This window comes from Hevea brasiliensis, chromosome 6 (genome assembly GCF_030052815.1).
Source record: "Hevea brasiliensis isolate MT/VB/25A 57/8 chromosome 6, ASM3005281v1, whole genome shotgun sequence".
NCBI lineage: Eukaryota > Viridiplantae > Streptophyta > Magnoliopsida > Malpighiales > Euphorbiaceae > Hevea > Hevea brasiliensis.
This window is the reverse complement of record NC_079498.1, coordinates 101261035-101333123: the sequence shown is the minus strand read 5'-3', so window position 1 is coordinate 101333123 and position 72089 is coordinate 101261035. Positions and strand designations below refer to the sequence as shown.

Sequence of the window (72089 nt, the reverse complement as noted above, 5' to 3'; positions counted from 1 at the left end):
AGGTTGTTCCATGAAAATGTTTTCTTCAATGTATCCATTGAGAAAAGCTGTTTTGACATCCATCTGCCAAATCTCATAATCATAGTATTCAGCTATTGCTAATAAAATCCAAATTGATTTAAGCATGGCAACAGGCGAGAAAGTCTCCTCATAGTCGATTCCTTGCCTTTGGCGAAACCCTTTCGCTACTAGCCTTGCCTTATAGGTCTCTACCTTTTCCATCAGAACCAATTTTCTTCTTGAAAACCCATTTGTTCCCTATAGGTATAATACCTTCAGGTGGGTCAACAAGATCCCAAACTTGATTCTTATATATGAAATCAATCTCGGATTTCATAGCTTCAATCCATTTTGAAGAGTCTATATCTGATATAGCTTCTTCATAGGTAAGTGGATCATCTCCATGATCTACTTCTTCATGAGTAGACAATTCTTGTTCTTCTTCATGAAGAAAACCATATCTCACTGGTGGGTGAGATACCCTAGTTGTTCTACGAGGAACAGCTGTAGATGTTTCATCAACGGGTATTGGTTGACTAGATGGATCTATATCCATCTGATCTGTTGGTTGGTCAGAATTCTTCAATTCTAACTCTATTTGCCTTCCTTTGCCTCCTTCTTGAACAAACTGTTGTTCAAGAAATTTGGCATCTCTACTTATCACAACCTTTTGTGAAGTAGGCAAATAAAAATAATATCCAAAACTATCTTTTGGATATCCAACAAATCGACCTTTTTCTGATCTGGTCTCCAATTTATCAGTGTTCAGCTTTTGGATATAAGCTGGACAACCCCAAATCTTAACATGCTTAAGACTTGGTTTTCTTCCATGCCATATCTCATAAGGTGTGGAAGAAACTGATTTTGATGGAATCCTATTCAGAATATGCAAAGCTGATTCTAATGCAAATCCCCACAAGAAGATTGGCATATCAGTATAGCTCATCATACTACGTACCATATCCAATAGGGTACGATTTCTCCTTTCAGATACATCATTCGGTATGGCGTTCTGGAGGAGTCGGTGAGAAACAATGCCATGCTCTCTCAAGTATTCATCAAATTCAGTACTCAAATATTTACCTCCACGATCTGATCGAAGAGCTTTAATATTCTTTCCTGTTTGATTTTCTACTTCAGATTTAAATTCTTTGAACTTTTCAAAGGATTCATGTTTGTATTTCATCAAATACAAATACCCAAACCTTGATTTATCATCAGTAAAGGTAATAAAATAATGAAAATCGCCTCTAGCCATTTCTTTAAATGGACCACATACATCACTATGTATTAGCTCCAAAATATTTTCAGCTCTTAGCCCTTGTCCAACAAAGGGTGATCTAGTCATTTTACCCTGAAAGCAAGATTCACAAGTTGGAGTAAGCTCAGAGCCCAATGAGGATAGAATCCCCATTTTCTCCAGTTTTGTAATCCTATCTTCTGCAACATGACATAACCTTAAGTGCCAAATATATTTTGAACTTGAGTTGGTTTTCACCATGGCATTGCATTCATTTAGATTGCTATACTCGCCGTTGGAAACACTTTCTTCGGCAATGGAAACACTTTCCTGTTGGCAGTGGAAACACTTTCCTTTGCCTTTGTCAGCTTTGGTCTTCCCTTTCTGTTTAGCTATTTTCTTGGAAGGACCAGGAATCTGAGGTTTCTTTTTCTTATTGCCCTTCTTCTTTCTTGTTGGACTTTCCAGCAGAAGAAGATACAATCAAAGCTAACTCTTTTCCTTTATTGCCCGGCATATTCTTTTGGGCAATAACCAGCATGTTGAGTAAACCAGCTAAGGTGCATTCCTGTTTAGTCATATGGAAATTTGTCACAAAATTCCCAAAAGACTCAGGAAGGGACTGAAGGATCAAATCCGTTTGTAGTTGGAAATCCATGTTGAAGTCAAGATGTTCCAACTGCTCAATCAGCCGAATCATCTTGTGGACATGATCCCCAACATTCTGTCCCTCAGACATCCTCATACGGAATAGCTGTCTAGATATCTCATACCTAGCATTCTTGCTGTGTTCACCATACAACTCTTGTAGGTGAAGGAGGATCTCACTCGCACTCTGCATGTTCTCATGTTGCTTCTGTAACTCATTACTCATGGAAGCAAGCATGTAACACTTAGCTCTCATATCATGCTCCTTCCACTTGTCCAAAGTATCATGTTCCTCTTGTGTGGCCTCTGGAGGTAAGGGACCAGGAACATTTGAATCTAGAACATATCCTATATGTTCAAGGTTTAGGACAAGTTTCAAATTTCTTAGCCAATCAGACATATTAGGTCCTGTCAACCTATTGATATTAAGTATGCTTGTAAGGATATTGGATGGTGGTGGTTGTTCTGTGCTCATTATTATCAGAAAATTAATTGCAGAAAATAACCAGATTAATTAGTAAATGTATCATGTAATTAACCAAAATGATTATGGTCTTTTAATCAAATTGGTCCTCCCACTAACTTAGCGAATCCTACACTTCCAAAGTAGGAAACGGAAATCCTAGTTGGATGGATTTCTAGTGGGTGATTGAATTCTTATAATTCTATTGATCATCCTCAGGTACATCCATTATTGGAATTACAATAAACTATAAGTGAGCATCTCCTTGTCCATCACATCTCATGTGAGGTTCAATCCTTTACCTAGCCCCTAATGCTCAAAATCTCAGGTACATCCATTATTGACTTATCTTGCATTAGTTAAGTTGATCCCATTGAGCCAGTAATTATGCAAATAATTTTAATGTCCTCAGGTACATCCAATATTGGCCACCAAACCATTTACATATTTACAACATCTCATGCTTAACAATTATTCTTAAGAAAATCTCTTAAATTAATTGCATCTCATGCAACTATTTAAAATTTCTTAAAATAATTGCCCCAATGGAGGGCCTATGTTATAATTACTTTAATTATAGCATTTCCAACTTAATCATTTGTTTGAAAGATTTTATGGTCATTCTAATTACTATTAAGGTCTCACTTTGCACATTATCCCTTTAGCATGCATATATCATATAATTGCATGCATTTCCATACATCTCATGCATTCATGGATAAGCAGTAAATATGGTATGATCATGGACTTTCTAAGGGATTCAATTCTGAGCCACCAAGAATTGAATCAGGGCATTCCTAGGTGCATTTCATTCATTCATTCATTTTACAAGAGTTGCTGAAGGAGTACATAATCAACACTTGATCTTGAATTCCTCCCATTGGTCCCACCAATGCTCTTGACCTCCTTGAACTTCTTGCAATCCAATATTACATAGTAATCCTTGGCATACCAAGGCGAATTTACAAGAACTTAAATAAATGAAATTACAACCCAAAAATTATTACAAACTTAATAATACATGCCCAAAATAAATTAAAATAAATTAATTAATTTATAATTCCAAAGAAACATAAAAGAAATAAATCCAATCACATTGGTCTTTTATAGTCCATGATCATCCATCATGCATGTGACACCCCTTACCTGACTACAGTGTAGCCGAGTAAGTTATGCCACTCAGTGTGCCGGAGCACTCTATTTTATCTTAATTCATTTTTATCATAGTTTTGAATATAACTTGTGAAATATAATTTATTTTAAGCCATTTACCGAAATTATTACTTATTTGAGGTTCCGAAAATTTTATAGAAAATCCGGCAGAGTACCGGCTAAAAATGGAGAAAACAGTTCTTTGGAACCTGTTAAAACACTTCCAAATAATTTTCCAAACAATCTCAACTTCAATTCATCAACAAAGTCTCAATATTTTTCAACCATTCGTTTCTCAATCATTCATCTCATTTATTAATCATGTACAAGTCATAAATAGACATTCACTCTTCCATTCACAAATACAATTTTCATTATTTACACGAATATCAAAATTCATTACATAAGTTCAAATACATATGAGAAAATAGAAATTAGTTACAAAATATCAAAATGAAATCTAGTGTCCTACCAATGCACTGTGTAAGGTGAGGTGACACGGACACTATGCAGAACTGTGAACTGCCTTACCGAATCTATGGTCTACTGGGCCCTCTGTCCAAATCTTCAGTACCTACGCGTTGCAAAAGTGACGCGCTAAGCATAAAGCTTAGTGGTGCCAATAATACAAGAAAATATAATATGCAAATAAAAATAATAATTTCCATACTATTGTATTCATAAGAAATGAGTAATTACTAACTTATTGTTTAGTCGAGGGCTAATCATGTTTTATGATATTAACTTCTTCATGCATTTCGTTAATTATATTTTTTTTTTTCATGATCTTGAGCTTCTTTGTATTTTTGTAATCATTCCTGATACTTAATTTTCGTATTTTCTTTAATAATCAGTTCACAGTTATACTTTTTCATGCCCAAGTAACCTATCTCGACGATCGGATCGATAACGTCGTTGGCACTGGACACCGCGGTGCCTCGGGCCGTCATACCATGGGACGCAGAACGTCAACCACGTATGCAGTCATTATGGCTAAAAAGCCATGATATCACATAATTGGCATAAAAGCCATGAATACGGGTATAAAAGCCATGAATACGGGCATAAAGCCATGAATACGGCATAAAGCCTTTCGCAGTACTGCTAAAACAATACCCTATTGGCATGCCAATCTATCCAAACCAATCACATTAGGCCTACTAGGGCATTTTGCACTTTTAAGTTTCACAATTTTTGAATTTCAAGTTTTCATGTCACTATTCATTTCATTAGTCAACTAAAATGTTGACTTTTGCATAAACAATAGGTACATTGGTTTTGACACTCCCAACATACCACATTTTGTATTCAAAACTTGTTGGTTTTGGTCACTTTCTCAAAGCTTAGGTCATTTTGGCAAAATTGCCAATTTTTGGTTTTGGTGTCACTATTCACCTCATTGGTCAACAAAAATGTTGACTTTTGGATAGAAAATAGGTGTATTGGTTTTAACACCCCAAACATACCACATTTTGTATTTAAAACTTGTTGGTATTGGTTGCCAATACCATTTCTAAGTTTAATGCTAATTGAATAAAATTTTCAGATTTGGTGCTTCATCTTTACTGTTCCATTTGTTATTTTTACAGTGGGAATTTGAGGAAATGGTAAACATGAAAGTTGTTCCTTATTTTGTCTAGTTGAATTTCCTTTTTTGAATCACTCCATTTGGAGTTTTGTAGCTCAATTTATGGCCAAAATAAGTTTACTGTTCACGTGCACTATTCATGCTGCACTTTTGGGTTTTGGCAGATTTTGGTCCAACTTTGGTCAGTAATTTGATCAAGTTAAGTTCATAATTTGGCCTAACTTTCTTCATATGAAATGTTTTACTATGCCTTAGGTTTCCATCGGTTCAAGAATTGCCTAAATCCGAGTTTTCTAGGGAGAGTTATAGCCATCCAAACATTACTGCTCAAGTGAAAATTCTGGAAATCTCAGTACAGTAAACTTCACTTTGCTCAATGATTTGATTAGGTTAATGACATAATCTAGATTGGTGTCCTTCATGAAAGTTGTTTGTCTATATCTTATCTTATTTCTGTAAAAATTTCAGGTCAATTGACCATATCTACAGTGAGTTATGGCCAAATGAACAGTTGTACTGTTCATTTGGTCATTTCTGCAGGGGCTGTTTGCAGGGTATCCGGATTAGGGCCAACTTTTAGTCCTCTTGCTTTGGTTTTTTGGGCATGGTTTCTTCAGCAAAAATGTGCCATTATAAGCCTAGTTTCATGTCCAATTGGCCAAACACCAATTGAACCAACACAGCCAAAGATATGGCAGTCCAAGTGGACTGAAATCTCAGCCACCATGCTGCTGTCCCTAGGCAGCCTACCATTCCACTTTGTCATGCCATATTTTAGTCCAATTTATGGTTAACTCACCTAAAATGGTCACTAATTGACCATTAAGATGTTCTCTAACAATTTCCTAAGCCAAGTCAATTTTTCACTTCTCAAAACCCTAGTTTTCCCTTATGATTCACACATACACCTAATTAAGCACTTCCATTCATTATTTATGTGTATATACACCTTAAACATAATCTCTAATTCATTCTAAGTCCATTAAAACCATCAAAAACACTCCACCTTTGTTCCTTCCTTAGGGCAGCCGAAATTCATAGGGTCCATATACATAGATTCCATTCATTTAATTTACAAAACCTTACTCACTTTAAGTCTTTAACATGAATTAAAAGAGATTTAAGTGTAAATAGGCACTAACCTTTAGGTGGCAGATTTTTCAAGCTACCCAAACTCCTTCTTTCTTCTTCTTTTGGCTGCCTAGAGGTTGCTTAGGATGTGGGGACAAGTTTTAGTGAAGATAACTTAGGGTTTTGAGGTGAGAAAGGGTGTGGATTCAAGCTTTGTAAGCATGAAAATGGAGAAGGGAAAAGAGAAGCATGAAACGTTTTGTTGGGGAAGAAGAGTAGCTGCAGAAAATTCTCTAAAATGGTCTTCTTTTTCTGCCCATTTATGTATTATAAATGTCTTCCTTTAATTTGATTGGCTAAGGAGTCCTAATTACATCAAGCTTATGTCATTAATGCCTTTTTATTTGATTTTTCTTTCTTCTTTCTTTAACTCATTTCTAATTAAATTTTTACTAATATTTATTTATATTTTAGATCATAATAATTATTTACTTAACTGGACAAGTCGGCCAAAAATCACCTCTGAAGGCGAAATGACCAAAATGCCCTCCGTTTGGCTTAACGGGTCAAAATTGTCTGTACCGATTGAAAAATTTTTCTAAATATTTTCTTGGCATTCTAATGCCATAGGAACCTCAATGACCCTTCTCTGGAGTCCCAAAAATTATTTTATGAATTTTTTTCCCCGGTCTAGGGCTCCTCGTTGCGAGAACCGCAACTTCCCTCTGGGTTACCCATCGCTTGGGCACCGGCTCATTTGACTTAATTGTATTTTATTTCTAAAATTTTTACTAAATTTTTCTCATTAATATTTGAGTTAATTATGGTTCCTCACTTTAGTTTAAATATTTTTCCGGACGTTCTAGCTGTCCGGACCGACACCGGTCACCGGAACAGTAGAATGTACGGAGTTGCTACCGGGAGGGTGTTACAATGCATATCACTATTTAACAATTAAATAAAATATACATACTTAAATTAAATTGAATATCTCATGTTCAACTTAAAAATCCAGATTTGAATATGATTCAAATAAATTTAAAAATTCAAATTTGAATCTCATTCAAATAAATTTAAAAATTCAGATTTGAATCACGTTCAAACAACTTTAAAAATTCAGATTTGAATCAGATTCAAACATTTTTTAAAAAATCAGATTTGAATCACATTCAAACATTTTTTTAAAAAATCAGATCTGAATTTTATTCAATCAATTTTAAAAAATCAGATTTAAATATGATTCAAACAACTTTAAAAATTCAGATTTGAATCACATTCAAACAACTTTTAAAATTCAGATTTGAATCACATTCAAACAATTTTTAAAATTTTGATTTGAATCATAATTTAATTGTGTGATTAAAAATCCTAATTAAACATTTTAATTAGTCATATGATGAACCTTTCATCATGCAACAATTGCAGAATTTAACAACAACCATGCGCACCATGATCTTCTAAAGCCATGCGCACCATGTTGGAGTTCATCAAGCATGCTGCCACACCTCTTGATCCAACCAGCAATGGATCAATCATCTCATGATCAAATCACACAATTAAATCATATAATAAACAATCTAAATGGCAAATATAGTGGCTCTGATACCAATTGAAGGAACGGAAGCGTGAAAAACACAAGTTTATACCATTGAATTCAAAATTTTTCACCTAGGGACACATGCATCATGCAAGATTTATTTTTATCTATTTGATTTCAATGATAAACAACATATTAAAACTCTTTTAATATGTTTTGGATCTGTATTTGCCATTTAAGATTTTAAAATTAATCAGATTAATTTTAGAACCCTAGATTAAATTAAGAACGATTACACTAACCTCTTGATGCACTGCAGCGTGTCTGCGCCTTTGAGATTCGTCTTCAGGACACCAGATGTTGTGGCTATATATTGTCGACTCCAAGAACACCTATGGCAGCCCTTGAACAGTTTCTAAAGCCTTTTCTATTAATTAGAAATTCAAGTTCTGTTTTTTAAGAGATTAGAGATGTAAACAGGACACTAGAAACAATTTCTAGTGTTCTTAATTCAAGAGATTGATGGCTAATCTCTTTGAATTGGTGAGAGATGAAGAAGAATAGAGGGAGGGCTGCAAAATGGCGTGACAAAGGAGTGTGGCTGCTGGTTGTATTTTATTTTCTCATAACAACACTTAAGTAGCTAGGTTAACACATTAAACGCTTGCCACATGTCACCCTTTGATTAGCTCTAGGTTTAAGTGACCCAATCACATTGTGCCAAGTGTCAAACCTATATTTAATCTTGATTTTAATCATCTTACATGATTAAAAAACATTTGGCAAGCTTATGCGTTATGCCATGTGTCACCATCTCATGGTGCCACGTGTCACACTGCAAAATGACCAAAATGCCCCTGTGTCTTAATTTTGAGTTCTCAACCCAAAATAATTATTTTTCTTCTTCTAATTAATTTATATCAAATATAAATTAATTAATTAATCTCTATTAATTAATTTCTCATTAATTAAATTCATATTTAAACACTTTAAATATAAATTTAATTTATACTACACATCCAATAATCTAGATTTGGTTTCAAGTCATGCTAGGGACTTTACAATTTAATTGCAAACCAAACCTATTTAATTAATCAATTAAACTCTTTAATTAATTAATTAAATCATATTTAAATAGGTGATAACTTGTGTATGTGTGTGACTTACTAGGCTCATCACTAATTGGCAATGAGACATGATATCAACTCTTAATATCATCAGAACTCTTTCTTACCATAAATGATTTCTCTAAATCATTTTATGAACCTCATAGACTATGGTTAACACCTAGCATAGCATGCCATGGCCACCCAATTAGTAATAAGGTTTACCTTAAATGAACCTATAATCATATGTTACCATGCACTAGAATCTCTCTGTTACAAAATCCCAACTCAAGCTGGAGTCATGGTTTATGTCAAACTCCATTTGCTATGAATATTATGTTCTCTTTTAATTCCAATTCTTGATTAAAAAGATTTTCTCATCAGAAACTCTTTTCTGAATAAATCTATCTGTCCTGGCTAGGAACTTGAAACATCAAGAACATTTAAATGAACATAGGATTTTATCTCTATTTACTTAGAGGAACAGATTCCATCTTGATCAACACCTACCTCCATATATAACTAGTAGGAGCTAACACATGCCCATATACCCATACATAGTACAAGTATGAAAGCAGTATCAAACTCAAACTTCCTATATACAAGATAACTGTGCTATCTCAGGTCTAAAGATTATATGCACTGATATGATTTATGACAAAACATTGACAAGAGTAAACTCCATGTGCTTGTCATAAGTGTCACTGGTTCGGCCTACTTATCATTTATAAGTGCCTATCATGTTTGTTATATGGCATAAGACTCACCATTCCATCTTATTTATATCTCATATAAATAACTTGGGAACAAACATGAATACAATCTTTCTGGATAAGTCATGTCCTTATTATGAAGTATCCTCGATTGTGAACCTATTTATGATACTTTGTGCTAGAAATATTGTCACTCATATTCTTAACAACTTAAGAATAATATTTCTAACAAAATATCAATGGACCTTTTCTATTACACATAAACATATTATGTAAACGAAAAAGTGGAAATGCCTTTTATTAATAAAAATATGTACAAGATACATACTAAATGATATGCTCTAGGGCATACTACTAACAATGTCAGGCAAGACAACAGTATAACAAATGGTAGATACAACTGATATCTTGTGATAAAGCACGATAATTACAAAGAAATAATGAAACTAAAGAGGGAGACTAAGGGGTATGAGCTAAATATTATTTATCAAACAATGGTATACCATAAATGGTGGGAGAACATTTCTCCTTCTTTCCAAATTAGCTTGTGTTTCGATTCTAGAATATTATGTTAAGAAGAGAGGTCATGTCAAAGTGACCCAATTAATTGAAAATTTGATGGGCGTTAGTACATATCCAATCTTTTGAGGCAAAAATGACGATAATGGTGTACCTAATGTTAAGTATGAAAGAATGATTAGAGAGGTGACAGGAGTTAAATTGAGCTAGTTGTTAGGGCTTACAACTCTTTTGAACTATAAGCTGGAGGAAGTGCTATTTGCTAATGAGTTACAGTGAATGAAATTGTTGCTAAGGGGAAAAATTGAGGCTGAAGTTGGAAAGCTATGGGCAGTATATGTGATTATATTAAGGAGAATGAACATGTAACGATCGGGAACCAACCACTAGAGGAATTGTCCGCTTTGGCCATAAGCCTCATGGTTTTGTCCCATAGGTGGAATGGAGAACTTCCCAGGAGGTCACCCATCCTAGGATTTCTCTCAAATGAGCACGTTTAACCCTGGAGTTCTTCCAACTCTCCAGGCCATTCCACCAAAAGGCGCCTCTAGTGATTAGTTCCCCATTTTATATATCATTACTTTTTGAGCCCAAGACCATCTCCGTGCTTTGCCGATGTGGGATTTGCCTAAGGGACCTTTCTCCCCCCCTTTCGGGACTCAGCGTCCTCGCTGAGGTTTGCCCCACCATCGCCCAAGAGGACACGCGAGCGGCTCTGATACCAATTGTAACGATTGGGAACCAACCACTAGAGGAATTGTCCGCTTTGGCCATAAGCCTCACGGTAACCTCAGCGAGGACGCTGAGTCCCAAAAGGGGGGGAGAAAGGTCCCTTAGGCAAATCCCACATCGGCAAAGCATGGAGATGGTCTTGGGCTCAAAAAGTAATGATATATAAAATGGGGGAACTAATCATTAGAGGCGCCTTTTGGTGGAATGGCCTGGAGAGTTGGAAGAACTCCAGGGTTAAACGTGCTCATTTGAGAGAAATCCTAGGATGGGTGACCTCCTGGGAAGTTCTCCATTCCACCTATGGGACAAAACCGTGAGGCTTATGGCCAAAGCGGACAATTCCTCTAGTGGTTGGTTCCCGATCATTACAGAACACGTGAAGTATCTTGTTCGCAATTAAGGCATGGCACATATTTCTCACAGCCGTGTTAGTTCAGATGGAACTTATATTTTATTGGGCTCCTATCCATCCAGGATGAACAATTCCCTACTAAGGCTGGTAGGGAATGATAATGTTCTGATAGTTAAGTTGGAAAAGGGGATACAAAAAGAATTTTCTATGGTTAATTACAAGTGTTACATAAGGTGAAGAATGTGCTAGTACGAGTAAATCGTAAGGTTAGAATTCTCTAAGTAATGGAACTAGTAATTAAGATAAGACTAAGAAATAAAATGAAAGTTAAAGTTGATGATGGGATGGACATCCTTGAAGGAAAAAGGTGTAAGGGTGAGATAGGACTAAGATTAAGGAATAAGTATAGCATATTGGGCCTAAATTATGGGCCTGGTCATAGGGTTGGGATCAGTAAGGCTTACTATGGGCCTTGGGGGCTTTATGTCGGCCTAGGTCCTAGTGCCGGTCTGGCCCATAAGTTGAGTCCTGACAAATGTGGTATCAGAGCTTAGGCTTTAGATTCATGGGAAATAATGTAATTGGGAGTATAAAAAGGAGTCTTGTTAGGAGGTCACATGCGGAGTATAGGATTCTGTTTCATCTTTTTCTGTAATTCTTTGTTTCTAGATTCTGCGTTATATCTCAAGAAATATAAGAGCGCCCCAGTTAGTGTCTTGATTTTCGTGGAGTACATAGAAATGTGAAATAGAGTTAGCAGACATGTTGAGGTCTGCCATGGAAATACGTTCTTCAAGAAACACTATATATCTATCAGTATGGGTGCAAGTGTTGTGCTTATCTGGTGCTAGGCACGAGTACATAAAGGTGAGTTTTGATAGTATAATTGCACTAGATAAGGGTGAGGATACCACTGCTGGCAGTCGTTAGTGGTTGACCCAGTCAGAGTAAGTTTATGATACTAGTAAATCCCAGAGAGATAAGAGATTAGGAGACCTAATCTGTCAAGACGTATCGTATTAACTATACAAAATTCTCGATATCTGCTCTGTAAGCTGCAGATTACAGTACTGATATGAGATTATTGTGTAGAGCTGCGTGCATCCCCGTGGTGCTTCATAATGAGGGTGTTTGTGGATGGCCTCTGTTTTGGTATAGTTATACCAGAACAAAGTTCTATATCTGCAGAGGAGTTGGAAACTCTTGGTTAGGGGTCTAGAGTTAGAATATTGAAAAGTCACAGTTGGATGATAACTAGAGTCAGTAACTCGGTTACCCTAGCATAAGCTAGAGTTACATCAAGAGTTGCCATCAAACTAGAGGTTGCGGATTAGTTATAAAGTAAAGGTGACATCTATAGAGTGGGACCATTTGATCTTTGGTATAGAATTTTGGATGGTTTTTGCAGTACAACAGACATTTTGCTTAAAGCTTGGTGAGAATAGTATATCTTGTGTGTATCAGCAAGGTGTAAAGTATAACCCTACTACCTAGAGAAGGTCGAAACTATGAATTGATGATTTACAGAGCTATGATATGATAAGAGAGTCATTAATTTGACATGGTTTTGGCAAGGTGGTAAATGTAGTACCTTTATTGCAGTAAGTTAGGGTATAGTCCTATCTTTTCAGAAGGGATAGAAGGTTATTACTGATAATGATGACTTATGGAATAGTGTCCCAGATGGGACTGTTGCGTGAGATAGAGAGTTGTTAGCTCATGTGTTCTGGAGAGGGTACAAGTTCCATGTAGGAATCATAAGATGTAAGATCAAGATGTATGTAAGCCTTTAAATTGAATGACGGGTTTGGATACCTAGTATTTTAAGTTTCAGCTAATTAAATGGATATTAAAAATTAGAGTTGCAATAGATCCCCTCCCTAAGGTAGTAGGAGGTAGTATGTAGTCCAAAAGGGTAAGAACAGAGATCACGCAGGAGAAGTATGACTGCTATTCCCTAAGTTCATTCTTAGCTTCTTAATGCTTAAGACAAAAGTATACTCCAAATAAAGTAAAAGAAAAAGGACAAAAGTTAGCATCGATAAATCATAGAATATGTATATATATATATATATATATATATATATATATATATATATATATATATATATATATATATATATATGGAGTGCAGTTCAAATGCAGTAGGAGAGATAGCCTGAATGCCGGAAGAAGTTTAGCTAGGGTAGTTAGAGGATCAATTCTGAGTAACATTGAGGTATAGATGACGTGGTAGGGATAGTGTGTGACACCCCTTACCCGTGTACAGTATACCCGAGTAAGTAATGCCACATGGTGTACCGGCACACTCTAATATACCTTAATTAATTTACATCAAGCTTTTGCATATAATTTATGAAATATACTTTATTTAAGCCATTTAGCAAAATTTTTATTTATTTGAGGTTCCGAAAATGTTATAGAAAATCCGGCGGAGTACCGGCTAAAAATGGAGAAAACAGTTCTTCGGAACCTGTTAAAAACACTTCCAATAAACAAATTCATTCATTCTCAACTCCAATATCATCACAAAACTCAATATCAAGATCTCAACAATTTTTCAATTTCAGGTCTCAACAACCTTTTCATTTCTCAAACATCCCTTTCTCAGGATTCTCATATATACACAACAATTAAATACTAAAATTACTTCCATACATAACCATAAATCTTTATTATTTACATGAACCTCAAAATATATTACATAAATCCCAAATACATATGAGAAAATAAAAATTTAATTACAAAATGACAAAATGACACCTAGTGCCCTACCAATGCACTGCAGGTAGAGAGGTGACACGGACACTGTGCAGATCTGCAGGATGAACTCACCCAGTCTGCGGTCTACTGGGCTCACGATCGGGATCTCCAGTACCTACGCGTGGCAAAAGCAACGCGCTAAGCAATAATGCTTAGTGGTGCAATAATATAATAAAAGAAAATAGCAAGAAAACGAATATATAGTGAATGTGTATGATTCATTTGTTTAGTATGGTTATATATACATTAATTCAGTAACTTTGTTCACTTTCATTCATTTGGTTGCCCAAGTAACCTACACTAGACGACTGGACTGGATAACGGGTAAACTGGCACTGGGTATCAAGTACCTCGGGCCGTCACACCATCGGTCACATATGCATCTCCCGGTGTGCAACAGAACAGCTAACAAGCTGTAAATATATCAGGCACAAGGCCAAAGCTCAATACAAAGTCAGAATGGCTAAAAGCCATGAAATCACAGAATGGCAAATTGCCATGTGCAGTACTGCTAACTGAACCCTATTGGCATGCCAAACTATCCAAACCAATCATGTTAGGTATACTAGGGCATTTAAAACTTTTAAATTCTTCAATTTATGAATTTCAAATTTTCAGTGTCACTATTCATCTTATTGGTCAACAAAAATGTTGACTTTTAGAATAAAAATATGTACATTGACTTTGGCACTCCCAACATACCACATTTGGCATTCCAAACTTGTTGGCATTAAGCATTTATACCATTTCAAAGTTTAAACCAACACAAGCAGAATTTTCAGTTTTTGTGAGTCAACTTCACTGTTCCATTGGACACTGTTACTGTGAGAATTTGAAGAAATGTAAAACATGAAAGTTGTTCCTTATTTTGTCTAGTTGAATTTCCTTTTTTGAATCACTCCATTTGGAGTTTTGTATCTCTAGATATGGTCCAAAAACCACAGCTGGCCGGATTTTCCATTCTGCAGAAATTACCATATCTACAGTGCATGAACAGTGACTGGAACCACTTGTTTGGATGGGTTCTGGCCATAATTTTGGGTAGGTTCCTTCATGAAAGTTGTTTGTCTATGTCTTAACTTGTTGCTGTAAAAATTTCAGGTCAATTGACCAAATCTACAGTGAGTTATGGGCAAATGAACAGTTACTGTTCATTTGGTCAATTCTGCAGAATCAGTTGCAGGGTGTCCGGATTGGGGCCAAGTTTTGGTCCTCTTGCTTTGGTCTTTTGGGCATGGTTTCTTCAGCAAAAATGTGCCATTATAAGCCTAGTTTCATGTCCAATTGGCCAAACACCAATTGGACTAACACAGCCAAAGTTATGGCTGTGTAATTGGACTGAAATCTCAGTCCATTGCTGCTGTCCTAGGGCAGCTTACACCTTGACTTTGCCATACCATTTTTCAGTCCATATTATGGTCAAATCTCCTCAAATGGTCACTAATTGACCATTAGAAGGTTCTTTAACAATTGCATAGGCCAAGTTCACATTTTACTCCAAAAACCCTAGTTCAAAGTCATGATTTATACAATTTACCTTAGTTAGCTTTTAATTCATTATGCTTGTGTTTATAAACTTCCAACATAATTCTAGCTCACTTCAAGCTCATCAAAACACTCTCTCCTATTCCATAGCTAGGGCAGCCGAAATTCATGTTTCATACACATGAGTTTTTGCTCATTTAATTTACAATTTCTCATCCATTACAATCCTAAATCATGGAATTAAGGAGTTTTAACTACATATATGCACTAACCTTGATTTGGGCAGATTTTTCCCCACTCAAAACTTCACTTTTCTTCCTTTTCTTGGCTGCCAAAAGCTTCCCCAAGTGATATGGTCAAGGTTTAATGAAAGGGGTTAGGGAAATATGGTGGAAACAATAGAAATCTAAAGCTTGAAAAAGCTTTAATGGAGGGTGGCTATGGGACTAGGGTTTCGGCTGCTTGAGGAAGGAGGGGTGGCTGCTGAAATTTTTGATGAATTTAGTCCTCATTTAGTCTCTTTATTAGTTAGTCAAAGGATGGCTTAATGGTGATTGGTCAAAATTTTCTTAATGACATCACCATGATGTCATAAACAAGCTTTTTCCTCATTTTCTTTCCTTTCCTCCACTACTCATTTTCAATTCAATTTCTAATAATGTTTCTTCATATTTTATGTCATATTAATTATTTACTCAACTGGACAAGTCGGCCAAAAATCACCTCTGAAGGCGAAATGACCAAAATGCCCTCCGTTTGGCTTAACGGGTCAAAATTGTCTGTACCGATTGAAAAATTTTTCTAGGTATTTTCTTGGCATTCTAATGCCATAGGAACCTCAATGACCCTTCTCTGGAGTCCCAAAAATTATTTTATAATTTTTCCCCCGGGTCTAGGGCTCCTCGTTGCGAGAACCGCAACTTCCCTCCGGTTACCCATCGCTTGGGCACCGGCTCATTTTACTTGGTTGTATTTTATTTCTAAAATTTTTACTAAATTTTTCTTATTAATATTTGAGTTAATTATGGTTCATGACTTTATTTTAAATATTTTTCCGGACATTCTAGCTGTCCGGACCGACACCGGTCACCGGAACAGTAGAATGTACGGAGTTGCTACCGGGAGGGTGTTACAACTCTTCTCCTCTAATTTAAATTTCGTCCTCGAAATTTACCTGATGCAAACAGTTGAGGGAACTGTTGCCTCATCGTCTCTTCACTTTCCCAAGTTGCCTCCTCGGTGTTGTGGTGCCTCCAAAGCACTTTCACCAATGGAATTTGCTTGTTCCTCAATTCTTTTACTTCCCGAGCCAGGATCCGTAGAGGTTCTTCTTCATATCCGGCTGTATTTCAATTTCTTCCCTGGAGATGACATGTGAAGGGTCTGAGCGGCATCTTCTGAGCATGGACACGTGGAACACATTGTGGATCTTGTCCAGCTCTGGTGGTAAAGCTAGCCTATAGGCCACTGGACCCACACGTTCAATGACTTCATATGGGCCAATGAACCTAGGGCTTAACTTACCTTTTCTTCCAAACCTCAGCACTTTCTTCCACGGTGACACCTTGAGGAACACTTTGTCGCCAACCACATATTCTATTTCTTTCCTCTTCAAGTCGGCATAGTTTACATGCATGCGAGGCAACCTTGATTGGCTTTGATTAGTTTCATTTTCTCCTCGATCTGTTTCACAGTGCAGCCCTACCGATTGTCTTCGCCCAATTCAGTCCGGCCTGCTGAGTTCTACATTTTCTCCCATACGATTGCTTCATATGGGGCCATTTGAATGCTAGCTTGGTAGCTATTGTTGTATGCAAATTCTGCCAGTGGAAGGTATCTATCCCAACTTCCCTCAAACTCAATGACACAACTCCTCAGCATATCCTCAAGGACCTGACAAATTTATCATGTCATTACTATTATTTCAATTCAATATTTGTATCAATTTCATTGGTTTCAATTGTTTACCTGGATTACTCTTTCGGATTGCCCATCCGTCTGAGGATGGAAGGCTGTGCTGAAATGGAGTTGTGTACCCAAGGATTCATGCAACTTCTTCTAAAATCTCGATGTAAACCTTGGGTCTCGATCAGATATGATGGAAAGTGGGATTCCATGCGATCTAACTATCTCAGCGATATACAATCGCTAACTTCTCCGGTGAGTAGTCGGTCCTAATCGGCGAAAAGTGTCTTGACTTTGTCAATCTATCCACTATTACCCATCCGCATCATGTTTCTTACGGGTGAGAGGTAGACCACTTACAAAATCCATGGTGACCGATCCCATTTCCATTCGGTATGCGTATAGTGTAGCAAACCCGATGGAACTTGATGTTCTGCCTTGACTTGCGACATGTCAAGCATTTAGTCACATAGTCGACTATGTCCTTCTTCATACCAGCCACCAATACCGCACTTGAGATCATGATACATCTTTGTACTTCACGGTGCATAGCATATACACAGTGTGTGCCTCTTTTAGAATACTAGCTTTCAATTCCCCATCATCTGGTACACACAGTCTTCCTTTGTAGTACAGACACCCATCTGCTTTCACCCCATAGTCAGTTGCTTTTCCCTCTGAGATCTTGCTCATAATAGCCATTAACTTTTCATCTGCCTTTTGCCCATCTAAAATCTGCTGTAGCAGGTTTGGCCTCACTTGCAACTCAGCCAAAATAGCTCCATCTCGAACCAAGGATAGACGGGCATTCAATGATATCAAAGCTGTCATGGATTTTCTGCTCAAAGCATCAGCAACTACATTTGCCTTCCCAGGATGGTAGTCAATTACACAGTCATAATCCTTCAGGAACTCAATCCATCGCCTCTGTCTAAGGTTGAGCTCCTTCTGGGTTGGCAAATATTTCAGGCTCTTGTGGTCTGTGTAAATGTAGCACTTTTCACCATACAAGTAGTGCCTCCATATCTTCAGTGCGAAGATAATTGCTGCAAGCTCTAAATCATGGGTAGGGTAGTTTTGTTCATGTGGCCTTAACTGCCTGGAAGCATAGGCGACCACTTTCCCCTCTTGCATCAATACACACCCTAACCCATTATGAGAGGCATCACTGTAGACCACGAAGTCCTTTCACGACAGGTGTGTTAACATTGGTGCCTCAGTCAACATAGCCTTCAACTTCTCAAAGCTGGTGCGACACTTGTCATTCCAGTCAAATCGACATTCTTGTGTAACAACTTGGTCATTGGAGCGGCTATTAGGAAAATCCTTCACAAATCTTCTGTAATACCAGCTAGCCCCAAGAAGCTTCGACCTCGATTGTATTCTGGGAGGCTTCCATTCCATCATCGCTTCTATTTTCTTGGGATCCACCTAATCCCATCGGTGACACTATGTGTCCAAGGAATGCAATCTCATTCAGCCAAAAGTCACACTTGGACAACTTAGCATACAGCTTCTTTTCTCTCAGGGTTTGCAGAACAATCCTCAAATGCTCATCATGTTCTTCCCTGGTCTTGGAATACACCAAAATATCATCAATAAAGACCACTACGAACCGATCTAAGTGTGGATGGAAGATACGGTTCATAAGGTCCATGAATGCTGCTGGTGCATTTGTTAGGCCAAAGGGCATCACTAGGAACTCATAATGCCCATATCGGGTCCTGAATGCAGTCTTGGGCACATCTACATCCTTCACCCTCAGCTGATGATACCCTGATCTGAGATCAATCTTAGAAAATACTCCTGCTCCCTTCAACTGATCAAACAGATCATCAATTCTAGGCAACGGATATTTGTTCTTCACAGTCACTTTATTCAACTGTCGGTAATCAATACAAAGCCTCAAAGTCCCATCCTTCATCTTTACAAACAAAGACCTTTGGAGCTCCCCATGGTGACACACTGGGGCGTATGAACCCCTTATCTAGCAACTCTTGCAACTGAGTTTTCAACTCCCTCAATTCAGTGGGTGCCATCCTATAAGGAGCAATGAAAATGGGTGCTGTACCTGACAGTGTCTCAATAGCAAATTCGACTTCTCTTTCTGGTGGCAAACCAGGCAATTCTTCAGGAAATACCTCTGGGAAGTCTCTCACTGTGGGTATGTCACTCAGGTTTGGCTTAGCCTGCCTAGTATCCACCACATGTGCTAGGTAGGCTTCACAGCCTTTTCTCATCATTCTTCTTGCAACAGTGGCTGAGATGACATTGGACAAGAAATCTGTCCTTTCACCCACAACTGTAATTTCATTACCCTCAGGAGTTTTCAAAGAAATTCTCTTCAATTTGCAATCAACTATTGCCTGATGACGTGACAACCAGTCCATTCCCAAAATCACGTTAAACTCGTGGAAAGGCAACTCAATCAGTGCGAGAATTCATACCCTGAATCATGCGGGCAACCCTTGTATACTTTATTCACCACTACACTGTGGCCCAATGGATTAGTGACCAGAATGTCTTGGTCACTCTCCCCTACTAGTATCCCCCTTTCTACGGGTAGGTTGATGCAGATATATGAATGAGTGGATCCTGGATCCACCAATGCATGCACAGGTGTAGTGTAGAGGAAGAACGTACCCCTGATGACATCCGGGGCATCTTGCTCCTCCTGAGCTCTAATAGCATAAGCTCTTGCTGGTGGTCTACTGTCAGGCCTCTCTGCTGGCTCAGATGCAGGCCTCTGTGATGGTCCAACAGCCTCAGTTCTGATTTTCTACCCCTGCGTAGTGCGAGGCAGTGCATCTGCTTGTGTTGGAGCAGTGTAGAAGTTCTGCGGACAGTTCCTTAACTGATGCTCTGTTGACCCACACCTCAAGCAGGGCACAGTTACTCTCAACACTCCCCCTTGTGCCATTTTCAGACAGTGGACACGCGCAGAGATTGCTGGGGCTGGTCCCCTGACCCCATTCCCTGGAGAGCTGCCCACTGATGGTGTGGTGACCTCTCCTAGGGGTGAATCGTGGCTGGGCCTGAGGTGACCACGACCACTGTGGGTGAGCTGAACTTTGTGCAGAGGACCCTTGAACTTCTTCCCAAATGCAGAGCTGAACTAGGCGGCCGGGCCCCTCTTACTGCTCTATCATCCTTCAGTGCGCTCACCGATTCTTACTTTTTCCACCTTTATTGCAGCTTCCACTAACTTGGTAAATTCGTGATTCCCAAGGCGGTGAGCTGGATCTTGATGTTGTCATTTAGTCCTCTTCAAATCTCTTGCATCTTTCACTTCATTTGGGACTATCTCCCTTCCATAGCGGCTCAATCTTACAAATTCCTTCTCATACTCATTACGACAAGCTCTCTGCCTCAGGTTAATGAATTCCCTTCTTCTCTCTTCCAGGTATACAGTACCCACATATTTCTTCTTGAATTCGGAGAGAAAGAAGTCCCAAGTTACAGCTTCTGGCTGCACTTCACTGGACACCGTGTCCCACCACTCATAAGCATCATCTTGCAACAAAGATATGGCAGCTTCCAGGTTTTGCTCTGGAGTGCAGTGGAGTTGTTTCAAGATACTGCACTGCTCTGTTCAACCAATTCTACTGCAATGAGTCATCTTCTCTCTTGCCATAGAAATCCACTGCCCCAAACTTTCTTAACCTTTCCAGGTGTGATTTCTGCTGTGGAGCTGGTGGTGGCGGTGGTGGTGCTGGCATTACCCCAGCCATCTGTCTAAAGAAGTCGGCCATTTGTTGGAACATGGCCTGTGGAGGCTGAGCAGGCTCTGCTTGAGCTGGCGGAGCAGATTCTCTCATGCCCCCAGTCTCAGCTGCTGCAGGTGGAGCATGACTCTCCACTTCCTCCTCAACGGCTCTCTGAGATGAAGGGTCCATATCCTATTCAAAATAAGAAAGATAAACAGATCTGCGTTAGTGTCACCTCGACTCTTACAAATGCAATGCATGGTATGGACTCAATCTAGGCCCAGAAACGCCTAAACCGTGCTCTGATACCACTAAATGTGACACCCCTTACCCGTGTACAGTATACCCGAGTAAGTAATGCCACACGGTGTACCGGCACACTCTAATATACCTTAATTAATTTACATCAAGCTTTTGCATATAATTTATGAAATATACTTTATTTAAGCCATTTAGCAAAATTTTTATTTATTTGAGGTTCCGAAAATGTTATAGAAAATCCGGCGGAGTACCGGCTAAAAATGGAGAAAACAGTTCTTCGGAACCTGTTAAAAACAGTTCCAATAAACAAATTCATTCATTCTCAACTCCAATATCATCACAAAACTCAATATCAAGATCTCAACAATTTTTCAATTTCAGGTCTCAACAACCTTTTCATTTCTCAAACATCCCTTTCTCAGGGTTCTCATATATACACAACAATTAAATACTCAAATTACTTCCATACATAACCATAAATCTTTATTATTTACATGAACCTCAAAATACATTACATAAATCCCAAATACATATGAGAAAATAAAAATTTAATTACAAAATGACAAAATGACACCTAGTGCCCTACCAATGCACTGCAGGTAGTGAGGTGACACGGACACTATGCAGATCTGCAGGATGAACTCACCCAGTCTGCGGTCTACTGGGCTCACGATCGGGATCTCCAGTACCTACGCATGGCAAAAGCAACGCGCTAAGCAATAATGCTTAGTGGTGCAATAATATAATAAAAGAAAATAGCAAGAAAACGAATATATAGTGAATGTGTATGATTCATTTGTTTAGTATGGTTATATATACATTAATTCAGTAACTTTGTTCACTTTCATTTATTTGGTTGCCCAAGTAACCTACACTAGGCATCGGATGGATAACGGGTAAGCGCACCGGGTATCAAGTACCTCGGGCGTCACACCATCGGTCACATATGCATCTCCGGTGTGCAGCAGCGGCTAACAATTTGTCAAATATATCGAGCACAAGGCCAAAGCTCAATACAAAGTCAGAATGGCTAAAAGCCATGAAATCACAGAATGGCAAATTGCCATGTGCAGTACTGCTAACTGAACCCTATTGGCATGCCAAACTATCTAAACCAATCATGTTAGGTATACTAGGGCATTTGAAACTTTTAAATTCTTCAATTTGTGAATTTCAAATTTTCAGTGTCAGTATTCATCTTATTGGTCAACAAAAATGTTGACTTTTAGAATAAAAATATGTACATTGACTTTGGCACTCCCAACATACCACATTTGGCATTCCAAACTTGTTGGCATTAAGCATTTATACCATTTCAAAGTTTAAACCAATACAAGCAGAATTTTCAGTTTTTGTGAGTCAACTTCACTGTTCCATTGGACACTGTTACTGTGAGAATTTGAAGAAATGTAAAACATGAAAGTTGTTCCTTATTTTGTCTAGTTGAATTTCCTTTTTTGAATCACTCCATTTGGAGTTTTGTAGCTCTAGATATGGTCCAAAAACCACAGCTGGCCGGATTTTCCATTCTGCAGAAATTACCATATCTACAGTGCATGAACAGTGACTGGAACCACTTGTTTGGATGGGTTCTGGCCATAATTTTGGGTAGGTTCCTTCATGAAAGTTGTTTGTCTATGTCTTAACTTGTTGCTGTAAAAATTTCAGGTCAATTGACCAAATCTACAGTGAGTTATGGGCAAATGAACAGTTACTGTTCATTTGGTCAATTCTGCAGAATCAGTTGCAGGGTGTCCGGATTGGGGCCAAGTTTTGGTCCTCTTGCTTTGGTCTTTTGGGCATGGTTTCTTCAGCAAAAATGTGCCATTATAAGCCTAGTTTCATGTCCAATTGGCCAAACACCAATTGGACTAACACAGCCAAAGTTATGGCTGTGTAATTGGACTGAAATCTCAGTCCATTGCTGCTGTCCTAGGGCAGCTTACACCTTGACTTTGCCATACCATTTTTCAGTCCATATTATGGTCAAATCTCCTCAAATGGTCACTAATTGACCATTAGAAGGTTCTTTAACAATTGCATAGGCCAAGTTCACATTTTACTCCAAAAACCCTAGTTCAAAGTCATGATTTATACAATTTACCTTAGTTAGCTTTTAATTCATTATGCTTGTGTTTATAAACTTCCAACATAATTCTAGCTCACTTCAAGCTCATCAAAACACTCTCTCCTATTCCATAGCTAGGGCAGCCGAAATTCATGTTTCATACACATGAGTTTTTGCTCATTTAATTTACAATTTCTCATCCATTACAATCCTAAATCATGGAATTAAGGAGTTTTAACTACATATATGCACTAACCTTGATTTGGGCAGATTTTTCCCCACTCAAAACTTCACTTTTCTTCCTTTTCTTGGCTGCCAAAAGCTTCCCCAAGTGATATGGTCAAGGTTTAATGAAAGGGGTTAGGGAAATATGGTGGAAACAATAGAAATCTAAAGCTTGAAAAAGCTTTAATGGAGGGTGGCTATGGGACTAGGGTTTCGGCTGCTTGAGGAAGGAGGGGTGGCTGCTGAAATTTTTGATGAATTTAGTCCTCATTTAGTCTCTTTATTAGTTAGTCAAAGGATGGCTTAATGGTGATTGGTCAAAATTTTCTTAATGACATCACCATAATGTCATAAACAAGCTTTTTCCTCATTTTCTTTCCTTTCCTCCACTACTCATTTTCAATTCAATTTCTAATAATGTTTCTTCATATTTTATGTCATATTAATTATTTACTCAATTGGACAAGTCGGCCAAAAATCACCTCTGAAGGCGAAATGACCAAAATGCCCTCCGTTTGGCTTAACGGGTCAAAATTGTCTGTACCGATTGAAAAATTTTTCTAGGTATTTTCTTGGCATTCTAATGCCATAGGAACCTCAATGACCCTTCTCTGGAGTCCCAAAAATTATTTTATAATTTTTCCCACAGTCTAGGGCTCCTCGTTGCGAAGATAACTTCCCTCGATTACCCATCGCAGGCAGGCTCATTTTACTTGGTTGTATTTTATTTCTAAAATTTTTACTAAATTTTTCTTATTAATATTTGAGTTAATTATGGTTCCTGACTTTAGTTTAAATATTTTTCCGGACATTCTAGCTGTCCGGACCGACACCGGTCACCGGAACAGTAGAATGTACGGAGTTGCTACCGGGAGGGTGTTACATAGTGTAAAGGTATAAGTTTCTGACATGACAATCAGGTTCAAAAAAAAATAGAGCTAAAGAATGGATTTGGGTAAGATAAAAAAATTGGCTAAAGAATAAACTGGGAAAAACATATTAGGATAAGATTAGGAAGAATAGAGCCAAGATACCGAGGAGGTAAATGTGGTTCTAGGAAGGGTAAACGAGATAAACAAAAAAGTAAGGATAGAGAGCGTAGAAAAGGATGGCATTAGGAAGAACATTGTCAAGTTATGAAATCCAGAAGTACAGGACTTAGAGTAAGTCATAATTGATGTAGTGTTAGGAGCCTGAACCTAGAGCTTAGAGTTACAGGATCTGGATTAGACCTTATCTGTTTTCTACCCCCAAGGTAGGATAATGGGCCAATGACATAAAAACCCTTTTGGTTGTTGACAGTATAATGAAAATTAGGTGAGGTGTGCGACCAAAATAGGTAGTAGCTGTTGAGCGTGCTGTGGCAACTTGAATTGTATTATCAGATAAAGAAGCAAGATCAGTAGGAGTAAGCTGGATAAAAGTCAACATAAGGGATTTAAATATGCAAGATGAGGGATAATGTCACAGAGGCTTGATGTTAAAATTTAGAATGGTGAGACCTAAAGTCTAAAATTGGTGTTAGACAGATATTTTCAGTGTGATCGATATGATAATTATATATATATATAAAGAGAGTAATAATAAATAAATAAATAAATAATAGTATGATAATATGTAACAGAACGCTAGTAAAGGTCAGAATAGAAAAAGATAGGTATATGTGTAATTATAAGATATTGAGAAGTACATGGATTAGAGGAGTGATTGTTGGTAAGATTATAGTAGATCTGAAAGAATTTGTGAGTGCTTTTATCTTCTAGAATATAACCAAGTATAAGGAGTATTGGACAAATAATTATAAGTATGGAAGATAAATGGAGAGTAAAAAGGAAATAGTAAATTCTAAGATGAGATGTCAGGCAGGACAACAGTATAACAAATGGTAGATACAACTGATATCTTGTAACAAAGCACGATAATTATAAAGAAATAATGAAACTAAAAAGGGAGACTAAGGGGTATGAGCTAAATCTTGTTTATCAAACAATGTTATACCATAAATGGTGGGAGAACATTTCTCCTTCTTTCCAAATTAGCTCGTGTTTTGATTTTAGAAGATTGTGTTAAGAAGAGAGGTCATGTCAAAGTGACCCAATTAATTGAAAATTTGATGGGCGTTAGTATATGTCGAATCTTTTGAGGCAAAAATGACGATAATAGTGTACCTAATATTAAGTATAAAAGAATGATTAGAGAGGCGACAGGAGTTAAATCGAGCTAGTTACCAGGGCTTACAACTCTTTTGAATTATAAGCTGGAGGAAGTGCTATTTGCTAATGAGTTACAGTGAATGAAATTGTTGCTAAGGGGAAAAATTGAGGCTGAAGTTGGAAAGCTATGGGTAGTATATGTGATTATATTAAGGAGAATGAACACGTGAACTATCTTGTTCAGAATTAAGGCATGGCACATATTTCCCACGGTCGTGTTAGTTCAAATGGAAATTATAATTTATGGGGCTTCTATCCATCCAGGATGAGCAATTTCCTACTAAGGCTGGTAGGGAATGATAATATTTTGATAGTTAAGTTAGAAAAGGTGATACAAAAAGAATTTTCTATGGTTAATTACAAGTGTTACATAAGGTGAAGAATGTGTTGGTATGAGTAAATTATAAGGTTAGAATTCTCTAAGTAATGGAACTAGTAATTAAGATAAGACTAAGAAATAAAATAAAAGTTAAAGTTGATGATAGGATGGACATCCTTGAAGGAAAAAGGTGTAAGGGTGAGATAGAACTAAAATTAAAGAATAAGTATAGCATGTTGAAAAGATATCAACAATAGCAGAAATAGGAAAAGGAGGTGGATAAGATCTAAAGGACAGGAAGAAAGCTCGATAGAGCTAGTTATAATGATGAGGATAAGAAGGAATAGGTATGCTAGGAATGCACTAAGAGATGTTTGAAACAAGTTATTATGAGATGATAAATTAAAGGAGTAGTGGAGCCTCGATCTAAGTGCCAATGTGTCAGAAGTAGGCCACATACTAAGAAGCTTTAGGAATAAATCTAGATATTTTCATTATAAAGAAGGAGTGGAAACGATAAAGTTGCATTAACTGGGTTATCAGGGAATACAAATACATTTGTCCTATAAGGGAAAAGACCCAGTTTACTCTTTAACATTGATAGATGGTGTAGGGTACGCTTGACACTTGGATGAAATTCTACCTAACTAGTTACATAAGATGGACAGAGGTTGGTCTAAGTACCTTAGTGATGACACAAATAGGTTGGAAATTTGAAGTATCAGGAAAATAAGAAGATGCATAGGTGTTGACTATTAAGGTCATAGGACAAGTAAAGATTTTGAACGGAATGCCTATGATGGTTGTTATAGGAAAATGTCTCATAGGATACCATGGAATAAGGACCATAAGTTATGTCATTGGGGAACAAAGGTTGTTAGAATAGAAAAATGGGGACCGAAATCACTAAGAGACAAGTTAGGATGTAGTGAAAGAGAGGTAAGCACCAAGTTGATTACGGTTATGAGACATCAAGTCAAGTGCAGTGAGGTATAGTAAATACTTGATATGTCAAAAAAATGGTTAATAAATAGTTAAGAAATAAGAGCCCCTCTAGAAGGTGATAATGACAGTTAGAATACTATAGTAGAATCAGAGGGCAGTAAAATGTGATTTATAGCATATGAAGAGTTCGAAGAATAAATGTTTCAACCATCTCTGTATAGTTAGAGGAAAAATGATCACGCTTGTTCCAAAAATCTTCTTTTCTTTATCCTCAGTTTTTTTGAAAATTTGGGAACAAATTTTTCTTAAGGGGAAAAAAATGTAACAATCCAAATTTTTTTAAAATATTATGTTATTAATATTATATGATTGATTTGAATTGATTTTAAAATAAAGTAAGATAATTAGAATAAATAAATTAAAATAAATAAATTAATTAATTAATTAAAAAATTAAAATTTAAAATTTTTCTAGGAATGAATCTGGACAACATGTCTGTCCAGGTTCATTCCCAGAAATTCAGAAAAAAAAAAAGTCAATTTTTCTAACAGTTCCCCCCCCCCCTCCTCTCTATTCTTTCTCTCCCGTCACTCTCTTTCTCCCTACCGATTTCCTCCATTTTTTCGGCAACCACCCACAACCACTGTCGGCAAGGAGTTCCCCCACCACCCCAGGTCGCCGGCACACCACCAATTGGCCGGAGAAGCACCAGAAGCGGCTGTAAGTGATGGAGGATAGAGAAAAAAATGCGCGCATAGTGGGCAGCAAATTCTAAGCGCGATTCTGGCTTCATTCGACGTTCGATCGAGGCAATTCAGGTGGCATTGAAAAGCTTGTTCCGAGAGCTTTCTTTTGATACCTATTTTACAACATTTGGTGGTCGGATGAGTGAGATATGGAGGAGAGAAGTTTCGGATTTTTCAAGCTTTTTTATCAGATCTAGGACGGTCCGACAGTTAGATCGACGATCCGAGACTATTTATGGGCTAGGGAAAAGGAGAGAAATATTATGGTATGATCAGATCCGGTAGATGTCACCGGCGACCAGCCACCGTGCGCGGTGGTTCTGGCTGTGGCTCCGGCGAGCTTTGGGGATGATTCAACTTCCAGAGACTTCCTCATTAATTTTTTGAATTTTTGAGACGTAGATAAATTTTGGGTAAAATTATTTTCATTATTTCTCAGTCTGTGGTGCTTAAATGCAGTGTTTCTTAGACAGGAAAAATTGGAGAAAAATTGTAAGAAAAATATATGATGAAAGTAAAATTATTTGGAGATGTTTTATGGTATTTGTTGGATTTTTAAGTGATTTTGGAATATTTTTTAAAAATATATATGGATTTTAGTTAGATTTTTAGTATCTGAGCATATGAGATCATCTGAATTTATGGTATTTAAATTTTATATGATTGGAGGAAACTTGAGAATGGAGATTTAAATATGTGGATGTTGATTTGGGTTAAATTAGGAACATGTTAGCTGTCGAAAATTTATGGAATTGAGTAATAGTCTTGAATAAAAATTCATAAAATATTCGAGGATTATTAGAAAATTGAAATTCCTTTTGCAATAGCCTTGTAATATTGCTAAGGACTACATGACAAAATTTTAGAATTTTTAGAGCTTATTTGAGTGGATTTTTACAAAATGTCAATTATAGGGATTAAAACATAATTTTTCAAGTTTATGACTATTGTCTTATTTGGAGAGCCAAGGAGGGGCCATATGATGTTAATGAGATGTGATTGTGGAAATTGAGAATTTAAAAGTATTATTTAAATCTTTTTGCAGGTTGGGTAGGTCATAGGTATAGGGGAAACTCTGTCAAATTTTCGGCATAAATTAGGATTACCTCTTTAGATTTATTTTTATTTGAATTAGCTCTAATAAATTTATAATAAAATTATGTAGGTGATCATGGTCAACTATCTTCCTTCACCCAACCTCTATAGTCGTCTTTGGTGTACTGTGAGTAAAATATTAATTTTAATTATAATTTCGATATTATTATATGTTCAAACATGCCCATGCATCACTTATAAATATGTATCTATGTAGTTAAATAATAGACACGATTTATATTACATTCATAATTGATGAAGTGTTATGGATACTCAACTCAACTCAGCTCAACTCAACTAAGCCTTTATCCCAAAAATTTGGGGTCGACTATATGGATTCGCTTTTTCTACTCTAAACGATTTTGGGTTAAATCCTCATAAATGTGTAATGCTTCTAAGTCATGTTGTACTACTCTCCTCCAAGTCAATTTAGGTCTACCCCTTTTTTTCTTTCTATCCTCTAACCTAATATGCTCTACTTGTCTAACTGGAGCTTCCGTATGTCTACGCTTCACATAACCAAACCACCTTAATCTCCCTTCTCTCAACTTATCTTCAATTGGCACCACTCCTCCCTTTTCTCTAATACTTTCATTACGGACTTTATCTAGTCTAGTATGGCCACTCATCCACCTTAATATTCTCATCTCTGCAACTCTTATCTTAGATGCATACGACTCTTTCAGTGCCCAACACTCACTACCATATAACATAGCCGATCGTATGGCTGTACGGTAAAATTTTCCTTTTAATTTATTGGGAATCTTACGATCACATAAAACTCCCGTGGCACGTCTCCACTTCAACCATCCGTCTCCACTCATGGATACTGTTTGTGGTAATTTCGAGCAGTGTGCATGCGTTGTTGTGCGTGTGGTATGGTATTGGATATGGACAGGACGGGTAGACACGGCTTGAATGACACTCGCTGGGACCTGATCCTTTATGGATAAGTCGGGGTAGGCACAGCTTGAGAGACACTCGCTGGCCCCCGCATTTGGTTTACTAAGCGAAAGTCTAGCTTGAGAGACACTCGCTGGCAGAGGTTGGTTTAAGAGAGCTGTATAGGGGATCAACTCCCATATATGTACTGTTTGAACAGTGTTGGGTGTGGGAGTACTCCAAATTGCCTTTTTACTATTATGATGTGATTTGTATAAAAATTTAGATGATGTTGCATTCCACTCCTTATGATGCATTAGTTTTAGATAGCTATAGAAATTGTAGTTAAAATTAATATTTTACTCTCTGAGTTAAATGCACACTCTTGTTCACCTTATTTTTTCCAGGCTACAGGAGGAGACATTTTTCAAAATAACCTGCTTCTTTTCTCGCAGGTTATCAATAATTACTTAATTTTATTATTATTCTCTAAATTTATAATTTAGAACTCCGCATGTATTAGCAGTAGTATAGACCCTGTTAGGAATTGTGTTAATTTAAATTCTTGAGGTTAATAAATAAATATTTGTATGATACTTAAACAATTTGTAAATGATATAATCGGGTTGAGCTGGGCTCCCCTAATTTGAGTTTCTGATAATTATTAGGTTAAGTTGGCCAGAAATAGAATTATAATATTTTAATTTAAATTATTTTTATATGCATGTTAGGCCTAATTTATGGGCTTGGTCATGGGGTTGGGAACAGTAAGACTTACTACGGGCCTTGGGGGCTTTATGCCGGCCCAGATCCTAGTGCTGATCCGGCACATAGGTTGGGTCGTGACAATTAAATAACAAAATTACAATTTGAAAATTAACTATTTAATTAACTTAATTATGAAATTATTATTCAGAAAGTTATCTATTTAATTAAATAAAATTATAATTATGTCAATAAATATGAAATTTTAATTTTTTCAGTGACAATTATTTTATTTGTTAAAATTTTGTAGTCTTTTTAAAAGAATTATTAGAAAAGGATAAGCATTAGCTAAATATTAAAATTGTGAATTTAAATTTCTATTCCAATTCAAGTATAATAAAATTTATTGGTTATAAATTTATATTTATTTTTTAAAAAAAGTTATTAGTATTGATAAAAATATAGTTTTAACCAAATATAAAATTTTTTATATACACAAACAATTTTTTATTTATTTTATTTAATTAAAAATAAAAATAAAAATAAAATTTTTTAATATTCTCGAATTATTATCGGTTGTAATAAACTAAAAAAAAATTATTAAAAACTTCAATAAACGTATTAGAATTCATTTAAGTTTTGACTAACTTAAGTAAATATAATAAAAATAACAATAATTTTACAATCTCAAAAAAATTAATCAAATTCAAAAATTAAATAAAAATGAAAAGGTTTTTAGTTTTTCTTTTAATTAGGTTTATTTTTAAATAAATTTTGATTTTATTGCATTAATAAAATATTTTAGCCCATAAATAAAAATTATTTAGACTTTGCCTGAATAAGTAATCATTTAAAATAAAATCAAATTTTTATTTTATGTTAAATGTAACAAAATATTATAATATCAAATTTAAATTCTCATTCATTTCAGAATTTTATCTATTTAAATAAGTTTTATATTATTATTAAATTATTTAAATATATAGATATTCAAAATAATAATAATAATAATAATAATAATAATAGAAAAATCCATCCTAACATTAACCAAACTTTATACTTATAGTTTTATATTTTTTTAATAATTAATAAATAAATATAAAAATATAAATGAGAAATTGATTAACCCATTAAATTATTCTTATAATTTTTAATTAACAATAAATGATAATTAATGTATTAAAATTTTAATAATCTTTTAAATCATATTTGAAAAATACATTTAGATATCCTAACTTGCAAAAAAAAATTATTAATAACAAATAATAGTATGCAATTAAGAGACTTCATGATCAACTGAAATGTATATTATCCATATAGGATCCTCCAATTAAGAAGATTCATCCGGGTAGTCTGACCAATAGATATCTATATAAATTACCTTATTCATTATTTTTTTGAAATTAATTTAATTCAAAATTATTATATGTCCAAGGTTTAATATATGAATGATTTCAAAAATTTTTCTTGACTTTGTCAGTGTTAAAAAAATAATTTTTTTTTTTACAATTAATAACAATTTTAGCTTAATTTAAAAAATTTTTAATTCATCGTCACAATTATTTAAATAAGCTAAAGATGACATAATTTTGAGTTTGTGCTCTTTTTCAATTGGTTGACATATTATAATTTTGATTATTTATTTATTTTAATTTTCATAATTAATTAAAAATAATATAAATATTTAGAATCAAGTTAAAATTTTTAAAAAAATATAAGAATTAGTTATAATAGTAAAAGGTTGAAAATTTTAAAATTTTTTTATTACTATGACTAATTTAAATTTTTAAAAATTATAAATAATAAAAAAAAATTGGGAACAAAAAATGTTATACCTAAAATAACGAATATTTTGAATTCTGTGTAAACAAAATAAAAGATCTTGATAAATAAAAATGCATTTTATTTATTTTAAATACATACAAATATAATATAATGAAAGTGTTTTTTAAATATTTTTCATAATTTTAATTTATATCCTTACTTCAATTTTCTTAATTTTATTGTCTTATTGTACTTATTCTCAATAAAAAATTTTATTAATTTTAAGATTTATTAGTTAATTTGCATAAAAAATTTTTAAAATTATATATGAAAAAATTAAATTACAAGTATATAAAACAATATATACAATACGCAATACATGTAAAATTGTTTGTAAAGGATGCCAATTAGTCCCTTTTAATTGGATTGAAATGATATTAAGTTTTCTAATCACAACAAAATTGTTTATCGATATATACAAGTCAAAACTCATCAATTTAAATGTAAAATTAAATTAAATTGATAGAATTCATTAATAAATAAAATTTACTTAATTTAAAATTGTTTGTCAGTTAGATTAAAATTTTAATTGAAAATTTTTTATTAATAACATAAATTATTAAAATTTAAATAATATTAAATTTTAAAATTAGGGATAAAAAAATTTAAGAGTATTTTTATTAATTTATAAATTCACTCTATTATTTTTCTTTATATATATATGTTATAGATCATAAATCGATAAATAAATTACAGGTAGATAAATATATAGATTAACCCAAATTTCTTAATTTGAGGCCCATTATAAAATGACTTTTTTCTCCTTTTCCCGTATGAGCTAAAATGGGAAATCATCTTCAGCTCAAGAACTGGGAGAAGAGCAGGCGGCCTTTGTGCCTCGCTTGATGGTTTTATTGGCGAATTCTCGTGAATTTTGGGTTTATAAATCACTGTTTTAGAAGGCGCTATCAACCACATTCCTACAAGAGCAGCAATTTCACTTTGAAACTCGGTGAGTTTCTTTATCAGTGCCATATGATGTTTGGTTTCTTCTGTAGAAAATTAGGGTTAAATCATAGGAGCATTACTTCATTAGACTCAAAGACCCAACTGGGTGTTCTTCCTTTTAATGCATTATTCTTAATCACATGTTTCTCATCTAATTTACCTCTGAAATCAAATGACGACTCTTTTACTATTTCATACCTCATAAATTCATGTGGATTGTCCCCAGAAGCCGCTAATTCTGTCTCTAAGAAACTACACTTGAAAAGCCCTCAAAAACCGGACTCTTTCCTTAGCTTTCTCAGAGATCACGGATTCTCCGATCCCCAAATCTCCAAAGTTGTTAGGTTTAATCCCCATCTGCTTTCCTGTAATGTCAAGAAAACTGTTTTGCCCAAGCTTGAATTTCTCCATTCCATTGGGGTTTCTAACGATGACCTTCCAAAGATGATCTGTAGTAATCCGGGTTTCCTAGTTCGGAGCTTGGAGAAATATCTGATCCCATGTTATAATATCCTTAAAAGTTCACTTCTTTCCGATGGGATAGCAGTTGCGGCATTGAAACGCATGACACCAATTGATCTGTACAACGTGAAGAAGAACTTTAGTTTCAATTTACTGGTCTTAAGAGGGCTTGGAATGCCTCAATCCACCATCTCTCTGTTGGTGACTAAGTGGCCTAAAGTTTTGTGCCAGAATGTTGACAATTTTAGTAGAAATGTCGAGGAAATTATATGAATGGGATTTAATCCTGCGAAATCTGCTTTTGCCTTTGCACTCAGAGTGAAATTACATACGTCCCCGATAAAATGGAAAGGTAAAATAGATAGTTTGAGAAGGTGGGGTTTGTCTGAAGATGAGATTTTGTTGGCTTTCAGAAAGCATCCATTGTTTATGAGTTTGTCTGAGAAGACAATTACGAAAAAAATGGATTTTCTTGTGAATAAGATGGGTTGGCAGCCTGCTGTTATAGCCAGATACCCCGCTGTTTTTACTTACAGTTTGGAGAATAGGATTGTCCCAAGGTGTTATGTTATAAAAGTCTTGCTTCTAAAGGGCTTGATCAAGGAAACAATCAGTTTACTTTCAATTTTATCACCTTCTGATGAGAGCTTCTTGGAGGAGTTCGTGATCAAGCATAAAGAACTAGAGCCTGAATTGTTGAATGTTCTTGAAGGGAAAATTGAATTTGCGGACTAGATCATGTTTGATTAAAAATGTGTGGCTCCAGTGATACAACAAAGTAATGTAAACGGTGTAATTTTCCAATTCACATTGTAACTTTCCGTGCTCTGCTATGAAGAGTTACATTATTAAGCTTCATTTTTCTTGTATTACTGTATCCTTTTAGGTGATATCCATTTTCAACAGCTTAACTGAATGATTCTGAGTATTGAATCTGCTAGTAATTGTTCTTCCGTGATGGTAAAAAAAGAGAATGTTCAGGATGTTATATAATAGAATGGCTTAGGATGTTATGTTCCGATCAAAAGTAATCTGATGAAGTGGCTCAGTATTCAGTGCTTCATGTATGATTGAGATCTTATGATTTAATGTTTCTGGCCATGAAATGATATAATTTGTTGAATCTATGAATAGCATGAGGTTGCATAACATGGAAGTATAAACTGCCGAGGCGTTGGCATAGTGGTTAACCTTGAGGTGGATTTGGGATGCCTGTTCAAGGCATTCCAGGTTTGAGCATGGGATGTCTAATGCCTATTTTTTGGTTTTGTTGTTATATTTTTTAAGATTAGTTGAATGGTTATTGGATTTATTAAGTTTAACTTTAGAGTGAGATTAATATATATGTATATATAAATGAATCGAAAATAATTAATTATTTTAATTTTTAATTAAATATCATTTTGGCATTTTTTTTTTAGTGAGAAAGAGCAAAAAATAATAGGGGCAAAAGAATAAGAATAGAAAGAACCTAGGGAAATGGATTGACTTGGTGATTTTTAATAAATTTTAGAAGATAAATTAAGAAATATCTATTATCTTTTATTTTTTAATGATTTATTTTTTTATTAAAAAATATTTAAATTTAATTTTTTTTAATTTATATCATTTTATATACTGCTAGTATTTATAGTACATGCATTACATAAACAAATTTTGCAATAAGATTTATTGTTTTAATGCTTTAAAAAATTATAAAGGTGATGACAAAATTTCAATTTTTAATATTCTGCCTACAATATAATTTTTGATATCTTAACCACAGGTAACACTTATTTCTAAATGATCATATTTTTACTAAAACATTATTATCCTTTAATTTAATAACATATATATAAAACCACCAAATTTATATATTGTTTCAGAAATTTTTTATTAGTATAGCTCAAACTCATTGTAATTTTTTAATTCAAAATAAATTATTATGATAATATTATTATACATCACAAATATAAATAACATTATTTTTTAATTTCTTTTAAATATATAAACTACTCAATCATATTAAATGACCTAATATATATTACACTAAATGATCACTGGTACGTATATGCATAAGAAAAAGTTTTTCAATAATCGTTAATTGATCACAAATAATTAAATCAAATATGCCCGGAGTGATTGAATAACAAAAGTTAATGGCTATTACACTAAAAAAAAATAATTAATAAACCTCGCTATTAATAGATGTAGAAAATCAAACTCAAATATATCCTTAAAGATTTCTTTGATCAGGATAGATATTTGTGACTAAATGAATTTAAATATTTATTTCGATAGTTGAATATGTCTAAAATTTTTAATTTTTGATAATTTAATTATAATTTTTAAAATAAAAAAATTTTTGTTTAAAATAAAAAAATTAGTTTAAAATTTTAACTTTTTACACTTAGTTGCCATGTGATATGCCGAGTCACACTTTCTAATTTGTTTTATTCTCTCTCTCTCTCTCTCTCTCTCTGAGCAATCAAGCTCATTTAGTGCAGAATCCCTATTTTTACGTTTTGAGAGAAAAAAAGAATGAGAGAGAGAGAGAACAAGAGAGAGAAGAGATGATAGAGCGTATCACACATGATAATTCAAATGTAAAAATATCAAAATTTATAAATTAATTTTTAAATTTTAAAAATTATTATTAAATTATCTGAAATTAAAAGTTTCAAATATAATCAATAATCAATATAAATATTTAAATTTATTTGCCCAATATATTTTTTTTTTTAATGCTTGACTTTCTTGCTATGCTCAAAACATTGTAAGTTTAAATTATATCTTTCTTTTAGGTAAATTATAGTTTCGCTAATGTAATAGTGTAACATCAATGAATCCTTTTTTATATTTTAAAAGTTAATTAATCAATTCATGTATTTTAAATTCATTAATCAATTTCTTCATTTCTGTATTCAGTTAAATTAGTATTCACATTTTTCAAATTAAATTTTTTATTTTAAAATATATTTAAAAAAATTTACAATAAAATTTTAAATAAAAAAAATTACTATTTAAAAATTTTAACATTGAGCAAGCATATTTAAAAGAGGGTTAAAAATTTGTATTGACTCGAGGGCGTTGTCTCGGATTTAGAGACTTGATGATTTTAAGAGCTTATTTGGAAATTTTATGAATTAAATTAAATTTCATATTTTATGTGTTTATTTAAAAAAATTAAATTAAAATTTAAAATTCAGTTAATTGTTATCAAATTTCATGAAATTTGAAATGAATTCTATAAAACTCACTTAATAATATTTTTTAAACTAAAATACCCCTATAAAAAATTTCCTTTTAATCATTCATCTTTTGTAAAAGATAAATTATAATTTAATTTCGGTGACAATAAATTTTACTAATAATAAATAATAATATTTAATTTAGAGACTTAAAGGTCAATTTTTTTTTTTTCAAATTTTTACAATTATAGTTACTAATAATTTTAGCTTAATTAAAAATTTTTTTTAGTCCCTTGTCAAAATCATTTAAATCAGTTAACATGGAAGTATAAACTGCCGAGGCGTTGGCATAGTGGTTATCGTTGGGGTGGATTTGGGATGCCTATTCAAGGCATTCCAGATTTGAGCATGGGATATGTCTAATGCCTATTTTTTGGTTTTGTTGTTATATTTTTGAAGATTGGTTGAATGGTTATTAGATTTATTAATTTTAATTTTAGAGTGAGATAAATATATATGTATATATAAATGAATAGAAAATAATTAATTAGTTTAATTTTTAATTAAATATCATTTTGGCATATCTTTTTAGTGAGAAAGAGCAAAAAAAATAAAAGCGGCAAAAGAAATATCTATTAGTGATTGACTTAGTGATTTTAATAAATTTTAGAAGATAAATTAAGAAATATCTATTATCTTTTTATTTTTTTTAATAATTTATTTTTTTATTTAAAAAATTTTAAATTTAATGTTTTTAATTTATATCTTCTTATGTACGACTAGTAATTATAAAACATGCATTACATAAACAAATTTTGCAATAAAATTTGTTGATTTAATACTTTTAAAAATTATAAAGGCAACGACAAAATTTCAATTTTTAATATTCTGCCTACAATATAATTTTTGATATCTTAATTACAAATAACACTTATTTCTGAATGATCACATTTTTACCAAAACATTTTTATGCTTTAATTTAATAATACATATATATATATATATATATATATATATATATATATATAACCACAAATATATGCATAATAAAAAGTTTTTAAATAATCGTTCAATTAATGATCACAAATAATTAAATCAAATATTGCCCTGAATGATTGAATAACAAAAGTTAATGGCTCTTACCCTAAAGAAAATAATTAATAAACCTCAATATTAATAAATGAAGAAAGTCTCAAATATACCCTTAAAGATTTCTTTGATCGGGAATGCATATTCATCCATGTTTTGTTGAGAGCCTTTTACCTAAATAAATTTAAACATTTATCTTGGTAGTTGAGTATGTTCAAAATTTTTAATTTTAAATAATTTAATTATTATTTTTAAAATAAAATTTTTTTTATCTAAAATAAAAAATTAATTTGAAATTTTGACATTTTATACTTAGTTGCCATTGTCACATTTTTTAATTTGTTTTACTTGATTCATCTCTTTCTCATTTTCAGAGCAATAAAGCTCATTTAGTGTGAAATTTCTACTCTTATATTTAGAGAGAGAAAAAGAATGAGAAAGAGAGAGAGATAACAAGGGATAGAATTGGGTGACATAGCATGTCCCGTGATAATCCAAGTGTAAAAGGATTAAAATTTATAAATTAATTTTTGAATTTAAAATTAAAAATTTCAAATATAATCAATAACTAATGTAAAAATTTAAATTTATTTGACTAATAAGTTTTTTTAATGCTTGACTTTCTTGCTATGCTTAAAACATTGTAAGTGTAAATTATATCTTTCTTTTAGCTAAATTATACATATATTAATTATAGTAAATTATACATAAAATACGCATTTTACTTAATGGATGCTATAGTTCATGTAGGATATATTATTTTTAATTATATATATATTTTTTAAATTATTTTATAAAAATATTTGAATTTTTTTACATTTTATATTTGGATACATAGATTTATGTGCAATTCAAAAGATAATTACATAAATTGAATTAATAAAAATATTTTTTTAGCATAAAGTTTCAATTAAAAATAAATATAAAATAAAATTTATTTCTAAATATAAAATTTAATCAATAAACTAAAAATGTCAAACGTTTATATTAATCACTATTATATTCAAAATTTTTATTTATTAATTAAATAAAACTTCAACTACTATATTGTAATTTACTATTAATTTTTCAAATTCAATTTTTTTCATTGAATACAATCATTATAAATGTTAAAAATATAATTATTTTAATCAAAATTAAAAGTTATAAATATAAATATGAATTGACATAAACTTTTAGTATTTTTTTATTCAATTAGCCCAATTAAATTGACATTAGAATTTACTGAGTAAAAGAAAATTTGACTGAAAAATAAAAATTTGATTGGGGCTTAAAGAGTTTAACAATTTGACTGAATGACTTAAGGGCTCAACACAAGTAAAATACTTTTTCAGAATATAGACTTAAATAATTAATTTATTAAAATAAAAAAGATTGTAAATAGTTTTTACAGCGTACCCTAATTGGTTTACAATGGTGCAAATTTCACCTTTTATCTCAAATAAAATGACTATCTTCTCTTTTTACCCTCTTATCTTGTGAGCTAAAATACTGAAGAATTGGAAGAAGAGCAGGCAACCTTTGTGCCTAGCTTGATGGTTTTATTTGTGAGTTCTCGTGAATTTTGAGTTTATAAAATGCTGTTTGAGAAAGCGCCATCAAACACATTAGTACAAGCACAGCAATTTCACTTTGAAACTTGGTGAGTTTCTTTATCAGTACCATATGATGTTTGGTTTCTTCTGTAGAAAATTAGGGTTCAATCATAGCCGCATTACTCTATTAGACTTAAAGACCCAACTGGGTGGTCTTCATTTGGATACATTATTCATGACCAGATGTTTCTCAAATAATTTACCTCTGAAATCAAATGGCGACTCTTTTACTATTTCATTCCTCATAAGTTCATGTGGATTATCCCCAGAATCCGCTAAATCTGTCTTTAAGAAACTAGGCTTGAAAAGCCCAAAAGAACCGGACTCTTCGCTTAGCTTTCTTAGAGATATTGGACTCACCGATATCCAAATCTCCAAAGTTGTCAGACAACGGTCCCATTTGCTTTTGTCTGACCTTAAGAAAATAGTTTTGCCCATGCTTGGTTTTCTGTATTCTGTAGGGGTCTCTAGCAATGATCTTCCAGAGATGATCAGTAGGAATCCAGATTTACTGGTTCGGAGCTTGGATCAGCATCTGATCCCATTTTATAATATCCTTAAAAGTTTACTTCTTTCTGATGAGAAAGTAGTCAACACTTTGAAGCGCTTGTCACCAATTAATCTGTGCAGCGTGCAGAAGAACCTTGCTCTCAATTTACTGGCCTTAAGGGGGCTTGGAATGCCTCAATCCGCTATCTCTCAGTCGGTGACTAGTTATCCCAAAGGTGTGTGCAAAAATGTTGACAATATTTAATCCTGTAAAATCTGCATTTGCTTTTACCCTCAGAGTGAAATTACAAACGTCCCCGATAGCTTGGAAAGGTAAAATAGATGGTTTTAGGAGGTGGGGTTTGTCCGAAGATGAGATTTTGTTGGCTTTCAGAAAGCGTCCATTGTTTATGAGTTTGTCTGAGAAGACAATTATGAAAAAGATGGATTTAATTGTGAATAAGATGGGTTGGCAGTCTGCTGTTGTTCTCAGAAATCCAATTGTTCTAACTTACAGTTCGGAGAAGAGGATTATCCCAAGGTGTTTTGTTATAAAAGTTTTGCTTCTAAAGGGTTTGATCAAGGAAACAATCAGTTTACTTGCAATTTTATCACCTTCCGACAACAGTTTCATGGATGAGTTCGCGATCAAGCATAAAGAACCAGTGCCTGAATTGTTGAATGTTCTTCAAGGGAAAATTGAATTTGCAGAACTAGGTTGTGTTTAATTAAAAATGTGTAGCTTCAGTGGTATAAGATTAAACAAATTAATATAAACGTTTTAATTTTTTGATTGACATTGTGACTTTCCTTGCTCTGCTATGAAGAGTTACATTAAGCATAATTTGTCTTGAATAACTGGATCCTTGTAGCTGATAGGTATTTTCAAAAGCTTGACTGAACTAAGAATTGAATCTGGTTGTAATTGTTTCTTTTGTAATGGTTAAAAACAAGAGAGAATATTTAGGTTTTAGATTTCCTGAATTGTAAAATGTTGTGGCAGAGCCACAACCTAGCATGAAACAAGGAAAGGGAAGCAGAAGAGCAGAAGAGGAAGAAGAAGAAGAGTAGAATAGGGAAGTCAATTCCTATCAATAAATGACAAGCTTATGACTATGCAAATCCCTGTCAGTTCCAAAATTGAACTAATGGTAAGATTTTTCATCAGTGGATTAAATCCTTACCATGTTGTCTGTTACATTTGTTTGTTTGGATTAACCATATAATTTTTGAAGACCCTTTTCAAAGTTTAGTAGGAGCATGCGCTATTTCAGCTACCGAAATGCAACATCAGAGTTTCAAAATATGTGTCTTGTAGTTAAGAGCAACTAAAGTGGAAGTGGGCTGAGTGGATGACATAAAAACTGCAGCGTTTGAAATGAATCAAACTATAAAAGCATCTGCTAAGATCAGGATTTTCATCCTTTTTTCCTCTGAGCCTCACGGTTGCAAAATCAGAAACCCCAAAGAAGGAGAGGCGTTTGATTGAAGAAAAGCACTAAATATATATTGGTTTGAAAAATCGTTTGGTGTAAGACATTATTTTTATTTCTTTGAATTGATATGATATGTAGCTAAATGGAAATTTTCCAATGATAATAATAATAATAATAATAATAATAATAATAATAAAGCCTTTGTTAATAAATTATTACAATTGCTTTGCCAATAATATAGCATTAGGATTTGATTTTGGGAGCATTTTTAATGTTTTTAATTTATTTACTGAATTAACTGATTTTTTTTCTTGAATATATGAAGTCAATTATATATATATATAAATTAAATTGATGGAATTTATTTATAAATAAAATTTTATTTAATTTACAATTATTTGTCAATTAGAATAACTTTATGATAGAAAATATTATTAATAATTATAAATTAATAAAATTTAAATGATATTAAATATATTATAAAAAAAAGTAAGAGTATTTTTATTAATTTATAAGTTTAATGTAGTATTTTTATTTTCATATATGTTATAAATTATAAATCGATAAATAAATTATAGGTAGATAAGTATAGAGGGTAGATTATCCCAACTGTATCTCAATTTATATGATTATTTTATTTCAATTACTTAACTTCAATTTGTTAAATAAAATTCGTCAACTTTAATTTTATTTAAAAAAAAAGTCCTTTAACTTATAATTTATTTTTTTAGCTATCAAAATAAATATATAAATTATTATTTATTTTTTTATTATTATTTATTTTTTTATGAAAATAAATATTAATAAAATATTATTTTAAAATTTATTATTATTATTATTATATTGTTATTTCGAGTTGTTACAAATTAAATTTTAATTAATAATAAATAATATATAAATAATAATTTTGTTAATAAATTTCATTAAAATAAAATAATTTTATTAATAATAATTATTAATTAATTTAATCATAAAAATAAAGAAGAGAAAAATTAAAAAAAAAGAGTTATTTTTTTAAATTGAAAATTTATTATTACATAATATTATGTAAATTTTTTTTTATGAAATAAAATTAAAGTTGAAAATTTTTATTTTAATAAATTAAAATTAAATAATTAAAATAAAATAATTATATAAGTTGAGGCTGATAGATCAATTTACTCTAAATATAGATTAACAAGGCCCAACCTCACCAGGCCCACCCCCTGAACCAAACAAATCCTAACAAATTCAAATAAGCAAAAACCTAGCTACTGTCTCCTTCAAAGCAAACAAACCCTAATTTCTTAATTTGAGCAAAGGAAGGCCCTCGCTTATAATTTGAAGGTACAAATTTATCCTTTTATCTCAAATAAAAACACCCATTATAAGATGACGTTCCTCTAATGAGCTAAAATTCGAAATCATCTTCTGCTCAAAAATTGGAAGAAGGTCTGGCAACCTTTGTGTCTCTATCGATGGTTTTATTGGCGAGTCCTTCTGAATTTTGGGTTTATAAATCACTGGTTTAGAAGGCGCCATCAAGCACATTCGTACAAGAACAGCAATTTCACTCGGTGAGTTTCTTTATCAGTACCATATGATGCTTGGTGTCTTCTGTAGAAAATTAGGGTTAAATCATAGGAGCATTACTCTATTAGACTCAAAGACCCAACTGGGTCAGGGTGTTTTTCCTTTTGATGCATTATTCATAACCAGACGTTTCTCATCTAATTTACCTCTGAAATCAAATAACGACTCGTTTACTATTTCATACCTCATAAATTCATGTGGGTTATCCCCAGAATCCGCTAAATCCGTCTCTAAGGAACTGCACTTTAAAAGCCCCAATAAACCGGACTCCATCCTTAGCTTTCTCAGAGATCTTGGACTCACCGATACACAAATCTCCAAAGTTGTCAGGCGACGGCCCCGTTTGCTTTTGCGTGATCTCAATAAAAGAGTTTTGCCCAATCTTGGTTTTCTTCGTTCTTTAGGGGTTTCTAGCAATGACCTTCCAAAGATGATTAGTGGGAATCCAGATTTCCTGTTTCGGAGCTTGGAGCGGCATCTGATCCCGTCTTATAATATCCTTAAAAGTTTACTTCTTTCTGATGAGAAAGTATTCAAGACTTTGATACGCTTGTCACCAATTGATTTGTCCAGCGTGAAGAAGAACTTTACTCTCAATTTACTGGTCTTAAGAGAGCTTGGAATGCCTGAATCCACCATCTCCCTTTTTGTGACTAGCAGTCCTAAACGTATGTGCCAGAATGTGGACAAATTTAGTAGAAATGTCAAGGAAATTATAGGGATGGGATTTAATCCTGTAAAATCTGTATTTGCTTTTGCACTCGGAGTGAAATCACAAATGTCCCCGATAACATGGAAAGGTAAAATAGAAGTTTTTAGGACGTGGGGTTTGTTAGAAGATGAGATTTTGTTGGCTTTCAGAAAGTATCCATTGTTTATGATTTTGTCCGAGAAGACAATTATGAAAAAGATGGATTTTCTTGTTAATGAGATGGGTTGCCAGCCTGCTGTTCTAGCCAGAACTCCAGCTGTTTTAACTTACAGTTTGGAGAAGAGGATTGTCCCGAGGTGTTCTGTTATAAAAGTTTTGCTTCTAAAGGGTTTGATCAAGGAAACAATCAGTTTACTTTCGTTTTTACCACGTCCCGACAAGAGCTTCTTAGAGTCGTTCGTGATCAAGCATGAAGAACAAGTGCCTCAATTGATGGATGTTTTCAAAGGGAAAACTGATCTTGCAGAAGTATGTTTTGGGTTTGGTGAAAAATGTAGCGCTCCAAGGGCACAGCGTGCAGCAAATTAATAGAAACCAATGTTCCTATTGATATTGTGATTTTCCTTTCTCTGCTTTGAAGGGTGCATTAAAATTCAGGTTCTTTATAGGCGAGAATGGCTAATTTCGAATAGCTTGATTTAGTGGGTCTGAGAATGGAAGCTACTTAACAGCACAAGCACTTGTATGATACTATTTAAACAGATAGCATATTGCGTATCATTTAAAACAGCTTATTTTTCCCTAAAAAAATAATGCAATTATTCTTGAGATTCATCTCAATTTGGCATATCTACGCGTTACCATCTTCTCACATATGAAAAATAAATACCTAGATCTAACACAAGCATTACTGAGTGTTATTTTGCCTCACACCATTTAATAGACAGTAGACTAATTTACAACATCAAGCACCAGCCTTCGAGACTTCAAAACAGACCATTTCAATCTTCGATAGTAAGCCGCTTGGAGAAGTGCAAGTGACAGTACAAATATCCACTTAAATCCCATCTGCACGTAATAAAACAAAAATTAATTTAGAAATAGATATTTGAAATAAGCTCACAAAAGCACATCTCAGCTATTTACTGTTTCCCCAAGTGAGAGATTCGTACAACATATAACTGCTGATTAGCTTTTCTGAATCCAAATGTTGGCTTGGTTTAAAATGACTAATACCTGACGTTGAACCAAATAGGCCAGTGATAATAGCTTTTAAGAAAGCTTTAGACTAGATGATGAAAAGGAAAAGAAAGTTCAATGATCCAGAATCACAGCCACCTATTTATGTTTATACAGGTGTCTTGTAAATTCATTGACCAGTAATACAAAACACAAACAGCTTGCAGTTAAATTCAGAAAATTTGTTGATTGTGAATATAAATATATGAGCTCCAATCTGATAATCAAATGAGAATGCAAGCCAGGCTGATCTGACTATCGAATTAAGAGTTTCAATTTGACTTCAGGCTACCCCAAGTTTAAACAATTCATCTAATATATTATATAATCATGTGGATTTGTGTCTACAATAAGGTTGCATCATGCTAGAAGCAAAGGTTATTAACTTCTTGAACATGGTAAAATAAAGGCACAAATAAAGGAGGATATGTAAAGTTCAGTGTTCAGACCAAGCCTATAATTTAAGATTAGACTAAACAAACTCAGGTTTAATTTCACGTCAAATGGCATTGACGGGACACAATTCAATCCTAACTCAAATAAAAGCTCAGCATAAAAAACTAACAGGCCAAGTGGGCAGGTGTCAAGTTAGCACTTAGTATGCCCAATTTGCAGTCTTACTGATGAACACTTACCAGTTTTCTCTCCTCCATTTCTGGTTCAGCAGCCCATGACAGAAATGTCACCACATCTTTTCCCATCTGTGCCAACATTGAGAAATGAACATAATATCAATGCTTCTATATGTGGAATAAGCAATAATGAACACAAAAGTAAGGCTCAAAAGATTACCTGTGATTCTGTTGCTGGAGTACCATCTTCATATTCAACAGCACCATCATTCAACATTTTGGGCATAGCTATAGCTCCTCCGGGGAAGTAAGGATTATAGTGCAGCCCATCTCGAATCTAAAAAGGGAATTCCAGGACAACAAGATGGAAAACCCATTAATAATTTGCAATTGAAGATCCAACAAAATACCCAACATCATTTCATCCAAGAGGAAAAGAAAAAGAAAAAGGCACAGCTCGTTCAAAAGAAGATTATGAAAAGGAAGAACCTTTCCCTTTTTGTTCCTTTTCCAATTTCAACTTCATAGCTAATGCCACTTAGATATATCAGGTAGATTACACAGTTCACAATCATCAGCATGCACGACTTATTCTATCATATCTTAACAATTTGGTTCATATTATATTATGTTTTAACCATGTTCTATGTATTTCAGTCCTCATGAATTTTAGGCTTTCAGTGGTGTAGGTGAAAATTATAAAAGCACAGGAAACAAAGCCATATATTGTATTCATTTTCTCAAAGAAACTCAAGAGACAATAACAATAATTTTACCATTCATACTATAAATAAAACCACATAAATAGGAAAAAAAAAGCCCCATGATTGAACTGGAAATATGTGACAATGTGCATGGAGAAACAAAAACAAAAACACATGCATCCTTTTTCTACTTGTAAGAAAATTATAATCGCTTAGGAAAGCAGAAATTACCGAGACACCAGCAGGAGGATCATGGTAACCAGTTAGAAGAGCAAATACATAGTTCTGACCATTATGACGGGCCTGAAAAGGCAAGCTGTTAGAGACTGAGACTTGAGAGATACAAGATGACACCATTCTATTTCATAGTGCACAGAACTAAAAGTACCTTGGTAATGAGACTTAGATCTGGAGGATATGCCCCTCCATTAGCAAATCTGGCTGCCTGTTCATTGGCATATGGCTGAGGAAAACGGTCACTCAATTTTCCAGGGCGTGTGAACATTTCACCCTCATCATTTGGTCCATCAACAACCTCAACCTCAGCCGCCATAGCCTTTACCTCTTCTTCAGTGTATGCAACACCCACAAGATCACGATATGATATCAGGGACATTGAATGGCACGATGCACAGACTTCTTGATAGACTTGGTGACCGCGGCGAATCCTGTCAAGAACAAGTGACTAAAAATATTAATTAAAACTAGCTAAATAGTGAAACTAACAATTAAAAATAATAAATTTATGGCTTTCATCACAACCAGGAGATAGGAAACTTTCAACGAAGAATCCAGTTATTTCTTAAAGCTTTTAGGAAAACGAAAAAACTAAATATGTTTCCTACCATCAAAATTATAGCCAAAAAAAAAAAACCTGCAATTGTTCATTTTTATAAAGTTGAGCCAATTTGGAGCCTTAAATTTAAACTAGTTTTCAGTGCCATGTAAAAAAAAAAAAAGAAATAAACAAATCGGCAAAAGTGTCAATCAACTTACGAAGCATGGTCATATGAACTGAGTATGCCTTTGTGAGGCCATGGATAGTTAGGGCATTCCAAGCCATGTTCTGCCTCATCAGAGCAAGCAGCTATAGTGGCACAACTCAAAATCCCTGTAATACCAGCCCCAAGGAGTGCAAGCATTCTTAAAGAGTTTATGCCAGTAGATCCCACTGTTTCCTGGTCATGCTTTGCAAGATAGTAGGGTAGTGCTGGAAGGGTCTGCAAATAATTTGAAAGCAAAATTGTACAATGATAAGTTACAATTAAAAAGTTTCAAAGAATGAAACCTGAGAATCTGAGCCAAAAACCCACTATAACCTTCTGTGGGATTTTAAAACTATGCATAACAGCTTAAGGTTTATTATATAAGGTTAAAACTACGAATGCTCATTTACATGCAACCACAGTTCATCACTCAAAACAGAACCCGATGAAAGCATAGCTTCTTTGCCACTGGGAGCCTACTTCAATCACTTTTGATAAGCCTCAGAACTTGATATACATGCAATGAAAGCAAATACATTTTATGGTAAAACATGAAAAACAGTAGCCAGTACTTAGGACAGGAAAGGCAAAAAAAAATTATCACTTCAGTTTGATGCATCTAAATATAGAATCACAACTGGCTGCCCAGAAAATGAAGATTCACGGAGAATTAGCATATTGTTGAAAGCTCCAACTAATGAAACTTTTCAACTGCCTATGCGCTCATGGCCATATAATGTAAAAAATTATCTGCCTCTTCAAGGCAATTCCTCCAAGTTGAAAACCAGTATTTCAGGTATGTATTTTATAATCACATCACCATTGGGTTGAATTTCTTCCTATAACCATAATAGTTATCCCCAAGATGTTGCTCGACCAAGTTTTGTTCCTGTTGTTGTTGTTGTCACTATTGCCTGTCTCACAAGATCATTAACTTTAGGACTTGCCAACAGTTTTTTTTTTTTTTTCATTTTCTCCTACTCAAACCGCTTACATTATTCCTCAGAAACATACCATTTAACACTTTTTTCCCTACCATGCATCTGCAACCGGAGCACAAATTGAAACATTTTCATAACTAATTAAAACTTACAAAGTTTTCAGCTTAATTTCTACCTAACACGTCTAGTGTTGACTAGAAAAGGAGAAAAAGAAAAAGACAACCAGCAAAATCTTGCCTTAATCCCAAACTAGATGGGATTGGCTATATATGGATTCTTTTTCGCAGTTCAACTCTGTAACATACCATGTCTACCTCAACATCCAAAACTTGTAAATCCTATATATATGTATACACACGCCTGCATGCACACGCTAAAGCTGACATTGGTTAAAATAAAAGAACAAAGATCTAACATAAAATTTATACTTCGAGGTTCACAGTTTAAATGCCAAAGGCTAGTTATGTCAATTGCTTAACCCTTACAGACTTTGTTTTGAGCTTATGAACATTTCCATGCGTAAATATCTGAAATAACTAGAAATTAATATCCTTTTCCAGCAAATATTAACAATAATTTAAATTTTTACCATTAATAACAAACAGCTTACACATAAATTGTTAGAAAATTGAATGAAAAATAATTATTTAAGAAGAAAAAGAAAAGATTAAAAGCACCTTAACTTCGTCTTTTGGACGAGCGACTCTTGAGACGGAACGACTGAACCTTGCATATCCTGATTTTAGTTAACGCAGAAATAATTGTAAACAGATAAAATCATATATAAAGATAAAGCTAAAATGTCAAAATTAATTAAAAAAAAAGAGTAAATACGTGGATACCTTCGACTCCGAACTTGATCTTATTGCCTAGACCTGTAAAATTCCAAGAAATAAGTTTCAAAACGGAATATGAAACCATATATATATATATATATGTATGAATAAAGGAGAAGAGAGAAAGTACTCATGGCTTCTGGAGAGCTGAGAAGAAAGTAAGTAGCAGTGAGAACCAAGAACTGGTGAAGCAAAATGCAGAAGCTGATCAGTGAAGACGACCGAGATGGAAGGAGAGAGAGACAGATTGGGGTTGGGCAGTGGGGTGGGCAGTGGTGACGCGTGTTAGTGGAGATCACCGTTTAAATCGAACGGTGTAGAATTAGTGGAGGAGCCATCAGCCGTAAAGTGTTTACACAAAACGCACAGTTTTGTTCTTTTTTTTTCTAAGTCTTAGCTCATGAACCATAAAATTAACTTATAAATTATAATTTTAAATTGATCTATTTATTTAAAGCGATTTTAAGCATTAAGAGAGAAATTTTTCATTTTTATATTTATAAATTTTGCTTTTAAGTAACGATTTTTTTAAAAATAATCATTATTAAAAAAAATTGTAATAAAAAATATAGTATATGATGATATATTATTGTAATTATAATACAAAATAATCCAAAAAATTACAAAAATCATCCAAGTTCCAACAAAGTTTTAATTTTTTTTTGGGATAAGGTTAAATTTGCTCCGTATTTATTGGGGAGATTTAATTTAGTATATTTTTAATTTTTGATTCAATTTAATTATAAAATTTTAATTTATGCTTAAATTAACTCGATTAATAAAATATTATTTTTTTAATATTAAAATATAATATAAAAATAATTTATTTAATATTTTAATTATATAAATTATATAATATAAAAATAATATTTTAATATCATTTTTAAAATATTTAATTATTTTATTTAAATAATATTAAAAAATGACTTTTGTTAATATTAAAATATTATTTTTATATTGTGTAATTAATTAATTAATTTGTTTATATATTAAATAATTTATTTAAATAAATTATTTAATATTTAATTATTTTTAATATTAAAATATTATTTTTTATATTATATAATTAATTAAATAAAAACATTATTTTTATTATTTAATATTATTAATTAAAATAGTAATAATTTTTAATTTTAATTAATTATATAAAAATATAAAAATATTTTTTTATATTTTCAATTTAATTAATAATATTAAATAATAAAAATAATATTTTTATTTTTATTAATTAATTATACAATATAAAAATAATATTTTAAAATTAAAAAAATAATTAAATAATTTTATTAATTAAACTAATTTAAACGTAAATTAAAATTTATAAATTAAATTAAATTAAATTAAAAATTAAAAATAAATTAAATTAAATTAAATTAAAAATTAAAAATAAATTAAATTAAATCGCTCCGATAAATATGAATACGGAGGCACAAAGTGAACATTATTCATTTTTTTTTTATATTCTGTAAAAACAAATGTTAAAATTTTATAAAAGATAAAATTAAAAAAATTATACAAAATAAAAAAAATATATATATATTTTACATTTTTTTAAGAAAACCTCGAAAGACGCAAACAGTCAGTTGGGCTCTCTCCATCTTCCTCCTCCGTCACTCTGCATAAAATACAGCTACGGCTACAGAGAGAACTGCGTCTTCAAGCGGCGATTACTCCCCTCTTGTCCAGACACCTCTCTCGTTCCTCTACACGCTTCCCTATCCGATTCTCTTATTTCTTCGTCTTTCTATGGAGTTTGAACTGAGGCATGTGGGTGGAATCGAGAACTGTTTTGTATCCCTCCCCTTGCAACTAATCCAAACCCTCGAATCCACCCGCCCTGGTGGCATCCTCCCTCAAGTCCTCACCCTCGAACTTCGCTCTCCAAGCGCAAATGACAAATGGGTTGTGGCTTGGTCTGGCGCTACCTCCTCTTCTTCCGCTATTGAGGTACTTCCTCTCTCTCATTTCATTTCCTCAAATTTATAGGTTGCTTTTGTACAATTGCGTATTTAGCTCTAATTTTCAATGTTTCTGTCACGGAAGGTTTCTCGACAGTTTGCGGATTGCATTTCCTTGCCGGACCATATTAGTGTTCAAGTCAGAGCTGTTTCCAATGTGGCAAGTGCTACATTAGTTACTATAGAGCCCAGTAGTGAGGATGATTGGGAAGTGTTGGAACTTAACTCAGAGGAAGCTGAGGCTGCCATATTAAAGCAGGTAGTCACACCTGTTGGTATCTGGTGTCTCCAATTTACTTTCGCTTAAGATTATATTCCCATTAATTGATGTTAATTAAGGAGAGAGTGTTGTTAGAAGTCATTAAAGCAATGCAATTTTTTCTGACAACAATGTACAATTATAGCGTCGCCTTTAGGTTTCTGAATCGTACTTTTAGTATATGAATTTCTGTTATCATTGATATGTATTGGGGATTTTTTTTTTTCTTCCTTGAATCCTCGCTTAAGTTTTATTTATATTAGAATCACCATTATGTTAACCTTATGATCATTTTATTCTTGTTGTGAAAGAAGAAAGGATTGAGAATGAAGAATACGGGATTGGTTAGTTTGCATACTGCTCCTTTTGGTTTAACCAGAGAGAACTGAAAGTCAAATTTGATAACTTATTTATATATCGTCAATTCCACATTGTATCGTGCACAAGCTTAAGGCTTTCTGGGAAGAAACTAGAAACAAATGGCTTCATACAGTTCCTGGTTGAGTTCTTTAAATACCCTTGGAGTTTATGTGAAGTGTCTTCCTTAAGTAACTTTCATGTGGATATGATGGCTCTGTTGAATCCTATGACTGAATACCTTTAGTCCAATTTGACAAAAGTTTACAACTTGGCATTTTTCTTTGCTAACACAGGTCAGGATTGTCCATCAAGCAATGAGATTTCCTTTGTGGCTGCATGGCCATACCACCATCACATTCCTTGTGGTTTCGACATTTCCCAAGAACGTGGTGGGTAAGATGATGTGCAGCTTCCCCTCTCATGAAATTTGTTCATTTGGTACTGAGTTCCATTGAAGCTATGCAACACGATGATGTTACCATGAAAACTAATTACCATTTTTCCTCATTCATAACCTCTGTTGTTGGTGGTAGTAGTAGTAGTAGTGGTAGTACTTGTTGTATCACTTCATAATGAGGCCCATGTTATCAATAAAATTTAGTTTCAGAGTGGATTGCTAGTTGATCTAATTATGAATTACATGGTAAATTGTCTCCATTTATAAGAACCCCTGCATCAATTTATGAATTCAAGATTCAATTTTTGCATAATTTTCCCCAAAGAAATTGCAATTCATGGTAGTTTCAATTTTCTTGCACTGGAGTCTCCAAGTGCTTTGTTGCCTCAAAGAAATTGTTGCACTTCTTCCTCTGTACCCTGTAATGCAGGCTGTTATAATCTGCTGCCTTTGGATATGGTTCTAGGTAGTGAGTCAGTTGACTTTTCTTGGGTTTCACTTCTTGTCAGATTCTCAAATGTAAAGAAACCTATTTCTTTATATTCCCAGTAATGAAGATAACAAATTTACCTTTATATATTTTTGTAACAAGTGGATTTTATTTACAAAAATTTATATGTTCTTAGTTTGTGCAGTGTGTTGTATTAGAGAAACTTGGTTGATTGCATAAATTGGATTTCTTATAGTTTACAGAGTTATGACTGACCCATGAGATTATTCTCAGTTCAACTTGTGCCAGGAACTGAAGTTGCAGTTGCTCCAAAGAGACGCAAAACCGATGTGAACAAACAAGATATTTTGGTACAGTCATCTACTGAAAAGTTTAATATTGCAAAGGCATTATTGCGTCTTCAGGATCCAGATAGAAGATTCTTCCACAAAAGTGAGGTCAAAGGTGTTGAGCTGGGTGTTGTGCTCACTTCTATTGCTTACATTCATCCTGAAACTGCCAAAAAACTTTCACTGAACTCTCTTCAGTTGGTTACTGTTGTACCAAGATTATCATCAAAAGAGGTCATAAGAACACCTGAAAGCGATGTTATGAAGAAGAAAATCTCTTCTGCCCTTAAGGAAGTTAACAATGACACTTTGATTGACAAGAAAGAATATCGCCAAGCAATGGTTCACATTTTGTTTTCAGATTCAGTGGGTGAAGGACATCTAATAATAGCACAGTCTCTTTGTCTGTATTTAAAAGCAAGCCTACACTCATGTATGTTAACCCCTCAATTCATTCAAGAGAATTCATTTTAGCTTGTTCTTTTGATTGATTATTGAAATATGGGCATTCACATTCCTTTTCCTTATTTTTTGATAGTTCGATAATTTAGTTTTGCTATTTCATTTGTAATGTTCAGCTTCTGGATTGAGACTATTTTCTTGCCTGCAGGGGTTTATTTAAAGATTTGCAGTTCAGATTTGAAGGAAGATATTTCCTCTCTGTCACTTTCTCCTTGCTACTTTAAGATGCCTGGACAGGATAAGCCTATTGTGAATAATGGTCTAGAAGTGCTTGATAGCCATAGAAGTCAAAAGCCAAGTAACATGCTTTCAGAAACCATCTCAGGCACCTATATGGGTACTGTAGATTGTTCAATCCATGAGAAAATTCTTGTTGCTCTTTCATCTGACTTTCCTTGTAAAGGGGATGTAGATACTTCTTTTCAGTCTGACAATAGACAGGGATTAAGAAGACTTCTTCAAGCTTGGTTTCTTGCACAACTTGATGCTATTGCTTCAGCTTCTGGATTGGAAGCTAATTCACTAATTTTAGGAAAAGAAACTGTACTTCACTTTGAAGTGAAAGGATGTGACTTTGAGTCTGATAGGAAGGTTAAGGTACAGGATTCAAATGGATCACTCGAAAACAGAAAAAACATTGGTGAGATGCCACTTGAATTTCTCTTTTTGCTGACCATTTCTGGGGAATTGCTACATGGCAGAAAAGTTAACTCATACAAGCTTGCCTTTGATGAAAGCAAAAAGGAAAATTCAGCAGGCATGGAATTGTTTGGAAAACTAAAGTTGGGTGACCCTGTATCCCTTTATACTCTCAAGGAGAGAAACTCTGTGAAAGGCTTTAGTGCAAATCTATCTTCCTTGAGCTGGATGGGGACTACTGCTACTGATGTAATTAACAGTAGGCATTTCTCTTTAAATTCCTTACACTTGCTTGTAGATGTTAGGGAAATATACTCATCAAATGGAACTTCTACAGTCAATAAGCGTAAAATGGACTAATCTATATTGATTAGTTTTTTCTGTCCGCATATTGACGAACAGAACACTCGATAAACATGAAAGTTAGGACATTTGAAAGCTTGATTCAAGATTTAGAAAGCAACATTCTTCATTCTTGCTTTAGATTCACTCATAATGTTGTGGCTGGAAATTGTGTTTTGTCTATGCACTAAATGCATTTGCAAACATATTGTTGTGCTTGAATGAGGATTTCTTATTGCTGCTTTGTACTTTTCTTTCTCGTCATCAATATAGCTTTCGTCACAAAAAAATTTTCCTACCACTTATATGTATCACATGCAGGCTGAATTAAACAATATTTACTTCTGTCCCTGGCAAAAATCTTTAGTTCCCCTGATATGCAATTTGATTTGATTGCAGGAATTAAGGTGTTGTTGTCTCCTACTTCTGGGATATTATTCACTACTTACAATCTTCCTCTCCCTGGACATGTTCTGATTTATGGACCTCGTGTAAGTTCATTTCTTTGGTGGTTGTAATTTATGTCGTTTAATATTTGGCATGGAAAAGAAGCTCAATATTTATCAGTAATTTAAATGCCATTGACAATTAATGGATCCCTTCAAATGGGTGCCCTGTTTCTATCATATGGAATAAATTACCATCCAATTTTTCTGGGTAAATATCCTATGTATTCTAAATTGCATTTGAGTTTTAACTCTGGATTTTATTAGCTATTTGTTATATGTTCTACGTTCTATATGTACTACCTAAACTAAGGATTCTCTTTTCTTGTGCACAAAAGAAACAAAGTTAAGAATATTCTAAGTATACTCTGTCATTTAATCTTTTTTGCACTTTACAACTAAAACAAATGTATTAATGTGTTGGCAATTTAAATTCTTGGTGTTTCTCTATTAGGGTTCTGGTAAGACTATTTTAGCAAGAGCAGTTGCAAAATCCCTTGAAGAATGTGAAGACCTTTTAGCACACACGTAAGCAATCTTTCCAACACATTTATGCAATTTCCTTGTTTGCTTGTATTCTTTGGGTTATTTTTACTGATAAACAAATCAAGTGCTAATCTGTGTTGCTTCATGTGAATTTATTCAACTGTGATAGGGTCCATGAGTGTAATTCTAGTGTTGTTTGTTATATATTACTCTAATATGGGGCTCTTGCAGAGTGTTTGTAGGGTGCTCTGGACTTGCTCTAGAAAAAGCCTCAACCATTCGTCAAGCACTTTCTGCTTACATATCTGAAGCTTTGGATCATGCACCTTCTCTCATCATCTTTGATGATCTTGATAGCATTATTTCGTCCTCTTCTGACTCAGAAGGACATCAATCTTTAACCTCTGTTGTTGCTCTTACAAAATTTCTCACAGAAATTATGGACGAATATGGGGTAATAACTCTGTCTTGGTTGTAGTGTAGTCCCTTCATACTTGTAATGGTAGTACTGAAGTTGTTGCAAGTGTATGGTTTATTGAATTTTGTTAAAACTTGTTGCTTGTCATTTATTTGGTTCTATTGATAATGCCAGCATGACATTCAAATGGGTAGAGAGAAATTGGTTCTTTGTGAAAATTTAATCTAATGGCATCTTTTCTCGCTTTTGGTTGCATAAATTACTTTTAGTGGAATAAGCTTACAAAAGAATCCCTCAAGCAAAATATTTAAGAGAAAAGAAAGCATTTGAGCAAAATTTTGAGAGAATATCTTGTTAAACCTTCATTATACATTTCTAAGTTTATTTTGTGGAAAGCTACAAATATAGTCATGCCGAAATAGGGTTTTGGGTGGAACAATTTTGTGAAGTCCAAGTGGATGGATTACTTTTTGCATAAAGGTTATACTGAAGCTCCAAGTTGTGGCAGCTGACTAGCTGAGTTTTAGGACCCCAAGTTGGGAGCAGTACAGATGTAGGTCTTAATAGTAGATCTTCTTTTGCTTCACTTTAACTCGGGAGCAAACCTTATTAGAGAATACCTGTTTTGACCATGTTTCTTTCTGAGTTGATACCGTTTAAAAACATTACTAGTATTATTACTACTTCTCATTCTTCTACCTTCAATGGAATCTTCTTATTTTGTCTGAAAATTGGTATGCTCTTGTTGAGATTAACTGCATATCTGTTATTTTTTCCCTATGTGCTAGTGAGTTTTAGTGAAATGGTTTTGCCCACCACCCAACTTCAGTAAATGGACTGTTATATGGTGAATTGGCTAGTATAATAGCAGATTCTCAACCTGAAGTTATAGCTATGGACTACGTGGTTCAATACATGATAGAGAAAGCATGGCAAGTAAAATACTTGAACCTTCTAGATGACTTTACAACTGAATGTCTAGCAAAATGAACTTTCATCATCCAAAATTTTCATGGACAGTATTTGCTTGTTATTTTATCATCCTGTTTTCATTTTCTGCCTTATCGCATCTTGGCCTTTTTGTTTCCATTTCATTGGAAGTTTCTAGTTTTAGATCTTTGATATTGTGGTCAATATGTCATGTTAGTTTGCTAGAGTTGGATGGTGAACAGACTACACAAGTGATCACCTTCAGCTCACTATTTTTGATGGGGAAGTAAAACCGAAGGTGGATATTTTGTAATGATAATAAGAATAACAGAGTTCATCATCTCTTTCCCTTTATCCATTGGAATTTTCCTAAATTCAATCGACCATATTTAGACCTCCACTATACTATTTATGGGACATAGTCTGTTTTTGTGTGTCATGGCTTATGAATCTAGTGAAAATACACGTTGAAAACAATTACTTTCTAATTCTTGTACTGGTTTCTGGAGTTGCCACTTTTATGTAAACCTTTTCTGATTCCCAATGTTAGTATGACATGGTTTTGCTAGTTTCACATTTTGTTACCTCAATCCTCATCAGTTAATTAATATTTCATTGAACAGGAAAAAAGGAAGTGCTCATGTGGAATTGGACCGCTTGCTTTTATAGCTTCCGTGCAGACTCTGGAGAATATTCCACAGTCATTAAGCTCATCAGGTTTGTCCTTTTATGTTTCTCGCTCATGGAAGAAATTGGTTTCTTAGGGTTTCCGTGTTCTCCTATGTTAGTTATTTAATATGCTGGTATTGTGCTGGTTGTTATCAGGTCGGTTCGACTTTCATGTGCAACTGCCTGCTCCTGCTGCCTCAGAACGCCAGGCTATACTAAGGCATGAAATCCAGAGGCGTTCCCTTCAGTGTTCTGAACATATCTTGTTAGATGTAGCTGCCAAATGTGATGGTTATGATGCATATGATCTGGTATTTGTCTTCACCTTGATTCAAATTGCAATATTGCTTTTATTCTTTTTAATTTCCCTGATGGTGGGTAGTTCTTCATTCTTATGCATACTCTACTTTGTGCCTTCTGGAAGATGCTTATACAATTTTCAAAATGAAGCATTTACCATCATTTTCATATCATGGAAAAATGTATAAATAACAAAGGCCAATCATTCTGCTAGACTATAGAACACTAGGTTAAAACATTGACCATTGGTAGGGTATCAGTGGTAGGAAAGAAGCATGATGCATGATCATGAACAAGCTACTGGAAATAAGCATCTTGATGCAGTGACATGAGACAACTATTCATATATTTTATTTTCTCACATTGCTGTCAGTGAAAGTTCAGGAAATCTTTTACTTATTGGAAGAAAGATAAGAAAAAGGAAGTACTTAACTACCCTTGCACATGAATTGGTTGATGAATTATTAATGTGAAGTGGTTTGCTTCTCATATAAATTGAAGTGATATTGCTGCCCCTTGGCCGATAGATCTGAATGTTGGCTTTCTCTGTGTATTGTAATGGTTAAATTAGATCTAAAATTGGCTGATAGATCTGAATGTGGACAAAATTCTCGTATGTTATTTGTGTATTGGCAATTTCTTTATGCTTTTCATTATCATGGTTAATTCCATGGATGCTTTATGCCAAAAAAATGCTTTTTAAGCGTATTGTCTCTTGTTCCTAAAATGATTAGGATAAGTTTAAAGGCTAATTACTTTATACCCCATTAGGTTTGACCATAATTACAAGCATGTCCCTGTGATTTTAGATTCGAATTATGAAATCCTTCTATTTTCATTTTAAATTCAAATTATTACATCCCTCTATTATACAAAAATTAGCTCTATTATTTTGTTTTTGAAATTCCAATTAAAAGCATTTATTAAAAAAGGCTCCAACATAGTTAAACAAAACCAATAATTTTTTTAAACTAGAAAATTTTACTTTATAGATTACATCAACAAACCAAAGAAAATGATGACAAATATTAAAAGGAAAAAGAAAAGAAAAAAAACAATTGAGCCAAGAAATCAATATATTATATTTTAAGTTTTTGTCCACGTGGTGTTCTAAAAAAAAAAGATATTTCTATTTTAAAAACTATAAAACTTTATTTTTAAAAAATTAATTTTATATGATAGACTGATATTAGAAGCCTTTTAAATTTAAAAATCAATGTTATTCCAGTTATAATTTTAATTTTAAAATTAATTGTTTAAACAAATTAAACAATGCTTGCTGAAACTCACTTGAAGCATGAGATTACCACTGTTTAAAAATCAAATCCAAAGAACTTAAAAAAAAGGACAAGAATAAAAGAAAAAAGGTAGGTAAAAGGAGAAATGTTAGAGAAAGAAAAAGAGTAAAAGAGAATAACGAGGAGGATTATTTTAGAGATTTCACTAAGGTTGTCTAACAGAAAAATACTCTAAAATCTTAACAGATGCAATATACCGTAAATAAATTAATAAAATCAAAATACAAGGATTTCATAGTTCTAATTTAAAACCTTAGGGACCTACTGGTGATTATGGTGAAATTCAGGGGCTGTGAAGTACTTAACCCTAGGTGTAAAGTCTGTGTGAGAAAGACTTAAAGTTAAAAGTTGTTCTTTTAATGACTTGCTGTCATGTGAAGTTTGAATTTTTAATATGAATCAGTTTCTTTGTATTAGGAAATTTTGGTTGATAGAACTGTACATGCTGCAATTGGACGCTTTCTGCCTTCTCATTATACTTCGGAAAAGCATGAGGTTCCCACTTTGGTCAGGGATGATTTTTCTCGAGCAATGCATGATTTCCTTCCAGTTGCCATGCGTGACATTACTAAATCTGCTCCCGAAGGTGGTCGTGCTGGGTGGGATGATGTTGGTGGTCTGAAGGACATAACAAATGCTATTAAAGAGGTATAATTAATGATTAAAAGGTTTGCATGCATGTTTTCTACTTTCTAGCATTTTGTTTAAAGTACTTTTAGTTGCCAAAACCATAATTGCATTCTTAGCCTGCCTGCAATGTTGAATGAGACTGCAGTCTCATTTGCAAGTTGAATGTGTAGTTATGGTGGAATTATGGAATAAATATAGGTGCAATAGTGTCTAACTGTTTTTTTTTTTTTTTTTAATTATTCCGGAATGAAATTTGCTTTCATAAACTGACCCTTTTGTTATATGTAATGGTTTGCCCATTATATAGTTAATTTGATTTTACTTAATCTTCTTGCTGTGTGATCTCTGCTTTGGATTGATTCTTTCCAGTCCTGGTGATTTCTTCATTATAAAATTGCTTGAGTCGGTTTGGTATTGATATTTGAACTACTGTTAAGAAAAGCATCTCCTTAAATATATAATTTAGTGAGTATTGATAGTGGGTTGAAAGTTAAATTTGACATGTTTTAATCATAAGAACTCCAAAACAACTAAACAACTTTTTTCAAATTGTTTCTTTTCAACATCTTAAGGAACTGGTAATGACATAAGTGAACTGCTTTTCATTTTATGAAGGAAAATATGAGTGAGGCAGTTTGATGTACTCTTCCTTTTTTGCTTGGTTCATGGCTTGGCTTTCCTTTCATTTTTTAACAGGATTGCATTTTGATTGATCCTTTTTTTTTTGGCCTGTTGTTTACTTGTTATTTAATTAGAGATGGTTTAGAACTGTACTGACACTGTGTACTCTTGAGTTGATTTTCTGTTAAACAATTTGCCTTTGAAACATCAATGAAAATTTTGATCAGGTTAGTTTTAACTTTTACTGGTGCCCCAGACAAATTTGAATCCTCTAATTAGTTGATTTCTTTATTTTCCCCCCTTTTTTGTTGTTCTATATAGGATTGGAATTCTCATTTTATTTATATGTTCTTTTTTTTTTGTTGTTTTTTACTCTATTCCAATTGTAGATGATTGAACTGCCTTCAAAGTTCCCAAATGTATTTGCTCAAGCTCCTTTAAGGTTGCGATCAAATGTTCTCTTATATGGTCCTCCTGGTTGTGGCAAGACTCACATTGTTGGTGCAGCGGCTGCTGCATGTTCGCTACGATTTATATCAGTGAAGGGGCCTGAACTGTTGAACAAATATATTGGTGCTTCTGAGCAAGCTGTAAGAGAGCAGTTACTTATTGTAGTTTTTGATATGTTTTGTCTATTGACATCTCCATGATATTTTGTAATGCACATGCCTATGCTAGTCCCATAAGCTTTTTATGTGTTTTGATGTTCATTGATCTGTGCTTTTGTTTCTTGCATAACATTTATGCCTATGACTTGTATGATTCTGAATGTTATCAGTGTATAGATAGGAGACTGTTTTAAGGAAACAGTACAGTTCATAATTTTATCAGAAATTAGGGGGTGCAACTTGGTTGGATTGTGGTGGTTTAGGATTATAGAACTGAATTGATTTTTTAACTTGATCTCATTTTGGATATGTGTCAATCCTAACAAAGTTGAAAAGCACTTACTATGATGTGTAATATAAGAAGAGTTTTCATGTACAAGGATTTGCCAAGGTGCTATGTATGTACGTATATGCAAAGGGGTGAAGTGGTGCTAGTACACCTACATTCTCGTAGGCACTTCATCCCTATGTCCAAAGGAGTGATCCAAGCACTTCTTATTCTTGGTGAGGGGAGGTCCTATCTACATTCCTTACACTTCTTTTATGGATTTTAACTTCTACGTAGTTTAATAAATGTATTTCTTAGTTTACTGGTATTAAGTGGGCTATTTAGCAAGTTTATCTTCTCTCTCTCTTTGTATGCATATATATATATATATATATATATATATATATATAACAACATTATCTGTTTTTGGTTGAAAAAAAAAATTTGGATGTCAATAAATATTCCTATGGAACCAATAAGCAAAGGATTTTATTTTATCACCTTCAAAAGTTACAAGAAATACAGGGAAATAAGACATCTGAACAAATGTTAGTTAAATTTGCAATACTTTTTTGATACTGTTCTGCAACTGATCATGTGATTCCATTAGTGACATTTGAAACGGCAAGATCCGTAGCTAGTGTGTTTTTAACTCAAAATATATTTGGTAGTTTTCTGGCACAAACTTAATTCTAAATATCTGCCAGTGATGCCCTTGCTTTGATCCAGGTTCGTGATATTTTTTCAAAAGCTGCAGCAGCAGCACCATGCCTTCTCTTTTTTGATGAATTTGATTCCATTGCCCCAAAAAGAGGGCATGACAATACTGGAGTTACTGATCGTGTTGTTAATCAAGTCAGTTTCATACTTGCTTGTCCTTTCCATGTTCTTTTCATAATTAAGTTTCTCATTATAACATTCCTTTCTTTCTCAGTTTCTCACTGAATTAGATGGCGTTGAAGTATTAACTGGTGTTTTCGTATTTGCTGCAACAAGGTTAGTTTCCTTCTCTGTTGATGTGTTGTTATTTGAAATTCCTCACTTGAAACTAATTACTGCATATTAATATGAGGGGAAAGATTCCTTTCTTTGTAGTTTAACTTGTAATTTAAATATTACTTTGCAATTAGCACCCTATAGCCTTTTCAATTGCATAAAACAGTTACTGGATTAGATAGTTATGTGATAACAGTATTTGAGTGCATGTGTGCTACATTTTTTTTTTTGGGGAAATATTATATTTCCTGGAATATACAAAAAAGTTCATTTGCTTTCATTGTATATCAAATATTTTTATTTTATATATATGGTGTGCTATTAGATGATATTCAACACGTGAGCTTCAGTGTAAATGGCAAGAGATGAATGGATGTTATGTTCAAATCTCACCAAACTTAGGAAAGGAAGTGACAAGCAGAGAATAGGCCAGAAGATAACATTGAAAAGGAAAATCCTCAATACAAGTGCTATCTTCCATCTCTTTTCTGGAATATATGGACTTGCAGTATAAAAGGGACAATACGATTAAGCAAACCATTTTGTGAAGACAGAAATTATGCAAGTATTTAACGGATACAACCATAGGATGAATTTACCTGAAATTTTACTGTTTCTGCTCTTGCTCTCTTTCTCTCTCTCTCTTTCTCTCTCTCTCATTTGTGCTTGTTCACATGCTTGTGCACTTACTTTTGTCAAGCAGTAGACCAGATCTACTTGATGCTGCATTGCTTAGGCCTGGTAGGTTAGATCGACTTCTTTTCTGTGGTTTTCCATCTCAGCAGGAGAGGCTGGACATCCTTAACGTTCTTTCTAGAAAGGTCAGTAATACTGCCAGATTTAAATATGTTCTCCCTCTTACTTTCCCCTCTCTCTCCTCTTTTGCAACTAGTTTCTACATGCTGTCATACTAGTTTTAAGGATATTTTTTTCACCCTGACTTCTGAGGGGAAATCCACCAAAAAGATCTCTCATGTTTGTTTTATGCAAATTATATGCAGCTGCCATTGGACAATGATGTTGACTTGGATGCCATAGCTTTTATGACAGAAGGATTTAGCGGAGCCGACCTACAAGCTCTTCTGTCAGATGCACAGCTTGCAGCAGTTCATGAACACTTGCGTGGTGACAGCAGCATACCTGGGAGAATGCCAATTATAACTGATGCCTTGTTGAAGTCTATTGCTTCCAAAGCAAGACCATCTACTTCTGAATCTGAGAAGCAGAGACTATATGGTATTTATAGCCAGTTTTTGGATTCAAAGAAATCTGCTGCTGCTCAGGTTCCTCCCTTACTCTAGTGTGACGTTTTCATGCATTTTTGTTCTGTCTTCTTTATATGGAGGTTGGTGCTAACAATGTATTTGCTTGCAGTCAAGGGATGCAAAAGGCAAAAGAGCTACTCTAGCATGACAAATAAACCATAAAGATGCTAGTCACCCTCAATCAGTTGGAGTGGGCACTGCTTTTTTTCACAAACGATTAAAAGTAGAAAAAGCCAACATTTTTTTTCGCACGTTAATTCAAACGTGAGAACTTACCATCGCCCACATTTTCTCCCCTCATACTAAATAGATTTAGACTTATATATCAGGCTTTGTATATAGTTTGTGCCTTTCGTATTTAATGGAGATCTGAGAATTGGAGCATCAGATTATGACGCAATGTGTAGCATGAAAAAATGATGGCGCACAATTAAATTTTTAAAAATAAATAAGATTTAATTTAAGATCTTGAAACAAATAAGATTTAAATCCAAAATTTAAGGGCAAAATGAAGTAAATATAGTTTATGAAGAAAACTATTGAATAAATCTAAAAATTTTGTATATAATGAAAATATAATGGAATTTTATAAGGTTTTGAATTTTAATTTAAGTAGGAACGAATTAAAAAGTATTAATTTAAATGTGAGATATATTTAAAAACCGAAACTAAATTCTGATATTGATTTACGTATTTGATCATTTCTCATGTATGGTATGTTTTTTGAATCAATGTTTTAGCCTCGCTTGATAGATCTTGAGGTTTACTATTGTAGAATAGATAAAGCAAGAAACAAAGAGGATTTTAAACGATAAGATTGAATTCCCTCGAGTTAGATCTGGCTGCTGGTTAGTTTGAAATCAAAATTGAACTGGTCCTAATGAAAATTAAAATTTGATAAAATCGAACCGATCAAAATTTATATTAAATTAAATCTGAATCAGGCTGAAATTGATCAGTTTAATTTGTGACTAAATTGGATTTTCAAGTCTAAAAAATAGATCCAGCGTTAGTGATCGTTTTGGGGAATCCACCGCGTGTAAGATGATCATGGTTTTTTTTTTTTTTTTTTAATTAATAGTTGAATTTGATTAAAAAAAAATGATAATTGCACTAGACCGAAATTGGGATTTGGGATTAACCTTTAAAGGCCGATTCTGGGCCCTTCGGATTGCTCATTTAGGGCCGGAATTGGATGTTGCTAACCCTTAGGAATTTATTATGTAAAATATAATCAATTCCTGTTATTTTTACTTCTAATTATTGCACACTTCTAATTAAGAACATAATCTTTGATTACTGAAATCTCTAACAACTATCAAAGGGAAGAGATTTACTTTTGTAATTTACACAAAAGATATAATTTAGGAAAGTCGGCTAACTCCCAAATTATCAATGATCGACCAGAGACAAAATTAATACTGCACAAGTGACAATATACCTCTCTTTTTTTTTTCATTTAAAAACAACAAAAAAATCTGAACTAACATATGCATTTTCAATTTTGGTTAATTTCAAATTTTATCAATTTGATTTCAACTTTTAACATTTGTATCAATTTGATGAAAATATGTGAAACTACTTATATGACATATTGATTAGACAAAAAAATCATATTTTTTTAATTAGTTCTAATTTGTTACTAAAAAAAATTTTTTTACATAAAAAGAAAATTGGAGATTCAAGGAAAGGCATACCGCCAACTTCACCAAGGTTACAATTTGTAAATTGCCCAGGGCTTAAATACGTTTAACTCCAACGTTAAGTAACCTTGGCAGAATGAGCACTCACCATCCTTCTATTATTTTTGTCGGAAGAGTATCGTCAGTCGGCTGTATTATTTCCTCCTGTTACTCTCATCCGTAGAAGCTCAAGGAGATGATACGGTTTCAATTCTCCCCTTTTGTTAGTTTCTATTTGATTGCTAGCATCAGGTGGTGCTTTCTCACCAGGCCTTGCACCAATTCAAACCTGAACATCTCAGACGTTACCAAATAAATTAAGAAAATCCTTGAAGACAAATTGACAGTATGGGACATACTTTTGCCTGAATCAACTCCTTTGGTTCAAGGTGTTGGTTGATATTTGTGATGTCCCGAAGCACGGATGAAGCCCTGCAGAACTGCGGCCTTCGCCTAATTAGAGATTCTCTTGACATGCTGTCGCCACTGTTTACGATGCTCACTCGTCCTACACTTGCATCCCCCACACCTCCACGGATATTTGGACAACACAAATGGTCAATGATTCACAAAGATTAATAAATTCATCAGAACGCTTTCCTATCTCCCAGTCCACACACACACAACTTCAGTTATACGAGGACCATTAAATGACAAATTTGACTTGTAGAAATAACTGTTTAAAAATGACTTGTAAATATAACTCTTTGAAATTGACTTGTGGAACGACTTTCATACAATGATGATGAAGTTCTAACGGATAACTGTAACGGGTAAGATTTTGCTTATCAATAATGAACCAAGAGCAACCAATGATTGAATTCTGTTTTTGCTTTTTAGGTTTTTGTTTCGAATAAGGGGTTTTGACAGCAAAAAGCCAAGAAAGTTCTCTCCATATATATATATACACACACCCCAAATAAATTCATAGTAAAAAAACATAAAATTAATCATGGCTGATGCTACCATTAATCCTCAGGTCACCCATGCTAGATAACCTATATTCTGCAAGAGAAACAGTGAGGCAGCGGCCTAATGGCAGGCAATCCGACACTTAAATTAAAGAATGATAGAGATTGAAGATTAGGAATCGTTGAATGGAGATTTGTTGATACATGTTAAAACATACCTTGCTTAGCTGCCATTACCTTTTCGTTCTTGCTTAGTTATAGCTGTTGGCAATATTATGGTAATTTAGCAATCAATCCCAAACGTATCACACAGTACCGTGATTTCAGCCATGGATCTCTCTGTCCGAGATCCTCGTGTTGTTCCGAATCCAAGCTAGACGTGCAAGCGCCGAGCATAAGCAAAGGGCTCTTTGTCAATCACCAAGTTCCGGATGAGCTGGGGTTTGGATTGCTGCCCTCAAATCGGGCTGCCCAGCACCCAACCCACTTAGTCTCCAGTTTCGGGCGAGCTATATCAATGGCAATAAAGAATATGATATGATGTTATGGAATCTTAATCATGTCTTGTATTACCTCAGTTTGGTTACTACCGCTTTACTAATTAAGGTAGGTAACCCGTAACCAAATGCCATACTCAAGCCTGAACAGACCTTCCTCAATAAGTTTGTGACAATAAATTTCATCAGTTCTAAAAATATGTAAATATAAACTCCAAAATCCTAGGATTTTTTTTTTTTTTTGCTGAAAAATCCTAGGAACTAAAAAGACTAAAATTCACCAAATTATGATTCATCACGCGATACAAAAAGGCTACATCAATAAACATTGAATTTATTCAATTATTGCATGATTTTGATTGGAAAATATCAAATATAATGCATGATAGTTAATAGTTATCTCTTTCTTCTTGTAAAAAAACTTCATTTATGATATTATAAGACACTAGATCTGCAACCAAATTTACTTAGAAAGGTTGAAAGATCAAGTCTCCTCAGGGCATAAGATCAAAAGTGCCGATGATAAATGACCAATACAAGAAGCTGTAAATTACTAATTCTCACATTGGATCTCAACGTTGGTCCCAGCAAAATGGCAATAGAATGGTAAAGCATAAGCAGACATTAAACTTTAGGTTCAGTTTGAATGAAATAATAGCTTTACCAATCAACTTACAAGAAATTCAGACATGTTGATTGTCTGAAAAATACTTCTCCCGTATCCAAATGCCAGAAGTATAACCTCATGTCAAATGGTGAGTATCCTTTTTTCTTCTATTACTGTCCACCAAAGGAGCATAGGCACATCATATCAAGACAAATTGCAAATGATACTAGTACAACTATCCATACTGCAACTAACATCATAGCGTACACAAAAATCAGAATAAACCAACTTCTTCACGCTTAGAAATTCCACTTTGGGAAACAGAGTTGACAACTTGACATCATGCAAAAGCACTATTAGTGTGATGTTCCTATTCAACGTCAATTTATTATAAAGTGAGTCTACAAAGTACCTTCTAAAAAATGAGAAAAATGGAAGTTATTTATTATAAACCATATCTTCGGGTAACAGATTGCAATTGAAGTGAAAAACCAACATACAACACTGCAACTTTACCCATGACATTGCCATGCTAGACACAAGAATTTCTGTAGGAAATATATGAACAATGGTAACATTATGCATCATCATCATCTGGAGACTTCCTATAAACGTCGTGCAAAAGCCTTGGACATTGTCTATTGGCTGTCCTGCTGAAGCATCAGTATATCTATCAACTTAAACCAGGCCAGGCCAGGCCACTGGGCTGGAACTGGCGGTTCAGGGCCTGGCCAGGGGATGAACCAGAACTGGACTGGTTGGCCACAGTTTCATCTGGTTCTGGTCTAGTTCAGTTCTGGTTTCAGTTCTAATTTTTTACAGTTTTGTTTCCAATTTGAGAATGATTTGGTCCACATGACACTCTCTCAAGCCGCTACCCTTTTTTTTTTTAAAAAAAAAAATCTAGTTTGAACCAAGCTGGAACTAGCAGTTTCCAGTACCGGATCAGGGCCTTAGGAGGAGACCAGCACCCTATCATTCGGTTCAGGGCCAGTGCTGGTCCGGTTTAGGGGCCGAACTGGCCCAGTTTAAACTCTGTTCAGTAGTTGCATCTGCTGACATAAGAGGCTGAATAACACAAGCAAGAAACATGAAATGAAGCACAATCCAAACAATGCCATTTCTTGAGACTGGAATACCAGTAACAAAAAGATTACATGAGCAATCATGAGGAGTATCAACTATGGATGGCAGACTACAGGAACAGAAACACTTATCAAGACATTGGAACATACAACAGAAAGTTTATAATTTTCATGAACCCAATTTTGTCTGTTCTATCTTCATTAAAATGATATTGTAAGTATCGTGCCAACATAATCAAACTTGAAAGATGGCTAGGTATTAAAAATTCAAATAAAATAATTAAAAAAAAAATCATACCAATGGCCAGGGCAGCCAGTCACAAGTTTCTGTGGGAAATCAAGTGCAGATGCTGCCCCAAAGTCCACACCCAATATGAGGGCAACTCTATGAAGTACCCATCACCTTGAGGCCTCTAGAAACAAGCATGCCTCCAATATTGGCCATGATATGCACAGGTGAAGCATCAGCATATTCATCACCTTAAACTCCATGCTGCTAGACATCATACATTACAGGGGATATGAAAAAGGTTTGATGGAAAATCCCATAGAATGATCATGTCAAAAGCGAAATAAATAAATATTTAATAAATGTGGCAAATCCTGACAATTCCAGTTCTTAAATATCAAAAACAACACATGCAATGGAATTCACAAATGTTTAACCTCATATAAAGCTTTGTAGGACTTGCAAAGGACATGCATTTTGACATTTGGAAAAAAGATTAAATATTTCTATCTCATTCCATTGAGGTTTTTTGATAATTACCAATTTGGCAAAAGATTACCTTTTATACGTAACTGGAAATTTATTTAAAATCTATTTGACAAACTGCTCCACAATGCAAGTTAAATGAACTGAGCAAGTAGAAAATTCCAAATACACAAATAAACAGTAGAACAACTTCAAATGACTATTGTGATTCATGTTGCAGAAATTAAATACACATTCAGCCAATTGAACAAAAAGAAAAATTTAGTGAAAAAATAGAAATAAACTGTGGTAACTTGTTAAATCAAAAGAAAAACAAAGTCTAGATTATACATTTCTTTCATGCCATCTAGTCCTTTACAACATCTTGACATCAATAATGAAAAATATACCAAGGAGAAGAAAAAAAGAGACTAAATCAAGTCAGCTGACAAGAAGCATACTATTAGAAGGTATCAAATTTCTCAGCACCATCAAATGCTCATCATCTGAAATATGAAACATGTGACGTAGATTTGTCAATTTTGCTTCATCTTCCCAACTTAAAGGCCCCAAAGCATATAATTCCTCAATAGCAGAACAATATGTATGTAATTCTGACCTATGGAATTCTACTCCCGATTGCTCATCTGAAGAAAATGAACATCTTTCTTTCTCATAATCCACTCCAGAAGATGATTCAGCATCACTACAGCAATCCTCTATATGGTTAGAATGCAGTGTAGAAAACCTAAAAGGCAAGTTTCGAGAATCATTGCCCATAGCACTACAACTACCAACAGAGGATGCACAACTATCAGCATGCACAGATATTGAGGACTCGACAAGAAAACTATCATTCCCCCTATTTTTATCCATTTTAGAATACTCAGCTGTTCCAACATTAAAGGAAGAGAGAACATTATTTTTACCCAATATTGCATTTGGATAAACAACTGCATCTACCTTTTCAAGAGTTGTAGATGGATGCACTGAACAATTTCGATGATGGCTACCATCTTTTTCAATCAGTCTCTTCTTTTGAGCAGTTACTGGATGAGCTTCAAGATCATACAAGCTAAGTGGTGATCCTCTCTTCAATGTTCTCGTTGAAACCATATGAGACTTTTGAATTACAATACTTTTCTCCACAGGACAATCATCTCTAACATATTGATTATTTGGCTTCTTTTTGCCCATAGACATGCGACAAATCTCCAAAACCTGTTTCAAAAACCCAACAGAAAAATGATAATTAGGTAATGTAAATTGAACACAAGAAAAGAAATAACTACACAATGAATTTGAAACAAAAAGCACAGAGAATAGATTCTAATTAAGTAGATATAATACTCCATATGGTGATCACATCAAAAGCTGCATTGCAACCCATTCTTGAGCTACAAAAATTTACCTTCTACCCAGATATGAACAGTGATCAACAAGTTCAGTGCAGTTCAGAATCAAACAACTTAAGTGATCAACCAAAGCATCCAACAAATCAAAGCACTGAATACTTGCCAGATAATGACTGTCAAGGTGTAAGGCAGAGAAGGGAGGAAAAAAAAAAAAAAAAAAAAGAAGACTATCATGCAAGTGTAAAGTGCCTATAAGCAATCCCAGCAACCCTAGCCTTCAGAACTTTTGCTCAAGGCAGCTGCTTTCTCCATGCACTAGCAAGGGTGATACTTTTAATGCTACTACAGAAAACAGGAAGTTTATGCAAACAATTGCAGAATCAGAAAATTACCTTTCCAACCACAATCCATTTACCATCTTGCCAGCACTGTCGAACCCTTAAATGAGATTTATGGACCTGCAAAACTTCAGACATTCCAAGTATTCTAACCAAAAAGTTGTTCTCGCCCATAACCTTCACTATCCTTGCTGTTTTCCAAGAAAGGTTCTGAAAAGCCTCAACAAGATCACCAGAAACCCAATCAACCCCTTGCACAGGGGGTGGACAGGGCCTAATTGCCTTCCTAGGCACCCTTTCCACAACTGCTTTGTCAATCAATGGAAACCAACCATATTTCACGCTATATGTGTGCCCATTCCCAGAAATCACTTCAGCACAAAGCCAAGCACCAGTAGAGACCTCCTTTTTGCTAAAAACCTCCACCTTACTACCCTTCTTGAATCTCATGATTGCTATGATTAAAGCACAGTCAGGAATCACCAAACTGCCGCGACAAAACGATCCAAAACTTAGATGCTTAATAAACAAAATAGAAACTTATAAATATTATAGCAATAGAAAAAAGAAAAGCGAAGACATCTAAAGAAATTAATCTCTAAACACATATTACTAAGTTTATTGATCCGAACAATATACATCGATTGAGAGAGAGAGAGAGAGAGAGAGAGAGAGAGAGAGAAAAGAAATAACGATGTTAAAAACAGAAACCAAAAAAAAAAAATCAACACGGAAGAACAAACAAAAACCAGAAAAGTAATTCAACGTAAACCCTAGAAAGAAAACACAACAATTTGATTTGTAAAAAATTTAATTATACACTGTACAAACAGCACGAAAATAAACAGTTCGCCGGAAAAAAAATTAAAAAAAAAAAAGAGAGAAACGGAAAAAAAATTTCATAATGGAAGAACGTAACAGAAACCAAACACAGCATCCGATATTCCCCAAAAATCATTCAAGTAAACCCTAAAAAGAAAAGGGAAAATACATAATGTGCAAAAACGAAAAATCAACATATACAGCATCAAATACCAATTTAACTTGTGACAATCAACAGAACACATTGAATTGAATATAGCTTACTAACCTTTTCTATGGCTTTTTGATTTTCTTCTAGTCGGAATTAGGTTTCTTCAAAATCTGAGAGTTTGATTAGAGGGCAACTGATCATGATGTTTTTATATGGAATACCAGTCAGGGTTTATAACGATCGGACGGTCATGGTGTTATCTCGTGGAAGTTACGAAAGTAGGCGTTTCATCTGTTGAACTAATAATATGTCTCCACGTCAGATAGTAACGGGTTCTAGCATATCAACTATAAAACCGACTACAGGGCAACGAGCCTATCACTCCTAAGTTATTTTTAATTTAATTAGCATTTTTTATTATTTTTATAACTTAACTTAGCTTAAAATTAATAAATCGAGTTTTTTAACAATTTAAATTAATAAATTTAATCTTAAAATTAAAAAATTAAATTTTTGGATATTTTTTAAATTAAAAAATCAATAAATTTAGTTTATAAATTTTAATTTTTGAATTAAATTTAACTTAAACTAAATTTTTTAAATTAATTTAGACAAAAATTAAAAATATGCTTAATTGAATTTTCTCTATAAGCATATGCTCTAGATTAAATATTTTGCCTATAAAAAAATAACTAGTAACTACAAATAATAGCTCATAGAGGAAATATGTCAATTTCATATGATTAGGAGGAAATAAAATATCTAAAAACTATATATTTGCCAAAAAAGAAATGGAAGACCATTATAGTATATAATGCAATATTATTATATTAATATAAATATATACCTCTAAAATTATT

At 33.7% G+C, this 72089-nt stretch overlaps 5 protein-coding genes across 14 annotated transcripts; 3 read left to right on the top strand and 2 right to left on the bottom strand.

The window, feature by feature from the left end:
• Window positions 1-33018: 33018 nt before the first annotated feature.
• On the top strand, window positions 33019-34591 carry LOC110649614 (uncharacterized). Its single transcript, XM_058148874.1, has one exon. It carries the CDS (start codon window positions 33948-33950, stop codon window positions 34407-34409), a length of 462 nt encoding a protein of 153 aa, XP_058004857.1. The 5' UTR covers window positions 33019-33947; the 3' UTR covers window positions 34410-34591.
• Window positions 34592-42707: 8116 nt separating this feature from the next.
• On the top strand, window positions 42708-44287 carry LOC110635873 (transcription termination factor MTERF5, chloroplastic-like). Of its 2 annotated transcripts, XM_058148873.1 has the most exons (2): window positions 42708-43009; window positions 43238-44287. In XM_058148873.1, exon 2 carries the CDS (start codon window positions 43456-43458, stop codon window positions 44263-44265), a length of 810 nt encoding a protein of 269 aa, XP_058004856.1. In that variant the 5' UTR covers window positions 42708-43009; window positions 43238-43455; the 3' UTR covers window positions 44266-44287. The 2 variants fall into 2 exon arrangements, with proteins under 2 accessions (XP_058004856.1, XP_021641058.2); XM_021785366.2 differs by having other exon boundaries at window positions 42708-44287.
• A 111-nt stretch (window positions 44288-44398) lies between these two features.
• LOC110635874 (cytochrome c1-2, heme protein, mitochondrial) lies at window positions 44399-49213 on the bottom strand. The gene is made up of 9 exons (XM_021785369.2): window positions 49086-49213; window positions 48962-48994; window positions 48797-48855; window positions 47189-47412; window positions 46581-46860; window positions 46424-46495; window positions 45709-45825; window positions 45552-45617; window positions 44399-44745 (listed from the first exon to the last, which is right to left on the bottom strand). Exons 1-9 carry the CDS (start codon window positions 49087-49089, stop codon window positions 44629-44631), a joined length of 972 nt encoding a protein of 323 aa, XP_021641061.2. The 5' UTR covers window positions 49090-49213; the 3' UTR covers window positions 44399-44628.
• A 1312-nt stretch (window positions 49214-50525) lies between these two features.
• Window positions 50526-63471, top strand: LOC110635887 (peroxisomal ATPase PEX1). Its single transcript, XM_021785386.2, has 17 exons — window positions 50526-50902; window positions 50999-51172; window positions 51826-51925; window positions 52654-53142; window positions 53320-54069; window positions 54552-54643; window positions 55053-55126; window positions 55316-55538; window positions 57056-57149; window positions 57258-57412; window positions 59117-59347; window positions 60340-60540; window positions 61556-61681; window positions 61761-61822; window positions 62526-62643; window positions 62824-63105; window positions 63197-63471. The coding sequence occupies exons 1-17, from the start codon at window positions 50702-50704 to the stop codon at window positions 63233-63235; spliced, it is 3411 nt and encodes a 1136-aa protein (XP_021641078.2). The 5' UTR covers window positions 50526-50701; the 3' UTR covers window positions 63236-63471.
• A 1214-nt stretch (window positions 63472-64685) lies between these two features.
• Window positions 64686-71472, bottom strand: LOC110635876 (uncharacterized). Of its 9 annotated transcripts, none has more exons than XM_058148870.1 (7): window positions 71347-71472; window positions 70311-70743; window positions 69183-69784; window positions 69025-69069; window positions 68168-68365; window positions 65129-66957; window positions 64686-65058 (listed from the first exon to the last, which is right to left on the bottom strand). In XM_058148870.1, the coding sequence occupies exons 2-4, from the start codon at window positions 70704-70706 to the stop codon at window positions 69066-69068; spliced, it is 1002 nt and encodes a 333-aa protein (XP_058004853.1). In that variant the 5' UTR covers window positions 70707-70743; window positions 71347-71472; the 3' UTR covers window positions 64686-65058; window positions 65129-66957; window positions 68168-68365; window positions 69025-69065. The 9 variants fall into 9 exon arrangements, with proteins under 9 accessions (XP_058004853.1, XP_058004852.1, XP_058004848.1 ...); XM_058148869.1 differs by having other exon boundaries at window positions 68168-68362; XM_058148865.1 differs by having other exon boundaries at window positions 65129-66189; window positions 66854-66957; window positions 68168-69784.
• Between the last annotated feature and the right edge of the window lie 617 nt (window positions 71473-72089).

What these genes read in the sequence shown, in the direction of transcription:
- LOC110649614 (XM_058148874.1), top strand. Translation starts at nt 33,948, where the DNA reads ATGGGATTTAATCCTGCGAAATCTGCTTTTGCCTTTGCACTCAGAGTG.
- LOC110635873 (XM_021785366.2), top strand. Translation starts at nt 43,033, where the DNA reads ATGATGCTTGGTGTCTTCTGTAGAAAATTAGGGTTAAATCATAGGAGC.
- LOC110635874 (XM_021785369.2), bottom strand. An exon ending in GTCCAAAAGACGAAGTTAAG is followed by an intron (nt 47,413 to 48,796) that starts GTGCTTTTAATC and finishes AATTATTTGCAG; the next exon opens with ACCCTTCCAGCACTACCCTA. An exon ending in AAATGGAGGAGAGAAAACTG is followed by an intron (nt 44,746 to 45,551) that starts GTAAGTGTTCAT and finishes TATTACGTGCAG; the next exon opens with ATGGGATTTAAGTGGATATT.
- LOC110635887 (XM_021785386.2), top strand. Translation starts at nt 50,702, where the DNA reads ATGGAGTTTGAACTGAGGCATGTGGGTGGAATCGAGAACTGTTTTGTA. An exon ending in ATTTCCCAAGAACGTGGTGG is followed by an intron (nt 51,926 to 52,653) that starts GTAAGATGATGT and finishes GATTATTCTCAG; the next exon opens with TTCAACTTGTGCCAGGAACT. An exon ending in CTGATCGTGTTGTTAATCAA is followed by an intron (nt 61,682 to 61,760) that starts GTCAGTTTCATA and finishes TTTCTTTCTCAG; the next exon opens with TTTCTCACTGAATTAGATGG.
- LOC110635876 (XM_058148867.1), bottom strand. Translation starts at nt 70,706, where the DNA reads ATGAGATTCAAGAAGGGTAGTAAGGTGGAGGTTTTTAGCAAAAAGGAG. An exon ending in AATGGATTGTGGTTGGAAAG is followed by an intron (nt 69,785 to 70,310) that starts GTAATTTTCTGA and finishes TTTTTGAAACAG; the next exon opens with GTTTTGGAGATTTGTCGCAT.